This window comes from Scomber japonicus, chromosome 3 (assembly GCF_027409825.1).
Source record: "Scomber japonicus isolate fScoJap1 chromosome 3, fScoJap1.pri, whole genome shotgun sequence".
Lineage (NCBI taxonomy): Eukaryota > Metazoa > Chordata > Actinopteri > Scombriformes > Scombridae > Scomber > Scomber japonicus.
Window position 1 is genome coordinate 23207835 of NC_070580.1, and position 72089 is coordinate 23279923.

Sequence of the window (72089 nt, forward strand, 5' to 3'; positions counted from 1 at the left end):
TTATATTTGACAGTGTACTTTTGTGAGTACAGTTACCTTTTTACTTTGCTAATTCATTTTTACCTGCTTTAGTCTAACTCTTGTTTATATCTTGTGTTTTTTCTGATCAGTAATCTATGTATCTAATCTATAGAAATCATTGTATTTGTTGTCCAATTATGTATTGACAGTTTCAGAATTACTTCTAGTAAAAGTATTGAAGGCATTGAAAGTGGTTTAGTGGCTTTATAGCTTATCCAATACTCTTATAATATGCCTGTATACTGTTTTTTACAGTGTTGATAATGTATCTCGCTGTGAACACTTTGAACACCATGCCTCAGTGAGCTGTGAACACCAGACAGAAAGAAAGACAAAGAACTTTGAGCTGTAAGGGTCTTTGAGTAGATGCTCTCTGATAATAACTAAGACAGCTTCTCTGTATTCATGGAGTGCAGTCAGGTTTTCTCCCTCAACAGATACAGCTACAGAGGAAGAAGTAGGCATAGTGATGCAGACCAGCATAGTATAAAGGCATCATGGATCATCAGTTCTCAACGCTGCCGGGCCTTGTGCTTTTCTCCTAACGCCACTCAGGGCATTCACTAACTTTATGAAAGGGGCCATGGATTAATTCCTCCAGCCCCCCGGTGCCCACTGCACTATGAAATGCACTAAATGCTAGAGACTGAATACTGTCAGAGCTTTCTTTTCAAATACCCATTGCCGCCAACTCTTCTTGCGTTATGCCTCAGCTCACAGAAAGCCCTGAGAGCTTTACAAACTCTGACACACTGACACAGAGATTATAAAAGACGGTTTTCGGTAGTGAAAATGATCATTGTGTAAGAAACTTGACATCGTCCAAATGTCAGGTTTTTCTGGGACCAGACAGTGTATGTTTGGTATAGCTCTAAGCTTTCTTTTATACAGTAACACACAAGAACAATGAAATTGTTGCTGCATTTGAAAACATAAAAAGAGGATGTTATTAGTCAAGAAAGAAAATGTGCGTGAACATTGATAATGTATCTAAAGCTGAATAACAGCAGAAGGGATACAGATACAGAAGATACACGGCTCTTCTATCGAGGACTTTATATGTCATATGGGAACAGAAACATATGTAATGTGAAAGAAAATTCTGGACATATACTTGATATATTGAAGCCAGGGTACGTGTGCACCCACACACACAAGAACACAGTAGACCCCACAAATATCCCACATTACAGAGGTAATTATCTGCAATCACAGTGGCTGCTCCTAGAGAGGGGGGCTGGGTGAGGTCGAGATGGGGCCGAACCTCTTCCATTCGCCCTGCCTCAAAGCCCTGACCAACCTTGAACCTGCAATGACCCCTGGTAATTTACTGGGGTCCAGACTTACACAATCACTGCTGGGCTATAGAAATGAAGGGAGACAAGAGAAAAAAGCACCTCTGATTGCTGGAGAGCGACCAAACACACAAACACAGGCCATGTCTGTGAAGCATTTCAGTCGTATTTGGATAACCTTCACAAATGAAAGACCACAGAGACAGACAGTCCTGTCATGGTTACACTGTGAAATTGGATGTTCCAGAAAATCACGTCATGCCTGAGAGTGTGACATTCAATTTGATTTCACCTGTTTGAAAACAAAGATGCTTTTTGTTGTATGTTATTTGAAATATTATAATGTAGAATACCTGTGAGCTCATGCACCATTTCACTCGATTTTAAGGGATGGTGTTTGCACCACATTGAGGTTTAATCGTCACCATCATTGACCATGTTTTTAATGTTTCAGAGAGATCTGAGACATCTCATCTTGCCTTCTAATCAGGTCATATTCATCATTATCTCTTTTCAGATTTGAAGAGGCTGAAGTCTGAAATGTTAACTAACGTGCCTGCCTGTGTCTACATATTTTTTATTTGTGGTAGCACTTAGTTTAGTGAAAAGAATTTGGGCAATGGGCGCCAGTCCAAATTTTAAGCTGAGAAAGCTATAATTCATCCCTCTTGCGCCTTGATAGGTAGGTGAATTAAGCCCTAACCAGCTGGTTTTAGGGAAATAATAACTCATGACCTCCAACATGACCTCTTTCCAATCTAATGATCACAATCAACACAAACACCTTTATTCATGAGCCATGTGGCTTTGGGGAGGGGAGTCAGATACACCCCAGTAAACACAATGACTACCTTTACAGGCACACAAATATTCCACCATTATTTTGAATGGCCATATTTGATACTGCTCATGTAAACAGGATATTTTGTTTGGATATTCTTAGGCCTTTCAGAATGTAACATTTCCTGATTAAGACATGCGGGAAATGCCAATATTATTCAGGTTTAAGGAGCATTCTTTGGACATATGCGTTTCAAGTGGGAGTTTTTACCATAGTTATGGTCATCTCTGGGCGTTGCAAAAAAAACAACAACTAACCTACAGTTTGCAAAGCTGGGATAGAGATGCTTGATGGGCGGGTTGTGTAACTCACCCCTGCGTAGGCAAAATGACATATTTGGACGACTCAATGCGATGCACCAAAAACACTCAGTGTGGTAAAAATTCAGTGGACAACCTGGGTGCTAGATGTGCCTCTATCTGTCATATCAATATCACTTATATATATATATATCTCAGACAGCTCACTAATGTTTTTCCCCTCGCTGGTTTACGTCACTTGCGGTGGAGATCAATTCCCTGGAAACCCTAAAAACCCTCTGCGTGTAAATTACAATATTAGTGGAATATTAATTTTCATTAGCTATGTAAGTAGGTTAGTAGGAATGTTGTCTTTTTTGGAATAAGGGCAAAAAACTGAATATCTTGTGCATGTAAATTTCTATGGCAACATTTAAAAATTAATTAGAGTTCATATTTTTTTATTTTATTTATTTATTTACTCTTTGGCTTTGTTTAATCATTCATTTTATTAAATTACTATATTAGTCTCTGGGGAAAAAATTGTCCTTAGCATTTGACCCCTCCTCACTAATAAGGAGCAGTGGGAAGCCACAGGGAAGCATCTGGGGACTTCTACTGTTCATAAGCTAGCGGCTTGGTCAAGGGCAATGGTAGGAGAGTCACTGGTAAGAAACTGGTTCACCATAAAGAAACACAGATAAACACAGGGAACATTTTGAGAACATTCATATGTTTACAGTGATAATAAATGAGCAACAACTTCCAGTCAGTGTAATACAAACTTAATGTTAATCCTTAAACCCAAGGTTATCCACAAAATCAATGGGCATGCCCTTTCAGTTTTATATATTACTGGTTATACTGTAGTTCATTTTAATAGGATTTGCATGTTTCCTTGGACTTTGTGACCAATTTCATGTGACACATGGTTATGCTCACTTCAGGCAATAGTTTATATTGGAAGTCAAATGAATTCTTGTTTATTTCTCTATGACTGAACAAACTCTTAAGTTGCATTTAGTGGGTGAAGAGAAAAGAAAATTGAATCATAAAACTACATTAATATTTGGCAAATCATATAAATAAAACATACAAATGCTAAATACTACAAACTTAACATAACCTTTATTCTGCTTTTTGTGTGCATCTAATTTGAAGCATGAAGTCAACTTGTGTTTGTGAGTGGGGGGTTGGGAGGGCATGAAACTGCTTTGGGTTGGTATGTACCCATACAGAACAGTATGGGTACATACCACTATGTAAATGCCCCTTTTGTAAAATGTACAATCGTTTTATTAGTTACTTAGCTTATTTGTTTGGAGACCTTATATCTGAATCTACCCGTTGACAAGATTTTTGTTGCAAAAAAAAAAAAGCAAAAAAAAAACAAATTTTCAGCCTTGATCCAAAACCTAAACCTGATCTCATGTGAAATAAAATGTCTTTCCGTGTTTCCGAATTACATCGGTTCAAGTCAGTTGAGCTGCACAAAATAACCCTTGCCATTCATCTCTGCGTGAGAAATAAGCTATAGGTCATTACGCAGCTGCACCTTCTCACTGTGCGATTCCTTACTTGGCATGTGACGCTCCTAATAGGAACATAGGACGAAATGGTTCAGAATCCTCCTGCTCGGTTGTCATGGAACGTCTCGCAATGTCTCCATAGCCCACGGCTTACTTCCCCCTCTCCCTGTCTGTCTTGATCACTCTGACTTTCTCTCTCCCTCTTGCCTTCCTTTTCACTTTTGCTCTTTTCTCTCTCTCCCGTCTTGGCTGAGATAAATAGGAGGTATTTAACTCTGATGTGAGAACATAATGTCTCCTGCTCAGTAAAAACTACATTTGTCAGTGCCACAGTGCTTTTTGCTCAGGGTAATTGTGTGCCATTGTCTTGCAAGGCTGCCTGGAGATATTCCTGCTGCAGAAAAAGAAAATGGGTCGGTGGGAGAGGGGAATTTCGTGCTATGTGGAAATCAAAAGAATGTGTTGTTCTCATATGTGACATATGTGGTCGCCCGTATGATTAATTGTGCCATTAGCAGATGCAAACGCTTCCACGCTATTTGGATCATGGTTCACTTAGATCCGTAACATCTTAATTGTGTTTTTGAATTTCATGGTTTGAACATTTTTTTAATGATGTCTGAAATTTTAGGGAGGCTTAATTAAATTTTTGAGTAAATATCCACCTTTTTGTTCATTTTATAGTCCAAATTCTACATTTTTCCTCCTCTGATAAGTAGGTGGCAGCATTTGTGTTGGTATGACCCATATGTGAGTCTAACAGAAAGACTTGTATCCGTATCCAAGTACAAAGGAACCACAATGACATTAATTAAAAGCATGCAAGCCATTTGATGCTCAAATAAAATATACCTAAGAAATAAAATAAGAAGTATACTTATTGTTATCTCTGCTGTTAGTTTGACTGTTCCTGCTATAGTTGTTTTATGTTCCTAATGTGCAAAGAAATGCGGGAATATCTGATCAAATCTGAATTCTGTAGTCTTTGGTTACAGTGATAATTTGCTATTTCCTTGTTAGAGGTGTGAAAGATCTTAAAAGCCATTGAAATGTGTACTCAAACAGCATGTAGTCATCCTTTTGGCTAAAACCTCCATTGTTAATCTGGAGATGGGCCACAGTAAGCTCATATAATGCCTTTCAGATTTCCACCATAAAGTTTGAAAAGTTGCCCTACAATTGGATTTGAGCATTTGTATTCTATAAATAGTAACCTCAGTGGGGTTCCTGTAAGGCTGCAGTAAAGTACTCTTTGTAATCAGGACTTGGTTGATGGGCTCACCTCACTGATGGCGAGGCTTGTGAAAGTGCCTAGTGAGAAGTAAAGTGCTCACCTGCTTTGAGTTATTCACTCTTCCATCATACAACCATCCCTCTCTCTACAACCAACAATCAGAGTCACCATTTAAAAAAAAAAAAAAAAAAAGTCACTGGATGGAAGAAAGAATGAAGGTTATACATATAGCACATAGTTAGGTATTCACACATTCACCACTCACACTAAATAGTTTACCCTTTAGGGAGCAGCAAATCAAGATTTTGGACAATGGCAATTCTGCGTCATTATTGTTAACTATTTATAAAATGTGGAGCATTGCATTGTGGGATTGTTAGCAGAAAGTGATGCACTGTTGAGGACACTAGTTCTGTTATTTTTCTATTGTGGAATTTCTGAGGGTACTATATGAATACGTACATTTACAGACACAGTCTATGACTTGACGAGTACCAAGGCAGAAAAGGTCAGTAGTCTTCACCTGTGCACATAGTTTGAAGTTTACAAAGAATAATACATGTTGCAGGCTTTGCTGTCTAGTTGTCTACTTTAAGGTGGAGGTTTAATGGTATTGCATGATTTTGTTATCCTGAGTCATGTCTCAATCTATACCTGATATGATGGGAAAGCGAGGCATTGTCAACTGAGCTTGAATTTTTTGGACACTATACAAAAATCAGAACAGTAACAATTCACCAGAAGTTGTTGCCAGCTGCAGGCTGATCAGTGGTTGAATTATCTGTGTGACATTATAAGACCAAGTCACGCTATGTGAGCCGCCACTGCAATCATCTCATGTGAATGAGTAATAGCAGAAACATGATGGACAGCTGCACTTCCTGAAATAGGTGGACTCTCACTATGTGTTGGACTCATGTAGATATGCAAGTACATCATCAGGTGATGCACAGTAGGTTTGTTGAGGTCATGGTTTTTCACCTGGACCCTGAAATAGTTGTTCTGAACTGTATTATGTGATGTAGTAAAGTGTGCTGATAATAAGGATTTGCAAGCATCTTAAACATCTTAAAAAAAAAAGAAAAGTACATTGCTGGAAATAGATGCAATTGCATGCTTGACCAAAAAAAGTACACACTTAAACAAGACTGATCTAATTTTTGGTTGAAATTACAGTGTAACTAAGTTGATTAAAGCAAGTTAAACATCTAACAACAAAAATAAAATGGCGCCCCCCTCCCCCCCTTTTGATGATGTCGTACAGTATTATGTCTTTCCACTTGTGCACAACATGCTGTGTTCCTGGAAGCAAATATTTAGACATGTAGATGTGAACCAAAGTGCATTCAGGCTGTAAAGCATCTCATTGTGTCCAGAACTCACCACCTTTCCAAGCCTCCCGCTCATTCAAATGGTAAACCAGCAGAACCGACTCTTAATTCATTGAGCAGCATTAACAGTCCACTCCATCTCTCAGCACTCCAGCCTGACTCACTGTTTCCCACTACTTTCTCCAAACGTAGAAAAGGAAAGCATTTACCATGAGAAAAGAGACAGAGAGGATAGTTAGAGAGCTGGATGTGGCACGCTTAATCTGTAATCTGTCTCTGCCATTTTTCTTCGAAGCATATCCTTTTCGGTTTTTGTTTTTTCAGTGTGTGTGTGTGTGTGTGTGTGTGTGTGTTTGTCAGTTCTACTCAGTTGCATAAATTAGATTTAACAGGCATATTTTAAAGTAATACAAGTATTACACTAATGAAAAATATATTATCTGTTCAAGACACAGTATGGTCTCCATCAACTAATGAATTTGTACTGAAGGCATCGCAAATGAAATAATTCCCCTTAAATAAATTCCTTCCTTAAATCACACATTGCTGTCTTCACCTGTATGTGACATGATGTAAGGATGTGAACCTCCATCTCTAGTGTCAAACTCTAATCCTTTGTGCATCTACCATCTACCATGAGTGTTTCACTTCACTCACGCCCTTCCTTGAGGAATTTGGGAAACAAGTTATCAGTACATAGGTGGTGTAGTTCAAGTTTGTCCTAAAAAAAAAGAAACAGCAGGACCGAAACATCTTTTCAAACCACATTATCTCCATCCTAGATATCTACAAGAAATCTATGCTTGTGTCCCACAATTTCATTATGGGGGGTGGGGGCTTGAAGAACATCTGTCTGCAAACATGAAGTGACTGCAGGAGATATGCGCTTGGCATTCAACACGACGTCAAATGATGAAACTCATGTTAATATTCAACTGTCTCTCAAAACATCCACCTAATTACATCCAATTTCTCTCAGCACACCCCTTGGCAATGTTAAAATTGAAGCATGAAGCAAAGACAAGTGCATGTTCTGCTCCGGTAGCTCATGTTATGGAAGAAGAGAGAGATAGAGAGAGCAGCAGGCAAGGAGGGCAATCACTCAGTCATCTACTCTGGATTTGCATAGTAACTGTAGCCTCCATAAACCCATATAATATCCCTCGCTCACTATTTGCTGCAGAAATCTGCATACTGGCCTGTATTTGAATGGTAATGGGTATGATAAGGAAAAAATATCCAGTTTTGAAGGTTTCTAAGGGGTTCTGCCTTCTAAGGGTTTGTTTGTTTAAAGCTGAAAATCTCTTCATGAAGAATTTGTTTAATTTCTGAATAGGTTCATTTATTAGAAAGAAAACATCAGTTGGCATTTCTTCTGAGACTATAGAAAACATTTTGTGAGCAAATCTGCTGGATTACATTGTCGTTGGTCGTGTGTGTGGGTCTGTAATGGAACTCATAGATTTTTCCATCTGTATTATATATAGACTGTTACATGCCTCAATAGTTCGATAATACTGAGTGATGGGCTTGCATCTGAACTGTCATGGAAGTAATTATACTGTAAATAACGTTTGTCTGTGTATGTATGTGTGTTTGTGTGTGTCAGAGGGCTTGACAGCCGAGGGCAGGCAGGCATGACATCAGATTTCTTCCTGTCTGCATAAGCAGCATTAGGAGGGGAGAGAGTTTGAGGGGTGTTGACATATGATGCATCCTCAGTTGAATGTTGTGCTTTTGAGCAATGAAGAGAAAGAAAAGGTACATTATTGACCCACATGGGGAAACTGATCCTTTGCATTGGACCCATCCTATACACACACTGGGAGCAGTGGGCATCCGCAGTGCAGTGCCCATTTTTGCCAGTGTCTTGCTCAGGGGTACGGACAGGAGTAATAACCCAAACATACATGTCTTTGATGGCGGGAACCCATGCAAATATGGGGAGAGCATGACTCCACACCAAAATGACCTGGGATGTCTGGGGTCTGAAACCAGGACTGTCTTACTGTGTGGCAATGCTAACCACTGAGCTACTGCTGCACCACAGAGGACAGTTATTCAAGAGGATTTTTTTGTTCTATTTTATCCCCAAAATGTTTGTATGCTAGGATATACAGACACACACCTATACACACACATACGTACATATACATGAATGAGGGTATTACTGTATGAATTGAAACAGGAGTCAAAATTAGACTAACTTAGGGCTTTCATGTTTTAAGTTTAAGATCTTCCATGACAAAATGTCTTGTCACATTTAGGATATAATGCCTTGAAATTTGGTACATGGATGGTGAACATGGTGAACATCAGCATGTTAAAATGATCACTGTGAGCCTTGAAGCATGCTGATATAAACATTTAGTTTGTGTTTGTCATATTTTAGTTACTGTAAACTTCAACCTAAGTTGTAATTGTGACTTGGGATCTGAGATATACGACTTGCCACCTATGCCTAAAAGTACCCTAAAACTAAGCAAACATGGATGCGTCATGGCAGCCAAAGCCCATGGTCAATGTAATTAAACCAAAAATTATTGGATATAATATAGTTTTGTCAATGTACTGCAAATCCTCACATGGCCAACTCACTTACTACACCACCTTTGTAAGTTGCCAGATGACGTGAATGCTAAGACTATAATAGAAATAGAAATCTTAGCAATCCTTCCCATCCATCCAACACAGTGTGAACATGGTGTAGGTATAACCTCAAAGATGCTCTCTAGTGGCTGTACTGTAGACTCTTCATATTGTTAATCAATATGGTTGCAATGAAAACATCACCTGAATCTGAAGCAAGCGTTGATGTTTTTCCAGGTTTACAATGTTTTAAAGGAATTCTATTTTTAATATTTTTTTTTAATACTTACTTACTTCATCATAATGTCATTTCCATACAATAGGTCATGACTTGAAATGTATTCCTGACAACAGGTCTCCCAAATTGGGATATAAAAATGTGGATTGCCAGTAGTATTTTCAGGCATTTACAGCCAGAAAATCAATTATAAGTTTTATTATTAATCTGAGACAATAGAACATAGGCACAGATTTAAACGTATAATTAAAACCAAATGGAAAATTTACATTCACAACATACTGTAGCTTTTATAGTCCTTGAATGGCAGAATGTAGGAGCTATGCTAAATTTCTTGCTTTTTGCTTTTTGACCTTTTAAAGAAATACAATCCTTTATGTCACATTACAGTTTTACATGTGTGTCTCTTCAAGTGTATAATACAGTATGTTCCAACCCTTGTATCTTGCTGTGAGGCATTGCTGTAACCTGTCACAAATGCACATGTGATGGTAGATTTCACAGTGTTTTCCATGGCGACTGTGGCTGAATCTCAAAAAAGCAGCTCTTTCATTTAAGGTTATGAACTGTTCATTTCTTTCTCTTTGGTTCTCCTTTTCACCCAGAACATACTTTGGGTGCAATTCTAGACTTTTATTAATTGTGTGGGTAGTAATCTTCAGAAATTGGTGTCAAGTTAAATTATGTTTCTTGAGAGTCACAAGCCCATTAACAGTCACACTTAGCAGTGGGCTGATGAGGGAAAATTGAACACTAATTCTTCTTCAATAATAAGTTCATGTTTTCAGTGTCAGTGAAGGCCTCCTATTTCTGCTCATCATGAGGTTTTAGAGTTTTAGCACAGAGCATCCTACAGCTTTGGCTCAAAAAGAGACAAGAATAAGGAACTGAAGAATGAGAGAGGATACGTATTTTTTAGAAAAGGTCCATACATGTGAAATGAAGCCTTTCCTTTTCTCACTCTACCGTATTCATTCACAGGTGGAACACAAGTTTGCTTTATATTGTACTTCGTCTTGTACCATTTTGTTTTCTCCGCTTCAGTGTTGAAGAATATACTGCACAAGGAAAGGCTGCCTCTGAGCTTTGAGATGCACCGCACCACCGGCACTCCAATGGTACATTTGGTGATAAATGTGCCGTGGCAAAAGGCCCCAGAGACAGTGAGACATGGGATGGGTTCATTGGTTGAGGCTCTAGCATGGCAATCACTCACTGTACCTTAGAGAGGAGGAAGACAAGAGATGTGAAGAGAAGAGAAATATGCAGGGAACAAACAGTTGAGATGAAGTAAAGAGAGGAAGAGAGAGGAAGAGAGAGGAAGAGAGAGGAAGAGAGAGGAAGAGAGCAAAGAGAATGAGTGTTGAGCTCTGTTTGGGGCTCTTTATGCTTTTGTGCCAGGAGAAAGGAGCTGTTTCCAGCTGGAAGTCATGCTCCCTATTTTGTCACAAAGGACTCCTCTGTCTCCATTCATCACTAAAACACAGAGAGGGTCTGAAGAACACCATTTGGTTCAAGCCTCACACTACTGCTTACCTGCACATACGCTGTAGCTGATGCAGAATGCTTACTTTTTAAAAGGTTGTTGAATGTTGTATAACATGCAACTCATGATCATTTTTGTCTCATTCCTCTCATGTATTTATTTATTTTACTGCTACTCTTATTTCTCCACTATCTGTTGGTGGGTAAACAGTCGGGTGTAGTGTAGATGGAGTCCATATTGCCAGCAGATTGGAGTTTACCTTGTTGTCCCTCCACCTAAAATATTGTGCTGATTGAACAGTGCGGGATACTTTTGGCCTTTTCATGGGTCAATGTTTGGCCTGTGTTGTTACAGAGACATGCAATGTCTTCTTAGGCTGTGCAGTGAGAGCAGCAGCACTGTTTGTCACCATCTGCTTAATTATTAGCATGGTTGGTGGAGGGTGGAGACTGCTGACCAATCTTGGATCTGCTTGTCAGTTTCACATCCTCATACTGTTTTTTTTGAGAAAAAGTCAAAGTATTTGTGCAATACCTACATGATACTTAATTTATCAGCTAAACAAAGGCCTAAGAACTAGGGTTGTAATGCATAACCATTGATTCCTTTTGTCACTTTATGACAAGCATGTTACACATTACGGGGATTTCTACTATAGCTACATTTTTACCTTGCACATGGTGGCAAATATATTATTCAGTATGATATTTATTCCAATAACTGTAGTAATTGAGTCTCAAACTAGAAACCCAGATAATTTAGTATGTCACTGGCTGTGTCTAATATTTTGTCCACTGGATCTGTTTTAACAAGGATAGACACAGAGTACAAACACTCCTTCATGAACATAGGATTTATTGTGGTTGCTGTTGTACTAGAATGCATTTGTTTCACAGTAGCTATGTGTACCTAAACTGACTACTGAATCTACACAAGTTAATGCTACAGTTAGAAGAGTATGTCCCAACACCTAAAATACAATCTCAGAATGCATACCCCTTAGTTAAAAGATATAAAAATGCCTACAGCATCAATTATATTTAAAGGGGATGTAGCATGCAATTTTCCATATCTGTAATTTTATTCTGTGGTGTTTTTGCATGATTTACAGTTATAAATAAAAAAACATATATCTTAAACTGACCTTTAATGCAGACCCTCAGTTCAACCTCCTGTCTCTTTAAAGCCCTCCTCCCAATGAGCCCACTCTGTTCTGATTGGTTAACTTCGGGAAGCAGCCCCTCAACAGATTTCTGGTGGCTCTGGAGGTTTTTTGAACTAACAGTGGTGGGAATTCTTCATTCAAAATGAAAACATCTCAGATTTAACACCCGGGTCTGATCCAAAGATCCATCCCGTGTAGTAGTAGTGACCGGTTATGAAGCGTTTTTCTTTTGAAGATGGTTTCTTGGTTTGTATCATTTTGTGCTTTGCATCGTTTATTACTATCTATTTGCAGCGCGTTTGATGATGCTGCATTTGTCTTTGTTTTTTGCAGCACGTTTTTTCATTTGCACCACGTTCCTCTTTTTGTACCTCGTTTAGACTTGTGTTTGAGTTTGTTCATTTGAATCGTTTCTGTACTTGAAGCTCTTTTCCTTAACTGAGACGCATGGCCGTTGTAGTGCGTGTGGCCCTTGTCGGCCACCGTAGGTTACAGATAATATAGCCTGGGCAACCTTTAAAAATGCCTTCATGAATAGTGTTATAGGGAGAGATGGACCAAGTTGCCTTTGTGTGTTTATGAGCATGACGAAATTCTGATGCGACTGATACTGTTATTTTAGTTAAATCAAGTGGAAGATGTTGTCCTCTACCTCGCTGTACTCAGAAGTGTTTTCAGGCTGTAATACGACACAAGATAATCAAAAACATCTATTGATTTTAATGAAGTGTGTATAGTGTGATAGATTGAATGGAGAGTACAGTTAACGTCTTTTAAACGTGTGTTCACTCTCACACTGTACAGCAGTGGATGGGAATGACAGCAGTAATACTGTGATGGTACTCCAGTGACGAACACAAATTCTGTATCGCTTGGACGCCATTTCAGATGGGACAAATATGCTTCACAACCCTATGCTGTGTGCGTGTGTCGTTCAGGCAGGGCTTGGCAGAGTATGCTGTGCAGGCAATTAAAACTGTTCATTAATGCTTTGTTAGACAACACTCCAGCTAATCCCATCATATGGCGGGCAGTGATAAGGGCATTTGCTCCTCTCTCTGCCTGTCTGTCTGCTGGGAGCAGATATGCTATCAGGGGCCTGTTGTAAAGGTGAACAGAGGGAAATCCATGAAGGCTCGCTATTATTCTGATTCAGCTCTGGTCAGCTGGAGAAAAAAAAAGGATTCTGGGTAAAGGAAAGGCTTGGGAGTGTACACTAGATTATTTAAATGTATAGGTTCTACCTAAACTCTGCACAAATCTGGTTAGGGAAGAGATATTTTATTAACTTTATTGGAAAACTGTCACCACCAATCCAAATGTCATGTTCTACATGAAGTAAAATAAAAGTAACATCATAATTTTATTTGTAGATCATCTTTCAAAACAGATGTATAAAGTGCTTTAGTACTTCAGCAATATAATTGAAAAAATAAGATACATTACAAGTACAGAAAATTGAATTGACAGATAAAATGAGAGTGAAATAAGCCAGAAAAATGAGACACTTGGCCAACATTAATAAAAGATGCTATCGATTCTCCAAGTTGCAGATTCTCAGGCAGGAAGTTTCAAAGTGGAAAGGTCCTGACCTCAAAAGCCAAGTCACCTTTGGTCTTGAGCTAATATGCAACTAAACTTGTTTTTCTTTTTCCTGAAGCTGTGCTGAAATATAATTATTGATGTTGTTGTTATTATACGCAAATGATGTGTCAGTGTTTTTGACTGGCTGTGCCCCCCCTCTGAACTTCCATTTGTACCCATCCAATGAAATATGCTGTCTCCCCTTGCAAAGTCAATTGCATAACCGCACTGCATCTTTGACTTGAACCAAATGTGGAAAAATACAGCCTTGCAGCTATAGGAACAGTAAGTAGAGTTTTTTTCTGTCCTTTTACTTTCTTTTTTCTTGCCCCACTGTGCTGCGCATGTCAGTGCCAAGTGATTGTGATGTGGTTGGAGAGAGTGCATGCAACTTGGATTCTTGGCCAAGCTTGCGTAGAGAGAAAACAGATTACCATTTCCTCAGTGCGTGTGTTTTTGGGGCCCTGGAGCTTACTGCTGAGCTTCCACTACCTCTGCTAGACTGGAGCTGTCAGACCTGCTCTGCTCATGTCTGTGTCATCACTGCAACTAACACTTCTGTGACCACCACATGCTCAGATGAGCAGACACAGACTTAAACTCACACATGCTCACCAGAATAGAACAACCAAGGATGTGTCTGACCAGGTATAAAATCAGCCTCTCTTTTTCCCTCCGATACTCACGAATACACAGAAACACGAACATACAGACACATCATTCCCATTTCAATAACTTGCACCAGCAGTTTTCGATGAGTTTGATTTATTGACTCTAAAAACTTGTATGTAAGAAGGTACCAAACAGTAGTTTAAAAGATAATTACCGTTTTTTACAACCTGGACCTTATTTCTAGCATATAACACTCACCCAGACAACTTTGGTGTCATTTGGATGAAATTAGTTCCAGTTGATCGCTGCATATACTCGTATAATGCGAGTACACAGGGCACCGAAGCGCAGCCTCTATATAACACATTATCTGCAGCGAAACTAGTTCATTTCACCAATATTTTGTTATGATACGTTAGTGCTATTCCCCTCCGAGCCCGTGGTAGCATGTTATCAACATCCGGGGTCTGTAGGTTGACCTACTAACCTCTGATCTGGATGATGTCATTTCCGAACGTCTCTACCACAGCCCGGTTTATCATTGAGCAGAAATACTCCAGTGTTGTGATACAGACGTTTATTGACACATCCAGACATGTATCTCCTGCCCTCACATGCCACCACGGGCTCGGAGGGGAATAGCACTTATGTATCATAACTAAATATTGGTGAAATGAACTAGTTTCGCCGCAGATAATGCGTTATATAGAGGCTGCGCTTCGGTGCCCTGTGTACTTGCATTATACGGATATATGTGGCGCTCCACTGGAGCTAATTTCTTCCGAACGAGTCCAAATGACACCAAAGTTGTCTGGGTGAGTAAATGATCGTATTTTCTGCTAGAAATAAGGTCCAGGTTGTAAAAAACGGTATTTATCCTTTAAGGAGGTTTTCGGGTTAGGGTCACCCATAACAATGGTTACATTTACTGCACTTTAACTACACCTGATCCCCTGTACCGGTATAGGATAGTGATAGCCATACAGTGGCTAGTGCCTGGTGGACACATAGAACTGGGCACCAGAACCAGTGACCACTAGATATGTGCACTGTATGCATCTGTAACAACTGCATATACACATACTGTAGACTTGTTTTGACCTCTATGTCTAGTGCAGTTTTTCTGGGGGGTTGGGCTGGGTAATTACTATCCTCCTATCCCCCACCCCCCTCCAATCTTGATCGCATATATGCTTAGTTTACTTGCAAGGAATGATGATCTCAGAGCATATATGGCAATTGTTCCACATGATAGAACTTACTAAAACAGAGCAAAGCTTGGGGACATGTTCAGATGACTGGAGCCTGCTGCCACTCTCATATGACATACTGTAACCATTGTAACATACAGCACATCCGATGCTCCCTTTGTATTAGGGTGTGTTTAAATATATATTCAAATTTGCTTTATTGGTATGAATGTCACAGCAACAGTATTACCAAAGCTCCAAGAATCAATGAAACAAAATATCATTAATATAACCTCAAGATTGATATATATTAATTCTATATACATAGTGTATGTGTATCCTATGCATGTATTTGTGTATTGGGCAACAAGATATTGTCTACTGACACACTGCTTGTCTGAAAATTGCTGTAACTGTTGCAGTCACATGTTTCTACTGCAGCACTTACCTCTGACCCAGCATCTGCCTGAGGTATCTGAGTCGAAAGGTGTTAGTGTGCTTCAAATGAAGTAGGTGTCTGACCATGTCTAAAGGCAAACGTTTTTATAGCTGTTAAATAGTCACAAAGGAAGGTGGGGCGAAAGGCCTGCTGTCACGAGAGGGAAGGAGCTCAGGCAGGTCAGCTGGCTGAACTGAACCAAACAGGCAAAACAGTCTATTCCCCTCCAGTTTGAATCTGCTTGTCCCTCAGCATCCTCTCTTTATTTATAGAATTCAAGTTTGACAGAAAAGTTTAAAACTCTGCCTCCTTTTACACCTCATGCACCTGGCCTATAGCTATGAAAAGTGTACAGATTGTTAATTTGTTGATTCAATGGTCAAAATGAAGGTTTCAGACCCTGCTAGATGGACACTTAGTTTTATTAGTCACTCCCCGGTCTCTTATGAGTTGAGCTTGGTGCATCCGTTTGGGGAATAATGAAATCAAAGCCTACACCAAATATCAACTATATTCTTCATTCTTATCTTCTCAATTCTTCTTGTTAGTGTTATGTAAAAAGCTAACAGGAACATGTCGAACTAAACAAAGATCAGCATATTGTGAGATTATAAGACTACACCATACATTCTTCTGCCCTTTATCATGTGTCTTGCCAGGAGTTTTACCTTATCATTCCTTCTTCAAAACATATTTGAAATAAAGACGTCTAAACATTCTGGTCTTCTTTCTGCATTTGGTGATGGTTGGACGGTCATTTGGATTACAATGACTGTAGGCTAACTACTGCATAACAGCAGGGAGATGGACGGTGCATTGTGACTGGGAGGGTTTGGCTGTCAGCCAGGACAGCTATAGTGTCGTTGTTGGCACAGCTCTCAGTGCAGGTGTCACAATGATCTTTACTGTGGCAAGAACCATTTTGTCAGTAACTGTCTGCTAAGTTTACAGAGAACATCTCTTGCGATGATGGAGCTGATTGCATATTCATTTCTACTTATGCAATAAATTGAGCATTAGCATAACACTGAGTAGGTCAGTGCCATGCAAAGCCATCTCACTCAACAATGCAGAAAGCATGTTTGAAGAGCATTTCCATACCTTTTAAGCCAGCGCTTGTAGCTACTCAGAGTCAAATCCATTTAACGAATAGGAATGGTATTTGTAGTTTCCACAATTAACCATTTATGTATTTTCAGGATTGAACAGAATTTTCTCACAATAACCACTCCTTCACCACAAAGACTGCATGACACAGACATTATAATCTATAGGTCTTTATTTATTTTTGCAGATAACATATATTGCAATCATGCTTTTTCATATAACACCATCTAAAGACATTTATTATATTTTTTTACATATAATATTTTACATTAGGCCCATGAAACAGCTAGAAATATACAAAACAATATTCTCTGACTAGACATTTCTATTACATTATTATTATCATCTTCATTATTACTCTATTCTGTTATTGTAATTATAATTTTTACAGTTGAGAGCGATATGTGCTTTAGTTTCTGAGATAATAATATTATTGCAGAAAACAGCAAATAATATCACATTTTTTTGTTCAACATTTAGACAAAAGAAAAGAAAAACTCAGGTTGTACGGACATTCACAGATACATGTATTACACAGTCCAGTTTACAACATCATTCAAGAGAGAAAACTGCAGTATTGGTAACTTTATACTAAATTCACCAAACCCTTTGTCATTGCACATGTTAATTTACATATCTTTGAAAAAAAAAACATAAATAAAAGAAAAAAATGGGACTGGTTCAACCTGATTCCTGCTGCAAGTAGCTGCCACAGAAGCAAATTTTCTTGATCCCTCTTTATAGTAATACAGTTATATCTGTGGTCTCTCACAAAGTCTGCTTCTACAGTAATGTTTGTATATTGCCGAACAAGCTTGATATGTAATAATAGGTTTTCCTTTACCCTATGAAAAGGAGTAGTTTCAGTGGTGTTGGCCGATGTAGCATCTGGCTATGTCCTGTTGTGTTAACAGTACTTTTGTCTTGATTCAGCCAAAGTGTTGTTCACCAAGTCTGATATTGGAAATATGCACTTGCCACGAGATAGAAACGCACTATGGTTTCTACTAAAATGACTGAGTGAAGGCCGTCACAGTTAATTTGTCCACTGAAAGAAATGATAAAAGTGAAATAGCACATGGAAGAGAGGCAACGGGTTGGATCAATTTTTTTAAGTGTGCCTCAGTTTGTATACCAAGTGTTGTATAGTCTTTATGTCTGTTTGTGTGTTCGCATTTTGTTGCTGCTTAAGGTAGCATGTTGGATTTATAGAAGGAAAAAAATGATGGATTTTTGACAATATTTACTCGTTTTTCTTTTTAAATACAGCATTAATTGTTTCAGTGTATCATTGTAGTATCTGAGAGAATATGGTGAGATCCACCTTTTGTTCCTGAGGAGTGGCTTACTAAATAGATTTACGTGTAAACGGTTTCAGTCAGAATAGTGTTTGCTATCATAGATAACCATCACACAGCTTATTCTTTCTAGATAGATAGATATAAATAGATATATACTTTTATTGTCCCCGAAGAGAAATTTGCCTTGGACTCCAAGTGCTGAGACAGTGTGCTCAGTGTTTAAAATATAGATCTGAATAAGTGTTGGCTTATTATTGCAACACAACTCTTTCTCTCCACTTAACTGGTTGTCAGGAGAAATTCTCCAAACACTCCCTCTCTGGCAAAATTATTGTACACACACAGTGGGTTTCCTCTAATGGTACACCTTTATAGTGTGTTAGAGGTGGCAGTGCACAGATCCAAATTGTGCTTGTAGGTGGATGTCATTTTTACTACCCTGTCGTTTTATAGTGAGGCATGTGGGGGATGCCTGATTTTGAATTTGTGATTTATATACTCACAGGGTCAATTGCCTGCACCAATCTTTTAAACTTGAGTATGATTTTGGTCCTTCTCACTCTCACATATAGAAAATGACCTAAAAATGATTCTACAAAAAAGATTCAGACGACATACAAAGTTATTGTTCTTTAGAAAACAAAGAAACAATTATAACAGTCTCTTGCTATTTATCCTATGTAAGTTATTTTTGCTGTTGTCACAGGTTTCAATCGAGCCAAAAGAAGTTGGACGCTTCAAATTCCATACTGTACTTGTGCTTTTCAAAGGTAGCCCCAAACATGGGTGGTAAACATTTCAGGCGAACTGCAGGATCCTGCAAGGAAGTGATAGTCTGGCTAAATTATATTTTATACATACAAGCAGATTTGGCCTTACCTGTTGCACATTCCCATATTGTCTTTGCCTTAAAATTTTTTTCAATGTCAAAATTTTCACTTTACAAACTTTCAAATTGCATTTTTTCACCTACTACACTGCATTCATTTTAATGTGTTTATTTCATGTACAAGCAAAATGCATTTAACTAATAGTTTTCTTTGTACAGTAATTGTAGTTTAGTAGATTAATTCATATCTTCAAAGTTGCACAATACTATTGAATCAACGCGGGCCTCCAAATTTAAATTATATATTCAATGTACAGTAATTTCCTAAGTCACATTTTCTTTTCTAAAAAGACTAACTTTTTTGCATAATGAAATTCATAATTACACAACAACTTTGCTGGGTAGTTTGTTTTTCCTCATAAGTTTTATAACTCTGTATTATACAAATAAACAAACAGAAAAACCCCTAAAAATAACTGTGTAATCAGGTTGGTCTCACGTGTCCCCAGGAGGTAGGTGAATAAAAGCAGACATGGAAGTCTGGTGGTCGTTCCCAACCTTGATTACGTTTCTTCTGTGTACAGTGCCCGTCTGGCCGTCGAGACAGAGAGACAAACAGAAGTTTCTAGATGTAGGCTTCCTCGTTGGCAGGGTTCTGATTCTGGTTTTCTGTCTGCTGGTCCGGGCCATTTTCCTGAGCCTTCACCAGCATCACAGGCTTGATCATCAGCCGCAGACGCTGAAAAATGAGGAGCGTAAAGATAAGCCATAACCCCTCTGGTGTCGCACAGCTGAAAGATGAACTGGTGTTGTTGAAATTACAATAAAACACTGTCAGCAGGACACAAACAGCTGCAAAGTTTGTGATCAAACGCATAAACTGTAACAAAACACACCAGCAACACAGCTGTGAGCTTGATGAATGCACTGCCTCAGGCTCTGAATGTAAACATCTTCCACAAGATACCATCAGAAAATACATTTATACATTCTTTCTGATGTGATTCATCATTATATGAAGAAATACAGTTTAAGATCGGCAAATAAAGTAAAATAAAAGGCACACATACTGAGATCCTAAAACGAAATCATACCATCCTAAACTTGGTGAATCTTCCAAATGATCTGAACTATGGATAGTGTTGGACCCGAGGTCATCGGTACAGCAGGCATTTATATGGTGTATTTGTGAAACTAAGCGTCCGCCTGGGTGCAGAGCGCTAATCAGCTGGCTGATTGCTACAATTAGACAATCAGCTGGTACTGTAGGATCAGACACCTGCACATCGCCTCTGACAGCCTCTATTGCACTGCCTGCAATTATGGCCCATTTATTCTGTCAGTGCTGGCTATAAAGCTATATCTGTCACTAAGGGCCTTATAGAGATGGATTTATTATTCAGTGCATTGTGGATGAATGCAAATCAAAAAGCTCTTAATGTAAATGGCATGCCGGAAAAGGTATTATCTGCCACAGATTAAGATCATCATATCAATAAAAATGTATGAATGTACAATTCTGCTGCATACAAGTGCATGCAATTTACAGAGAAGTCAGTGACTGGTTTAGCAAAAAAAAAAAAAGGCATCTAAAATTGTTTAACTGAACTAATTAGAAACTCTATTTTACTAATCCTTTTATCACTGTTCTAGTCCTCATGGCAATTATCACATCATTACCCAGCATGCCTATGTGTTTGCTCATTAGAATAGCAATGAACAACAGTCCTACAGTGCAGTTATAACACAGAACTAAATCACAGTGGAGTACTTTAACATTGAATGTGAAGACTTTTTGCTGCTGTATTAAATCTCTGTTGCTACTTCCAGCGCCAGACATTATGTAAATGTTAATAATGTAAGTGAAAATGATATAAATCCTGGGTCAGTGTATTGTGGTTAATGTATTAGTGCCAGATTATGTTGGTTAAAAAACTGCAGGGTGTCCAGAAATGTTCATCTGAGCAATCTTCTGTGGTTAAAACTGATCTCTTTTTTTCCCAAATCCTCAGGACTCATGTTTCATATTTCCATTACTTTATCTTCACACTCCATCAGCACACTTAAAATTTAGCCCGGTGTTGGATTATTCTACCATCCCTATAATAATAATTTAAAAAGAAAATCTTGCATACCAAGTAATCCACTTGAAACTCTTAACACAGAGCTTGCCTCACTGCCGACTGCAGATTTAAATTCAACCCAGCTAAAGGATGTGTGAAATGCTTGTAGGTGGATGCAGTGATGCATATGTCCTCGGAAATCTGTGGCCACATAGCTGCAACCACACTGACCAGCATACAAATGTAAAAGTGTACTAACATCTCCTTTATGTGTATTTGTAAAGATTGTGTTTAGATTTATGTTGCATTTGCAGGTAAGTGTAGGTAACCCCACATGCTGTCTTTATAATAACCCTTCAATCAATCAATTGTATGGTGTAAAAGCAAGTTTTCTTTACTTCTGAGAAAATACAGCTAAAAACAGATTAAACATTATTGACTGCATACACTATTAGACTAAATCCACATTGATCTTACCTCTTTGTATGTGCCTTTGAGTGTGAGGAACATGTAGCCCATGTAGCCAGGGATGAGCATCATGGAGGAGAGGGCCATGCACCAGCCGACCCCTTGGCCCCAGGCTGGGAACACATAGTCTCCCATGGTGAGGGGAACCATCTGCACTGCACTGAACAAGAACACTCCCTGGATACAGGAGACATGGGGAAACATCAGCATATCCATAACTTTGAACTGCAGAGCTGTACAATTGATCAACTATGATGGACTTGTGTCTTTAAGATGTTAGCATGAGGTTTCAGTCTCAGTCTCAAAAAAAAATTGCAATGGTCTTGTAATGAGGTATAGTATAACTGTAAAGCTATTTAATTATAGAGGTCAACAGCAGTTGATAACGCGAAACATTAACTAGATGCACACAGTTCAAATAATTAGAAAAGAAAAGTGACCATGACATAGTTTTACCTGTAAGGATTAAAATATTCTTGATACAGACCTCATAAGCCTATATATTGTCTTTGATGGGGTGTTATTTCCCCGTTGGTGTCTGGTACATTGTTGGTTAACACCTGAATGTTTCCTGAAGATAACACTTACAGCCACAATGAGGGGAGTGAAAACGACCCAGCAGGCCTTCCACCACAGACAGGGCCTGTAGCCAATCATTTCCTCAATGTTGTCATAGAATTTGTTCACACCTGGAAGCAAAAATGAATCATCATGAATACTGTTTTTTTTGCTATTGTCTTGTATGGATACAGATACGGTCTGTAATTCATGATCTCAGATGCATTTCTAGCCTGAATCTTAGATGTTAGATAGTGGTATGTTAGCTCCCATTTAGTCTGCAGCTAAAGGGCAGCAATGTTTATTCCCTGTCTATTTTTATATGGAAAAAGTTTTAAAAATATTACTGAGACATAAGTGTGGCTTACCATAGAACCATGAAATTGAAACACACTCAAAGAAGACCAGGAAGAGCAGGCACATCCCACTAGCTGAATAGTAGTCAAATAGCTTGAACACATACAGACCGCCCTGCAAAAAGAAAAGAAGATGATCAGATATATGAAGGAGAAGTGGGCAAACATAAAATAAGGAATTATAGTGTTGGATGTGAAGGACAGTTCTAAACTGGTCAAGTGGAATAACATCAAGGGTGAGGGCACCAGCGGCTGTGGCTGGAGAGTGTTGGTCGTTGGTGAGGACAGAATTGGTGGCTAAGCCTTGCTCACAGAAACTATATGATGTATGTGGATGTGCAGCTCTGGCAGGACCAGTGGAGATCAGACATGTATGAAACACTTCTTGTCCATCCACAATTTCTTGCCTACATTGGACCTTTATGGGGACCAGCTCAAAGGGACCTGCTATAGTTCATCAGCTCCTTCTCTGTGAAGCTTGATGTACTTTATACAGCCTAGAGCAGCGATTAGTGTAACTGCCTCATTGTAGCAGAGCTGTGTATGATGGGAATCCAGTGTGGCAGAAGTGGAAGGACAAAGCACGGTATTCGAGTGTCACTGGCAAACATGACCTTGGCCTGCAGTGGTTTCGTCATTTTTAGCTCACAAGTGGACGGACACAGAATTATCTTTGCCAACTTTTGCTTTCTTCACTTGTTCTTAAATTCTTACTTTTGTTTCAAATTGCAACAAAACTTCTAGTCGACGTTGTGCAACACCAACAGTAGTCATTTTGTTGAGCATGTTTTGCACAAACTAGAAAGGGAAATTCTCTAAATGCCTTTTTTGACAAGTGTTTATGCAGACCTTGTTAATATGGTCAATTAGCATTTTGTCAGAGAGAAATTATGAGACACCTATTTATGAATAGGTGAAAGTTGTGGCCTGTTCATGGTGCCACTAAAAATGGCAGAGAATTTGTCCTCTGTGGGCCACGATTACTCACACATACCGTATCAGAGAAAAGTGCTGGTCAGCGGTAGATTCTGACCTGAAGGTAGTGCTTGACAGTAGGTCGGGTGTTCACCACAATCATTAGGAATCAGATGCTGAGATATCTTGTTCTGGACTCAAGTGGAAGTGAAACTGAATCATGGCTATAAACCTATTTCTATTGTTTCATGTTTGCAAACTGAAACATGATGCTAAATGACCTGAATCACCTTGGAAAGGAACTACAGTCGCAGAGAGAGAGTGTGACCCCTTGATCTCTGATTCTCTGTGGATTTCATGTTACATCTACTTGGCAAGCTAACGACCTCACTGAATAAACCGTCTTGTTGGTTACTATACATCTGTCTGACCACTGGTGTCCTCTGGGAATATTACAAGTCTGAGTAAAATGATTTATTGCGTAATTTTATTATTCTGTGATTGTGTTCTTGAACTAAATACCCAGTAATGTTTTAGAGAGTCTGTGGATTATCCAGACAGAAATAAGTATATACCTGTGTGATGTTGGACAGTCCAATGATGTAAGAAACAAGGCAAACGCCCGCAATGAAGATCTCTCTGCGTTTTCGGAGCACATGAGGGAATTCATCGACCAGCGCAGTGATGAAGCCTTCCACAGTGCAGAACTGGGAAGATTGAAGAGTCATGTCAAAACTCAGTTATGTAATAGATTGTTGTCACAATGAAAACATTAGGGCAATTACTAAGCTTGAATGAACTGACAGTAAAATGTTACAGTAAAATTAAATCCTGGTCTTAAGAAGCATTGCTTTTTTATGTCTTTGGCCGAAACAAAGCACTTATGCTCCCAAACTTCAACTGAGACTATGTTTGTTGGATTTTCTATACCTGGCTGTCGATTCCCAACATCAGCAGCATGGAGAAAAAGAGGATGGCCCAGAGAGGAGAGATGGGCAACTGAGTGACGGCCTCAGGATAAGCCAAAAATGCAAGGCCAGGTCCTGAAAAAACACAAATACGATAGATATTTTGACCTTGTGACTAATAAAAGATCAATTGTATGATTATGACAAAAAATGATAATGACACACATACACACACACACACAAACATATATACACACATGTGTACAATGATAGCACTGTAACAGTGACATGGGGTAAAACAAGGAATACCAAAAAAAGTAAGTCCAATGTGTCCCTAGTGCTGAATGTCAAACATGGGTATTTGGAAAGGACAGACAGTTTTGCAAATCACTGAGCAACTTTTCCTTTTATTAAATCCAGAAATCAGAACTGTCATACAGCTGCAGAATTAAACCTTCCCTTCTTTCCTTCTGACTGAAAGAGTAACATATCTTGCAATTTCAGGCGCTAGTTTTTGCACATTCACAAGTATCTCTTGTGTCTATTGTCATTCATCATTGATTGCAATTACCTGAGGCTGCCACATCAGCGATGGGTCTCTTTGTTACATTGGACATGAATCCCACGATGGAGAAAATGACAAAGCCAGCAAACATGCTGGTGAAGGAGTTGATGCAGCAGACAATGACAGAATCTCTGTGGGGGAGAGACAAAGCACAAGGCAGCCATTGTCACACTTATATCAATTCCTTATCAACCCGTCACACATTGTCGAGAGGGGTGGGGTGAAAGGGATGGTGGAAAGTCATTTTGCATCCTGCAGTAGCACAGCAGCTGAAAACATTTATATTGACCTGTTCTTTTAAAATGGCAGTGAGCTGTTTGAAAATAGTCGGAACTATACTGTAGATGTACACAGCTGCATGGCTGAACAGTGTTTACTCTACAAAAGTGAAAGTGGCAGAGGCAAACCAAACGTCTGTGTCAATGAGTGTAAAACAAAAGCTAGAGCCAAAATAATCAAAGAACCGATTCAGCTAGAGGCTCAAATAGTCCCAAAATAGAAGGTGCAGTAGCCACTATGTTGCCAGGAAACCAAAAATAATCCCAGGAAGAGACATCTGCACAGTCTCCTTTATAAAAGGATGTGTGAGTGGCCGGTGTTGGAGCAGTAAATTTCATCTGAAGAGGTATTTAATTCATAAGGAAAATCAACTGAAATCATTTTATGAATCACCTACCTGTATACGTTGTTATTGAAGGGATTGTAACTGCCAAGAGCAATCAGAGAGCCTAATCCCAGTCCATAGGAAAAGAAGATCTGAGTGGCAGCGTCCAGCCACACCTGACACACACACACACACACACAGAGTAGAAAAGACATTTAAATAAACAGACATCCAGAAATTATGCTGAATAGAGATACCAGAAAAAAACCCAATATGACCTTTTTCATCATTTTGAGCGAGTGGGCCTATGAAGCCATGTACACAGATGTATCTCGTCTCTTGTAAACCTTTAATATAATGGAAGGAACTGGGACAAATAGTTGTTCCAGGTGGATGTAACACCCACGAACTGTCTTCTTCTACTTGGTCCTATCTCATCCACTCTGATCACATTGCATCCAATCTTGTCACACTCAATTCAGTGAGACCCTGCCTTGTTTTGTGATATTTTGCTTCGCATCACCTCACTTCACCTCACCAAGCATCATTACTTTGCCTACCTGAGCTTTACTGATGACAGGGGAGTCTCTTTTTTCACAATGAAACTTACATTATTTACAATATTTTTTTCCTCTGGACACAGATTTATGTGACACCGTAACTACTAGTGGCACATTTCAACCCTCCTAAAACCTGCATCAGCAATGAATATATATGCATCCATCAGACGTCCTATTCTTTACATGTTTGGCACTACTTTCAAGGGAAAACTGGATGCTGGTGCACATCTGATTCTACTATTTTGGTATTCATGCAATTGAAAGTTATTGTTAAAGGCCTTATATGTGAATGTTAGCACAGTATCAAGACTGTGGACTCAATGAGAATGGTTTTGGCTAGTATAACCTCTGCATGCACAATAATTATTCACTTTCAGGTTCAGAATACTCTCAGGCTAGAATTCAGGTTCTGTAAGTCATCATTTGACAGGCCATTGCTGTAGCCTGTAGAAAGCCAAAACCCATCTCATTTAAGCTCAGTTTATCCTGTGCAGCCATCTTTATTTTGTTGGTAAATAAAAAAGCTACTGTGTACCAAGTGTCACGAAATAGAAACTGCTTTTAGACATCTGGGCCTATAGAGAGAGAGGGAGAGAGCAGAGAACCTACCTCAGATTGCTTAAGTTTTTCAAAGTCAGGTGTGATATAGAAGAGGATTCCATCAAAGGCACCGGGTAGAGTGATGCCACGGCAAAACAGGATGAACAGCATGAAGTAAGGGTATGTGGCTGAGAAGTACACCACCTGTAGGACACAGAGTCATTTTTAGAACAAGTATATTGACAATCCAAACCAAAACCTTTAAAATGACACAGCCACTGAACATTACGGCAGAAATATTTTTCCTGCGAGGCAACAAAACTGAACGAGAAGTGAAAACTGCTAAGTTGTTAAGCTTATCTTGAACACCGTAACTGCGGCACCATCTCCACAACACAGTGACCTAGTCAGCCATTCCCTGGAGGCAAGATGACCCCAGAATGGTTGGGTTCAGCACACACACCAGTGCACTATTTCCCTCCTTATCTGAACTAATTTCATACTGTGCTATCAACACATTTCAGATGATTCATGATAAAAAAAATCTACTGAATAAGTGTGTAACTAGCAGAGACTCTGTTGCTGACGCTGTGGTAAAAATCAAGTCTGCTCTCAAAAGATGATGCCCACTACATAAAAACATAACGTAAAGATAAACAGACATTGATATTGAAAAATGTGTGGAAGGAAATCTGAAATGTTTTGGCCTTTGTGTCACTTGGTGGAAAATGTAGATGTTTGTGTTACTGTATGTAGAGTGCTCTGAATATGACTGAAATTGCATGTATAATCCTATATAGCCTCTTAAAGAAAAAGAGGAGTTGGTATTGTACTTTGTGTTGTTTAACTTGAGCAGTTGTAAAATTGAAATTTTATATGGTTTTTAAAATAATCAATCACAGTACAGCTTGTTAAACTTAAAAAATGTCTTATCTCAAACTTCAGCTCATCCTAAACTAGTAAGAAACTAAAACAAATTGAAAGAAGATGAATTAAGGGTTAAGTGAAGTTATGTAATCACAAACCCAGTCATATCTTGTAATTGGTAATTGGTGTTTTGTTGCAGTGAAATGATGCAAATTAAATTTACAGTAGATTTAGTTTTTTCTCCTTCTTTATTATTTTTTGTCATTGTGTTCCTATCAAACTTACTTTTCCAGTCCAGCCGACCCCCTTCCAGATGCAGAAATAGACCAGCACCCATGCAATTGCGAGCGTAATAGCCAGTGGGATCCTGACCTCCCCAGGCTTCTCCAGACCATCAGTCAGCTGGTGCATGTTACGTCTGCAGGGTAGGAGTACAGTGGTCTTTACTACACAGCACAAATGCATTTCTGATCTCATACATGCAGCATGCATGAGTGCATGAACAAATATGCGTACATGGGTCTGAATATTCCCAAAGGCCCTCTCCCTGGCTTTCTTTTGTCACCACTAAAGCTTTTTTTAAGGCACCACAGTCAAAGGAAGACATGCTTATATGCACACATGGACATGTCTACACATCTACACAGTTTTGCTTGAGGCCATTTGTGAAATGTGTGCAATTTCCTCTTCTATGATGGATATTAAAAGATTCAGTGAATTGGCCACATCAGACTCTGATCCTCATTATGCACCGCAGGTGAAATTACCTTCAGTGTAACTAAAAATCTGTTCACAGTAGTTAAGTGTTCTTGTGATCTAAACAAACTCTTATGTCCAGCTTACTCCCAGAACTCCTGCACAGCGCTGGTTAGGTTTCTGGTGTCTACAATGCTGTAGTTGGTGTAACAGCGGTCTGTGTTCCAGGGATTGCCACAACTCTGCCATGGCAGATCCTGAAAATTAAAGAAAGAAAAAAAAAGAAAGAGGAAAAAAAAATCACACAGACAGCTCTTTTTACTTGGATCACTCTCCCACCACCGGATTCCATTCTCTCTGGCTGACGAGCAGCCAAGTCCATGATACTCATTCGGGACATTGAGATTTCATGCTCTTCTCAAAGGAGTGAATGCCTCATCCCCAAATGCATTTATCAATACCTTGTGTAAGGCACTAATTATGTGGGAAAGGAAGTAATAAATGTCATACCCTGTTAAGGGTTGTGCAACCTTATAAAAGAGGTGCTGACAAACAGAACCTGCTACTATGTAAAAATACAACCTGGGTTACTACATATGGGAAGAGACAGTTTTTCAAACAGATTTTCAGGATTTCCCCCCTAAACTTTGAAAAAGTATTAACATCATTTTACACCCAGGGCACATCATTAGATTTTTATATTTATTATTCAGGATCAGCATGGCTATAAAGATCAAATACTCACAGCAGTGAAGGAATTGTACAGATAGTAAAGAGCCCAGGAAATGATTACAATGTAATAGATATTGAGCCAGAAGGACAGAACAGCAGCAGCCAGACCCACACCTGAAACAATGGGAGAAAAATAGTTATGTCTTTTATTCAACTTGGCCTTCATGAAGCAGCCAATTAACACAAAATATAATTTAGAGCCTTGAGGATAATGCAAAAGTAGCTTTTACCTTTGAACACTGGAGCCAGTTTCCACACTCCAAGCCCTCCAATAGAAGTGTACTGACCAAGAGCCGTCTCCAGAAAGAACAGGGGCATGCCAGCAAATATGAGGGTCAAAAAGTAGGGAATCAAGAAGGCCCCTGAATGAGAGTTGAGAGGTAAAGGTGTGTAAGTGAAGGTAAACCATAAATCTATTAACATTCAACATAATCCAGATAAGATGTTTGGGTAAAGGGAGTATTTTGTCACACTTCGCCCCAGATCACCGCGCATACTTTTGATTGTGCGCTATTACGCATGCGGCTATGATGGACTGGAATAGATTTAAATTCATTTCAATTAAAAAACCTCCCGGAGTAAACTGGTAGGTTTGGATCTCAAAACCTTTGCACTCCTTTTGGTGTATGGAAAAACTGGAAAATTGCCAGAATTCCTGATTACCTCCTCCGTTTTTCCCACATAAATAAGGAAATCTCCAGACATTTCCGAGTCCGATTGCGTATCCGACACAAGAGAGAAGAAAGTCAAATTTGCCACCCCACGTTTCTCTCTCGGGTATCTCCTTTTTCGTCGTCTGCACTTTCACCACCAAGGTTTTGGGTTTGTCGTTTGGCGTGGTGGTTGGCGCGTCGTTGACAGTCTCCGTTAAGACGTGTCCGTCTGTGGCTTTGGTCCCGTTGGTGGCCATGGTCACTGTGCGAGTTGGATAGTCCTGACCAGTGGAGAGGGGGTTCAGCACCGGTCCAGGCAGACAGCAGCTTCTCTGTCCCGTACACCCAGCTCCCAGATGGCCGCCGAGCAGAGACGAATAATCGGGGTAAAGACAGTAATCAGGAGCAGAAGCGGAGGCACCTTAGCAGCAGTCGAGCGATCCTGAAAACATAAATTAATATGTATTAAGATAAAAATTCACAAAAAAATCATCATCAGTATTGAGAAGCAATTAAAATTAGATGAATTTAACTTGTTCCTCATGCAAATCAATCAATTTAAAATATAATAATAGTGAGGGATTCATTTCAGTGATTTGGCCTTTTTTCAGATATTAACATTATTTAAGATAAACTTTAAGCATGTGAACCTGAATTTCAGTGAAATGAAAATTGAATTATCTTGTTTTCTATAAAAATAAAAATTTGATTTTAAGATTGAATATAGAGGAACGTTGTGTTGATTGGTGCTGAAACAAAGACATTGTATATTACTGATAAAATATCATGTATCCATTCATCCATTTTAATTGGATGACATTTCTTCAGGGGCCGAAAAAAGAAAAAAAATTGGCCCACGATCCGTGAACCCCACGGGATCAAATAAAGACTTCTCAGGCAATAAGAATCACTTTTAATTGCCTCCAGTGAATGCATGTTAACAGAAATTTAGAGCCTGCTCTTGTGCTTGATTCATTATTCTTTAAATTCAATGGCCCGCTTCCCACTGCTCCGGTACAAGAGAGGAGCAATTAAACACATTTAGGAGTCAGACGCGACGATAATGTCTAATGAATCACCTGGAGTGGCTAATAACTCACAGCAGTTTACACACTGAAAAACATTTTCCTGAAACATTCTTAAATACATCAAAAATTACTTTCTAATTAATTGTGGGCACAGTTAATGGAAAAAATTACACAGTTATATCAAATAATAGACTTTAGGCAATGCGTTTCAAAATGTAAGTTATTTATTTTAATCTATTTTTATTTTATTAAAATGTTAAACGTCCGTTCATTACAACTGTGCAGATGAAACACGGAGCGCGCTCTTAGCGCTCACATCACCTCTCTGTGCGTAATTGTGGAACAACAGGAGGCAATACGGTCAAATTCAGAGTTGTGATGTAAATCTCACATTTTTATCAAACGCATTTTACATCAAATCTGTCATTAAAAATCTAGGCATTTTTAATATTTTAAAGACACAAATGTCCTCATGACAAATTGGGATTTTGTGAACAAATAATTGTGGGTGCGTTTTTCTCCATACATTACATAATAACATTTGACATTTACAATATGTGGCTACAGGACTGAAGGATCAAACACGGTAATGACACTCATCAGATAAGTCTCTTGCATCGCCATCAACGGAAGTGCAGCACAGCCTGCTCATTGCCAAATTCAGCGCATCTGCGTATGCAACATTCCTCAATGGTCCTCGTTATTAAAAAAGTATTTCAATAAACAGAAATATATCCCTAAATCATCAATACTGTGTAACACTATACTTACAATTAGATCCTTTCCCTTGCCAGATTGTTTCCCCGATGGGAAAATCCGAATTTAAAAAAGTTACTTCCTTACACTTTCACAAAATAAAACCAAAGATGAAAACTTTGCATCCGACGACCGCCAGCAAATATATGATCCTAAGGGGGGGAGGATGGTGGACAAATGCGTCTTTGAGAGCGAGGTGCTGTCCTTAAATGAGTGGTGCTGAAAGAGAGGAGGGGAGATAAGACGGGGAAAGGAGCTGCCGCCGTCTGAGTTGAAGCGAGCAGGGACGTATCATGGAGCGCAGGATCCTCACTCTCATCTACATAGCGTCAATGTCACCTCAAAGTCGACCCTCCCTAACTCCAGCATTTCCACCACTGAGACGGCAGCTTGTTTGAGAGAGAAGCATCCTCTTGTCTCAAGGTTTTATATCCTTACTCCTTTTTTTTTTTTTTTTACATCAGCAAGTTCTCTCTCTCTTCCTCATTCTCTCTCTCTCTCTCTCTCTTTCTGACTCACTCAAGGGCCAGTTGATGCATACTGTAGGCTTATATGGGTTACTTAACGTTTTGCACTGGTTTGTCTTTGTTATACATTATTTCTAACTGAGGATGAACGCTGAGATGATTAGATTCCTTCAAGTTGTCATAAAACTGAACAAATAGCTAAGCAACATTTGTTCAGCTTATTCATGTCATAGTGTCCACAAACTGTGTAAAAGAGCCAGGCTATAGGGGTAAAAATAAGTCAGATGCAGCCACTCCAAAGTAGCAGATACAGAGAAAGATGCCAATGGCTGCTCTAGCTCCTGGCAAAACATGATAAGAGGGTTCCAGCCAATAAAGGGAGTCAGGGTGTGTGAGATAAATTGAAAAACTGTGCTTTATAATCTTCTTAGCCCGCTGTCTTCCAAAATGAAATACCCTTGTGGAACATCCCAAATGAGCAGTCTTAATGCAGACTTTAACTCCCACATCGAGATAAATTATTAGGGTCTCACTGGGAGATTAGGCTCTTGCTGGGTTTAACAGTTAAAGTTCGACTGGTGAAACTGAGCAGGGATTAGCCTGTGTTTAAAAAAAAAAATCTACTTCTGGGACTGATGGATGTGTATTTGATGAAAACTGTGATGGTGATAATGAATTTTTCCTGTATTTCAATTCTTTACCTTCGGAAAACTGTTAGGTGACACCTTATCATGACTTCTTACATTTTGGAGTCTCTTTTAATGTCAAGTGTAACAATTATAGATGCATTAAACATTGGAGTGTGTCCCTTCTACCATTTCCATTTTCCTCCTAATCATTTGCTTCATTTCTGCTCCATTTTCCTTTTTTCCACATCTTCCCTATTTCTCTCACAACTCTCTTTCTTTGCACCCTGCCCCCATCCTTATATGCCCAAATCTTTTCCTTCCATCTTTGGTTCTTTTTGTCTGCGTCCGCCATGCTGTAGGCTGTATGGTGCTGATACAGTGCTACAGAAAAGCCACACCACTGAGAGGGAAAGAAAGATTGCCCAGATGGTGAACCAATGAGGGGTGAGCTAACCTTCTAATGATACTAAACAAAATTTAGCATTTCTAATCCCAACTGGCTGATTGGCCCTCAGGCTATGGCACCTCAGATGTGCAAAAAGCCTCCCGTTGGCCTGCAGCTCTTGCACAGAGGGAATTCAAAATGCCACAGACGAGAGCTGGTGGTGCTGCGCTTGTGGCCCTGGCCCCACCTGATGGTGAGCCTGTGTGCAGTAGAGCTTGTAATTGCAGAAGGAGGTGGTAGTAATAGAGAGTAGAATACAGGCAAACACAGCCAGACAGCTGGCCCCTGTCAGTTTCACTGCTCAGAAATAGGGGACAAAAGTGATGCTCTGATACTGTATAGCAGATTGTCATTCATGTGAGTAACACAAAATGGTGATGCAGATGATGATGATGAGAGTGATAATGATGACATATGCATTTTATAAAGCAGGCATATTCACAGAATCTTTTAGAAACATGTAACCTCTCACTGTGATTATTTATGCGAGGCTTTGTATACACAATTAATTATGGATCTTTGCAAGTAATGTGATGTATGCATGTATATACTAACTGCAATTGTATATAATTGTGCCATTTTCTGTGTCGGAACCCAGGAAGACTAGCTGACGTCATGGTGTCAGCTAATAGGGATTCTAATAAACGAATACATTTACTACCACTAACTAATGGTAGTGGTAGTAGTAGGATATATTTCAATCTAAAGTATCTAAAATAAATGTTATTGATAAACTGGCTAAATGTGGATTAACATGCATAGCTTTAAGGAGTGGACCACAGGAGTGGATGCTTTGATTTAAATGCTAACATGTTGATGTGTAGCAGGTAAAATGCTTAGCAGGTTTAGAATAGAATAGAATAGTCTTTATTGTCATTACACGATGTATAACGAAATTTTCACTATGCATCTCTGAAGTACATTCGGTTAAAAAAGGGAAAAAATAAAAGAATAAATAGCATATAAAAGAATGAAGAGTAAATAACTAGCAGCAATTCAATAGACAAAAATCAGTAAAATGAGGTAGTCACAGAGTGTCGGTATAAGTGCATAGCAGCAGAACGTTTTCTTAATAGCACTAAACATTAAAATACAGCTGTGGCTCATTAGTATTGCAGATATTTGGTTTTCAACCTAAGTACTGGATAATTTAAGATTATGATCCAATAATATCGCTAAATGAAAAATGAAGAACTCACTGAAGCTCATACAAATCATCCCCAGGGGAGCATGAACATCTGTACCAAATTTTATGGCAAGCCATCCAATAGACGCTTTTCACAGCAGACATTTGGACTTGTCAAAGCAGGAAAAACAGTAGACAAATGAATGACAACTGCATTACATTTAGGTGAGCAAGTTCAAAGAGTATATTATAAATATAAAAGCATGCTCTTATATTATATATAAGAGCATGCTCATTCACTGACATGGCTTAATGGGACAATTAAGTAAGAATGAAGTTATTGTTAATGTCATTAGTTACACCTCTGCTTTCTTTACTTTCACAAGTCAAAATACATGCTGTGAAGTCTGTTGTTAAGGAATTCCATTAAAAACCACAAATGTAAACTTCATGATGTCACTTAAAACAAAGTCAGTAAGATTCATCCTCCAAGGACCATGAATGTCTGTACAACATTTCATGGCAATCAGCCTTAAGGTCACTGTGGCTAAACGAGACCAAGGGCCAAATTAAGTAATACTGAAAATACCATCTGCTGTAGTAAGCACATATAATTGCAAATGAATTCATAGTATTCTTAGGGCGTTGTTTTTATGTGTTTTCACCCTTTGAGGGCTATTTGGCAGCAAGCATTTTAGTACTTTAAAACTGACCTTTTGCAAACCCATAAGGCACTTCAAACGGGGTCAAAACCTGCTGAAATGCTCCTCTGTTTTCATCAACATAATTGCGTGACATAACAGTCTTGTGGTATTATCACACTGGAAGACCGTGTTAGCGCTGAACCTTTGAGAGATGCATGAATCGTCTGCAATCACTTTCCCAGTCAGTCTATGCAAAGTGGATTTTAGCATCTCAAATACCTAGTTAGAACCAACATTTTTTTAACATGGTTGTATGTTGGCTTTGCACTCAAGAGCTTATAGAAATCAATGTGTGTGTGTGTGTGAAAGAAAGATAAAGACTGAGGAGTAAACAGAAAGACAAACTGACAAACAAACAGATAGACGGAGCAGGAGCCCTATGCTGAAGCTTTTCCATGTCTCTTAATCCTAAAAAGCCTCTGCTCTATTCGGGTGGTGCAGAGAGGGAGGGATTGTTGTCAGGACCAGTTATGTGTAACACTGTGGGCCCATAGAATGTGTCTGCTTCTTCATTGGTAAGTCAGTCAGGTAGGACGCTGCTAGGCCTCTCCAGAAGAGCCTAGGCGCGACGTTTCCGCTCTCAGTGAAAAGACAGAGACATAGTGATGTGTCTGTTGCTGGGTGATCCACAAAAAGAACCCAGGGTGCATTTCTAAAAAAAAAAAAGGGGGAGGGAGGGGGGTTTGTGGAAACACAGCAGCAAAGTAAAACAAATACTGGCCTCCGTCCCTGCTTTGCTCACTCTTCTCACAGCCAGGGAGGAATGTAGGAGTTGATGAGGGAGAGTATAGAAGGGAAAGCGACACCAAAATGTTCCTGCTAAACAAGGTTATGTTGCAGTTATTACCCTTTCCTCTTGATAGCTGTAAATTCATGCTTTAAAAAAAAAAATCTTAATCAATCAATAAATCAGAAAAATGTTATGCTGCTTAATATATGTACAGTTATATGATAAGAGATGTATTATCTCTATGTGCCGTGACATTTTCTTTGACCTCTGTCATGATTTATTACCACAACAGTGACACAGGTTGCTAAAGGTTACAGCAGGTGCAGCAGATGAATATGCAACATGTCACTCTCAGTGTGCGAGGTAAAAGATCAATTAGGAAAGACATGCTTGTGTTTCATGACTGATGACAGAGCGATCATACGTCATATTAAATGTACTTTGTCATTATATGTAAATGTTAAAATGTTGGAATAATTACCAGCTGTGGCAGGGGAAGCTTTCCTAAATGCTGCAGCGCTCTTTTTGGATGAGATTCTTCCAGGTACTCCTCTTTTTTTAATTTGAAGTGCTCCAATTTGAAATCAAATATTTATCAGGCAAATTGCTTCTTTCACACACTGAAGATCTACAATAATGTTGTCTTTGTCCTTGTCTTTTTTCAGTATGAATGAAATAATAGGACAACCTGCTGCTTCGGTCCGAGGCTGCTCAGGTGGGCTTTCAACTGATTTTTACAAACTAAATAAATAACACAGAACGTTTGAAAAACCTTCTTAAAATCTCAATATGTGACCAAGTCTGGGTCTCTAATATGCTTTTATTCACACAATAATGAGAGAAGATATGAATGAATAAATGAAACATTAAAATGGTAATTAAATTTGATTTCCATATTTGTTTATTCATTGCCACCTCCTGCGCTTGGAGACTGAGAAAAACAAAGAATTTGGATTTGGGGGTGTTTTTATTCATTCAGGATGTAGGAGGTAGTCATTTAAGCTAGCATGGATTTATCTAGCCTCAATTATTTTTGCTGTTCTTTGTATTGCCCTTTGTACAGTATTATTTGTGGGCTCTTTTATTTTTTGCAACAGTGGCACAGATGAAAGAAATGCAGGTGTTCCTAGAAATGATCTCCCAACTTCTGAAATAGAGAAATCATCATCATGTGAGGTCACTGAGGGACTTTGTCAAATACATACTAAGACTTGGACCGAAGCCAGACTCCAGTCATGAATCTGATGACTTAATAGTGGACAAAATCAAAGATACTTGCGACATGTCTTTGACAGTAACATTAATGATTTGATTTGAACTTCAGTCTTTGACCTGGAATGAGTGGACACCCTCCTCCCTCCTGGGCCCAAAGGTTGGACATGATATTGCAAATCAATAATTCATTTCCCTGACATTTTATTATACTTCAGTCAATTTGATAACAAGGGATAACCACATTGTGTGAGCTGGAGGGAAAGATCAGCAGACAGGCAACAGATGATACACTATCAGATTTGGATGTGAAGACTGCTGTTATGTCTACAAATTTAGAGAATATATGAACTGTTACTCTGTTCAATCATATAAAATGACATTGTGGCACATAATTACTTGTTTAGGACTTGAAAGACAACATTATGCATGCAAATTTGGCTTTGAAGTTGCCAAACACTTATTTCTGACTTGCAAAACTTTGACTATGTCACATCTCTGGTCAAACTTTAGGCTGTTATGAGCCAAACATATTTGTTTACACCAAGAGGCTGTTAAAGTTTCAGATCTGAACTGATGTTTAACTAAGACACGTGACTTCTCCATTAACTTTAACAAACTGTAAATAGCTCATTAAAAGCAGCTTTTATAGCCGTAAATAAAGGCCCAATGTGGTGAGTTCTGCATCCTGGTGTGCATTGAGGATGGTTATTCTACTTTCATTTTTATATCATATCACCATATTACGTTAATTGTTATATTTTCAAAAATGTTAGAACAGAAGAAGCAAACAATGTATTCAAATACAACTGTAATTTGGCTGTTTACACCTATAGATCCAGCAAATAGTAAGTATTCCACACAGCCATTTGCTAATTAGCATTTGGCTAATTAACAAATGGCTGTAAACCCATCATAAGAATGTAATAAATGACCTGTTGGTGGCACTAGATGAAAAGTGGAAAGAACCCCAAATTCAGCAGCATTCATCATCCAGGAACCAGTCTGATCTGGACCAACATGGTGGACTAACTAACTAATCAACTGACATTCATATCATCCATACATGTCAGCAGCTAACAGGGTTTAACACTTAATTCAGTGGCATGAGAGATGACATTTCACCCTGAAAGCTACACTGCACATTGTAGCATGTAACATTTGGTAACCCTTACATCTTTGCAATCTTCTGGCAGCTGTTGATTCAGCGTTTCTCCTGCTGTATTAACTGAAAGTCTGACAACCAACTGTACCTTGTAGAATAGTGACAGTGAGTATTGTAGGTACAACACTGAAGGCCAGTTCAGATGTGTGTTGTTTACGTCTGCTAACATGTAAAGCTTTTGACAGACAGTCACTGCACACACACACATGCATGTATAGGACATGGGACCTTTGCCCTACATTCTCAATCAACAGCTATTCATTTTTACTATCTGAATAATGATGTGGAAGTCATTAAAGTACCTTTAATACTTTCCCCCCCCCCCATGTTAATGAATAAAGATTCTGAGATTATAATGTAATTATCAATATAGTTTTTTTCTAATTAGGTTGTTATTAAACATTTAATATTAAGCATATACAAACATATATTCAGGGAAAGCTGACAGGTGGATTAAAATAGGTAAAGAGAAAAAAATACAAAAAGAATAAATGAATCCATTGAAGTAATAAAGGATTGACAATGTTGCTCTGTTTTGACATAATAAAAATATTACTCTTCTAAATATTATTTCTCTTTGAAATAAACAAGCAATTTCACTGGTTAATAATTAACATCATAATGACAAATAGCTGAATAATAATGAGCCAGTGTTATGTGGCTCATGGCCAAAACAACACAGCAACATTGTTCCTGCAGGCCATCATTCCAACATTGTTTAATCACATCTGCTTGTTAATAATAAAGACAAGTTAATACAAGGAAATTAAATATCTTAACTACTATTGATCTGTATTAGTTTTGGCTGAAAGCAATTATGAATTATTGAATCAAAACAAAATGCTGCTCAATTTGTCCAGAGGGCTATTGGGCTGTGTTATGGGAACATCAATACGCTTTGGCCTCTGGTTATGGTATAATTTATAGCTGAGGACATTTTTCATGCTTGTACACCTGTATTAATGTTCCACATCAATCTGGTATTTCGTATGTCAGACCAGAGTAGGGTGGGTGGGTTAGGGGGCTTTGAGTGCTGGATGACTGACTTTGATTGGCTTGTAGCTGCCAAAGAAATGTGAATCACAGGACAGACAAAGGACGGACTCAGCAGTTGGAGCTGTAACTGGAATGTTCCACTCAACTGGTTTGTGTTGAATCTCATGTATTTGTGATAAAGAAGCGCTACTTGATGAATGAAAGCATTCCACTTCTCTTCTATCTGGGCTAAGACAACACCACAAATACCTATCTATCACACGCTTAATCAATGGCTGAAAGTTTGTGGCATGCATCTTTATTATGCCTAAATTGTCATGGAATAGGAATATGTGTCCTTCCCATGGGCATCGAATCTGTCCCCAAAACCGCTTTTATGGGTTGTTACCCCTAGTCAAAGTAATTGAGGCAGACAGAATGTGATGCATGAGTCAGGACTGATATTTAGACTTAATAGCTTTCAGAGAAGCAGCATCCGTCGCCACCTGCACCCTCAACACATGGATGTCTGATGCTGCCACCACAGAGGAGAGGAAAGGATAGAGAGAGGAAGAGAAGGGGGACTGTGATTTCTCTTATGTCATTTGCCCTTTTTTGGTCCTTGGAGAAATACTGTAACTTTAATTCGAGATACTCATCAAAAATATTCACTGAATATATTTAACATACATACATCATCGTGCCATTAAACTGGGTCAAAGGTTAAAAAACAGGTTTTAGGCTCATTGCAAATTCTGAAAAGTAAACAGCGGAAGAAACTAAATCACTCCACTTCACATGACTATTTAAATGCAAATCCATGCATTGATAAATTAAATATGTGCTGATGTGTTGCTAGGCAACAGAGATACGGGCTGGTTGGTTTAGCCCTTTGACCATTTCCGTCTGGACTGTTTTGAGGGCAAAGGTCTCAGACATTGGTCACTTAAGATGCAAGGTTTGCCTGACACTTTGGGTCTGGGACTGAGGGAGTATCCCTTTAAAAAAGAAAGATCTGCACACTGTAGCGCCCTTAGTTGCAATTTTAAGGATCTTCATCTTTTTTTTTTTTACTTTGTTTCTTTGGTACAGCATCTGTTTGACGTTTATTGGATGTGCATGTCTACTACATGTTTTGTTGGCACTACCCCTTTAATCCTTAATTAGCAAAAAAGTTTTACATTTAGTCAAGCTGCAGTCAGTTTAGAGTTTAGAGAAGGGTCTTGGACTGAGGAGCACTGGCTGACACTTAGGCAGCATACAGACAGGCTAATGCTCTCTGAGGTAAAGTCTCCATTAAGGCTTCAGTCACTTGTATCTAGACTGAGCAGCCTGTCCTCACAAGAAAAACAACAATATAGGTCTAAAATTCAGGCCGGCAAAAACAACAATAGTAATGGTTACGTCATCTAGCAGCCGTAGTAATTATGACCCGGGGAAGTGACGCAGTTCAGATGATATCAATATAATGTGACAATTTCCCTTATTAGAGAAAGATAAATGGCAAAAAGTGGAATTAGCTGCAGGAGACACCTGGCCGCCCCTCACCTTCATGCAAACCACGAGTCTGAATTTAAAAAAAAACAAAAAAAAAACAGTAACAATGATGTGGTGTTTCTGCTACCATGATGATGAAGGTTGCATAACTTTAAAGTGGCATTTGTGCCTGAACCTAATCAGATCTAAAATAGCATTGCCATACTATAGAACATAATTATTAAGTGGTTGTTTAATTATGAGGATGTGTTGGACTGAAGGAAAAAGCTTGTAAACACCAGAGTAAAATATTGAGGTAGACAATGATGTTTGGATTAAGGAGAGAGAACTGGGTGAAAGTATGAGCACAGGGCAGACAAACAGAGAAACAGTGCATGAAGCTTTGTCTAATATGAAGGAGAGTGCTAAACTAGAGTACCAGAGGATGAGGCTACAGCTGCTTTTAGAGCTGGTATGCTCCCCCATCTCCTGTAAGCTGCTGCTGCTGCTGCCACAGAACAGCAGCTGCTGGAAAAGAACTCATTAAGTTTTATAGAATCGCTATTATGGATCCTTAGATGAGGCTTCTGAAGGTTAATGTGAATTTGGTTTGCTCGACCAAATGCTTTATGTTCTTTTCCAGCTTAAAGCATACAGGCTTTCATGGTCTCATGATTGCTAAAATTAGTAGCATTGTATACAATCCAAACAATCTTAACAGTCAGTTAAGCAAATTTTACTTGTTTGCATCTGTGCAGCAGAGTGTGCTTCATTTTAATAAGACCATTTCATTTTAAAATGATGTTTGAAAACAAATCAGAATTTTAAAAGTAAATGATATGCAGTTCCTCACAGATATTGTGTCTTGTATGTAAGCTTATCAGTTCTTTTATATGTAGCATAAATAAACTGGTAAATGGAAACCAGCAACATAAAACAAGGCAACAGCCACCAGTCAATTATTTTTTGGGGGCAAATAAAGTGATTGATTGAAACCTTGCAATGCAATTTTAGCAATACAACTATGAAATGTGATGATTAGAATTCAATAGTGTTCAACTCACCAGACCTATAAGGAGATATTGATCTTTATTGGCTGATAATATGTACTGACTGAATGCATTGACTGCATAAGTGCCAATATTACTGTTTATGTTATAAACAAAGTCAGTGTTCAGACATGAGCATGTTACATGTGTGTACAGTACCAGAAGTTAGAATTATACAGAGATTACAATTTTAAATGTGCACATTTTATTTCCTTATTTAAGTGTAGCAGAGAAGATGCAGAGGACTGTAAGCAAAACAAGGCCTACTGTATGAATAAGGCTGTGAAGCAATAGCTGCTGTAGGCTGATCTCAACTCAAAAACAGCTTAATTCAGAGTTAAATAAAAATCATCATGCACAATCCTCTTAATATACAACCCATAAGCTCATCTAAGGATATACATGAATAAATTTGAATACACCGGTACACAATAATTTACAAACTCTTATTTACAATTCCTTGATGATACAGTTCCTCTAACATAACACACAGAGGCTGTAAATGCAAATAATGAAAATCTAAAGAAATGTTAACAAACTCCTATTTCATACGGTGTTGTGGATGAGTTACAGTAAGTCCAGTCACTGTACAAATCCCTCTCCATTTTAAGATAAGAATGTCCGCTAAATTCCATGAATGTAAATACAGGAGGCATGTGGAATAAACTGCCTGATGTATAAATAGCTGCATCTTTGTCATTTAATTAGATATGTCAACTCCTCAGCCATACTGTATCTCACAACTAGTGTGAAAGCAGACTTCAATGTCCTGTGCAAGGCCCTTCTCTTACTTTGTCCAGTTCAACAAATGGGGAAAAAGTCTGAGGTTATCTGGTGCACTGGTGGAAAGACATAAACCCAGATTAGAAGACGCATGGCAGTTCTAGATATATTTGAGCAGAGATCAAATTCCTGCTGGAAAAAGATGCATATAACTGTTATTTCTGCACAGAATGTTTAGTATATAGTAATATAGGACAAGTTTTAAAGCTTTTCCATATGAAAGTCTTCCCCCACTACCATTTATAGTTGACATTTCAAGGGAAAACTTTAAAAAACATCCCCTGGAGGAGGAAGGCAATATTTGAAATATACATTAAGATTTTTTTGTTTTTTTTCCAGGCAGAGTTGGAACATGCCTTATGTCTATCTCCTTATAATCTGATACTGTGTAGCTTATATCTTGTACACACTGACAGTACAGTTCAAAGTGATGTATGTTGGCATCACTGGTTTGGTATAAATGTTGGTTCGGTTGACATTTACCTCCCATTGATGCCAGCTAAGAATGCACACATGGTGCTAGAAGGCTCTAAAATGAAAGCATCTGAGCATAATTTTAAATAATATGAAGTTTTATAACAAAGTTCAGGAACAGAGACCACGCCTCATTACCTTCTCAATTTCCGCACAAGCAGTATTTATGTCACACCCTATCTGCTCTATCCCCCTTCGTCTCATTGGGGGGGTCTGCATCACGGACCAGATGCCGAGACAGCTCCCCCATCCAGAGTCTCATCCTGCCCCGGTCCCCTCCACACACCCAACTAGAAGACAGGTACAGCATCCTGCACCTCCTCATCAACCCGGCACCTGTCTTCAACTTTTATCCACACTACATCCTACATCTCTCTTCTTTTCTTCTCCCCCTCTCTTACATCCCATCCCTTCCCCCATCCCCACGACCCTCATTTCTCCCTCCATACCCTACGACCCCTCGACCCTAACCCCTACATCACCATGACCCTAACCCCTACATCCATTTGACCCTCACCCCTCATCCCATCCCTTCGAACCTCATCCCCTCATCCCTACCCTTTGACCCTCACCCATCATCCCTACCCTTCAACTCCCACCCCCCATCCCTTCTTCCCTATCCCTCAACCCTTTTTCCTTCCACATAATAAATACTGAAACTCATATCTTAGTTGGTGTGGTCTTTGTTAGTGAAATTTTGCATGTGAATCGATGAGATATCCCATAAACCAGTATTCACTAAAGAGATCCTGCATGCTGGGACAAAACTAGATGTTTGTAATTATGTACTCTGTGCTGGAGAGGATGCTTCCCTCTCCGGATATTTGACATCTATCACTTTTGGTCTTTTCAAAATAGCTTTCCCCAAAAACCGTTTCATACAAAAATGAAAAATAAGACCAATTAAACTTGTAGTCCTTCTTATGCATGTTCCACACCTCTCATTTCTCTTGCCTTGTTAGCCTAGCTGGACAAGGGGTTTTGCTACTCAGATGTCTTGTGTAGGTTAGTTCAGCATAATTGGCTGTGTAATGATCCAGTCTCACACTTTCTACACACCACTAGCTCTTCATAACTTCCTTTTCCTGCAGGATTGCTCCAGCAGACAATTTAATAGATGACACGAAGGTCACATTGAGTTTAAACATTTTTCTCAGATATATTATTATGCAAATGCCACTGCTTTCTGAATGCAATCAGCTGTATCCTTCTGTTCCCCATGGATCACATCACAACCTCATCTGTACTTTCTTGAGCTTCTACTTTCACTCTGCTACTCCTGTTTGGGAATACACTTATATCCGTGGAGGTTGACTTACCACAGTATCCTGAATTATGGATTATTTAACAGACAGTCACCAGTGAGTCCACCACCTGAGCAGTGTTTCGGACAGGAATAGCATGACAGTGTCCCAGGAGACTGCACCATCATCCTCTGCTGCACTAGTCAACCCCTGTTCACCCTCTGTACCTAAGACTTTAGGTTTAACTCACTGTAGCCAACTGGATAATAGGTGTGTGACGATACACTCAGCTCACGAGACGAGATGGGACACAATATTGGGTTCATGAGATCGAGATGATTTAGATTTTAACTATATTTTTAAGAAAACTTATTAAATTATTTGACTTTTCTTTTTACAAAATGGAAATAATGCAGGTGCAACTAATTATCTTGTAATGAATCACTTCAGTTCTACTTTCTAAATATATAATTATGCAGTATGCAGCACTGTAAAAGGTTTCCCCATATAGATATTTTATAGATGGATAATTTTGGTATTTATGGAAATAACAACCATAAATACAAAAGTTAGATACAATCATAAATACTAAAAAGTAAATTATAAAGAGTAGAAACAATTCTAGTATATAAATATAAATTAAATAAAGAATCCAATTATCACAAATTATAACATATTGCTAATAAAAAACACACAAATAAAAGTAAATTGCACAAATCCTGTATTATAATTTGGTAGTGTGACTCCTTTAACTTTTTGCATCATTAGGCTCCCATAGCTGCGCTAGATTCCCCATTCCTCCTACTTCAGGCTTTCAGTATAGAGACCTGAGGTCAACCTACCACTGCTCCTCTGCTACTATTGACTGAGATCTTCTCAGCAGGTAGTGTCAGGACCCGGTAGTTTTGTAAGATATTTTGGTAGGTTTCATTTTTGTGTTTTCCCTTGTCTTGTCTAGATTCCTCCCTTCCTGTTGATTGCCTCCTTTCCCCTAATGTGTTACACCTGTGCCTCGTTATCATCCAGTGTTCATATATGGTGTGCTCTTTCCCTTCTCTGCCAGATCGTCTTGTCAGTTTCCTGTCAGCGTTCCAGCGTTCAGTATTTTGTACCTCTGCCCTGTGATTTGGATTTCCTGGTTTCTGACTTTTTGAACTGATTAAACGGCTGGAGAACTCTTCATCCCTGTGTCCCAGTCTCTGCATTTGAGTCCACCTGGTCTGTGCCTGATAGGTAGAAGCTGTTAGTTCACCAACTAGAACGAGGACATCCGCTGTAACAAGGTTAATGATCCACTCGAATGGTCCATAAAAAGAAGACATGACGCGCAAATGAGTGATAGAAAACTGACCCTTATTTTTTTTTTTGGTGCACCCCTTAATTATAACTTTGCGAGACAACATTCACTTCGACAACAAATATGTTTAAGTCTCACAAGATCTCGTCACACCCCTACTGGATAGATAACCCAGACAGGAGTACATCAACAATCCATTATTTTCACCAGGTTCTGCCAAGTATGAAGACAATGACCAAGTTTTTTTTCTGGGACAGTCTAACTTTCTTGAGACTTCAATATAGTATTCATTTTCCTGTGTGATTTCCTTTCCCTTTCAAAGATTAGTGCATTGGATGTTTCAGTGTCAACCATTAGGAGGAGCTCTGCGGTGTGGTAGACAAAGAATTACAGCTCAATATCATCAAAGGAAAGGGGTTACTTGTGGGCCACTGATAGAGCAGGAAATCATGTAATGGGCATCTGTCAGTATCAGCCTAGTTCTCTTGGGAATGATATGCATACTGGCCCTATGGGACACATTTTACATCCAATGTCAACTTTCAGTGACAATAGAGGAAGTATATTTTATGTAGGGCAGTAAAAGGTAATGGTGAAGGTTGAGATGGTTGATGTGGGAGTGCAACACATGTTCTCTGTATTGTCGTTGATCATTGTAACATTACAACAATATCATACTGAAAACAACATTTATTAATCCTGAGTTTGTGAGATGCATAACACAGCTCCTTCCTGTGACATTTTACTTTGATTAGATATATTTTTCATAATTATTTTTGAAAAGAGCAGCACAAAACCAAATAGCAACACTGTACCCTGAAAACTTGGCATCTTTCCCCACATTTTTGGGTTACAGAAGATCAAAAAATAAAAGCGAGCAAAATCCTCCATGAGAACAACAGAGTCCAATCAACGTGTCATGTTGCTTACAACAGTCTCATTGACAAGGTTTTGAATATAGCATTTGATTATGTGGTAGCTGTGGATTTGTGTGCAGTTACAGACATGCTGTTTGTGAGGCATTTTACAGTATGTGTCTGTATGTGTGTGGTGATAGGAAATGAAGGAGAGCAGGTGTCAGCAATCTCTCTATGCTTCCCTACTTATCCCCTATTCACCCGGGCCGTTTCTATGGCAACGAATGAATTGATTGCCACATGGATGATTGGTGCCAATCCGCCAGTCATTGGCCTCATAATGGACACCCACTCAAGGATATAATAGTAAATTACGACTGAGCAAAGCCTTGTATGAAATTCATCTCTGTGGGGTTTGAAACTTCTTGGTTTCTCCTCTTTCTTACTCTTCATTTGGCAAACCTGTTCAATGATTGCAACTTGACATTGTTTGTGGTTAATGGTGCAGTGATTAGCATTTTAAATATTCTGGAAACAGTAATCACTGTAGGGACCTGTTGATTACAATAACACACACTCATGGGTAACAAGCTCAATTCACAGAAAAAAATAAATGGTAAAAATGAAATGAAGTTAAGAAAGCTGTACCTTTGGCTGCATCTATATGTGCACATGGTTTCCTGCCTGTGAATAGCAGTCAGCACCACAGTGAAGTGGACAGCTCCTGCTCAGTCTGACCAGGATTTACTACAAACTCAGGTTAACATAAAAAAACTGTCAAATAAATAACAATAACCCAGGATTAAAGTTGGCCATGTCCATGTACAGTGGTGAAAAGACATATTCTTTGACTGTAAATATAAATGTCAATGTGGTGACATATTTCATGTATTTATATTATCCTAGTGTGACTTGGACTTCAAAATCACAATTACCTAAATTGAATGCCTTCTCCAGGGCAAACTCCCATGCACCCTCAAGGATCCTGCGGAGGGTGTAGAGCTGGTCATGGTTATGTTTGAACATGGTGTTCGTTATGGACAATAACAGAACACTACTCGGGTTCAGATTGGGGGGGGGGGGGGGGCTGCAGGTCTCTAATTGAAGAAATGAAAGAAATACATTTAATACATTATTGACTTGTATTCATTGTTGATTTTTAGCAAAAATATTAAATATAGCCCAATATTCTATTCTATTCTATTAGGAAATTGTTAAAACTCATACAGTTCTGTGTACATGTAAACTATACTAGTTATATCAGATGGCATGGTGGTGCACTGGTTACCACGGTCGACTCAGCAAGACCCCAACTCTACTGGGGCCCTTAATTGTGAAGTGCATGTTCTCCTTACCTCAAACATGCAGTTAAGGTTAATTGGTGCTTCTAAATTGCCCGTAGGTGTGGATGTCAGTGTGAAAGATTGTCTATCTCAATACTATGTGTTACCCCTATGATTGACTGTTGATCTGTCCAGAGTGTGTCTCACCCAATCCAGCTTTGAAATTGGCTCCAGCTCCCTGGTGACCATCTAGAGAATAACAAAATGGATGGATGGATGGAAAATGGGGTTGGGACATTCGGGGTGCCATGACAAAATAATTCCTTTCAAAGGGTGCCATAGTCTAAAAAAGTTTAGTGACCACAGTCTTAGAAGAGGGGTATAAAGACACAGTGCACACAGCACATTTCTAATAAGAACAGTGAATTGTAGTGGACTACACAGCTTTGTGGGAGAAAATCACTGTCCTTAGTTTGACAGCCCATCTCTGTCAGCATGTACAACAATTAGAGTGTGTAGACTCTAGACACATGCATGACTGATGACTATGTTAGGATGTCTATTAAGACAAAACCATACAATCACCACCATCCATCAACATATCAATCCACCCCAAACCCTGAACAAGGGGTCAGGAAATAGAGAGAGACACTAACTAAAGACTTGTGTGACAAGATGCCTTTGATATTGCTTTTTGTAAATCTTCAGTCATAAGATAACTGGTATGCAGATTTTACTGAAATTTACAGATTCAGCCTGATTCCTTCCCAGTGATTGGATTAAATATTTGCGCTATGTCCAGTTTGTCCACAATATCATGTTGATTTGGTTAAGCATCTGTAAAAGCAAGGTTGTGTCCATAAAACCAGTCTCACTCTCAACAGCAATCAATTCTGCCAATTAGAGAACTATATGAGGGTGTTAAACACTGCATTTATCTTCCTAACTCATTAAGTGTTTATTGCATGAATGGAGAGGTCAATAGCTGTTCAGAGTTACAGTTATAGGATGTATGGTATAGGGGGGGGGGGGGTTGTCACAAGGAAGTGGATCAATTACTGGTCACAAATCCCTTCCTGTTTTTCATTACAAATGAACAAAATAATCTTAAATATTAATTCTGACCCATGGATTTACTTTCAAGGAAGATAGTTACTGTTGAGCTCCTGTGCTTAATATAATATCTACAATACAATAATGGTCCATGTGCTCTGTCTGGTGCATTTATAAACATCTCACACACTCAGACTCAGTGCTGCAACTCACAATATAGACAATTGTTCAAGTTCTAACATACAGTGAGCAAATATGTTAGGAAGACACTGTCAGCTTTTTGTTAATGGCTGAGTGGTCATTTCCAACCCGATGGTAGAAGCAGTGTCTGTAGTAGCTTTACCATCATCACTGGTTGTAAACACAGGAATATAATAATATATTGGGGTATATAAATAATTAACAATTTTAAATATATACAATGAACTGATAATGTGTATATTTTGACATCAAGTTTTTTGAAAGTTTGTCCATGTCACTGGGACTATTTTCTTGTGTTCCATGGAAAACTGTTAACAGCATGATTTGAGCAAGGAAAAACAAACCAACCATTCACCTCTGTTGTACTGTGGCAGTGTCAAATTCCAGAAATGAATATCAAAAAATATAAAATTAGAATAAACAAAATCAAATAAAGCTGAAACTGTCTGCATAGTTCAAAGCCACTAGGAGTGTAACATGTATTTGCATATTTTTTTCTGTACTATGTATTGTTATGAGGATTTTGGTGTGTGAACAGTCACCGTTTTTAAGCTTCTTTTTTTTAAATGTTGTCTCAAAAGACAGTATGGTATGATATTTAGTCATGATGGTTTCTCTTCTTGTCAGAGAGAGTCTCCTACTGTGATCTTAACTGTGGTGATTTGTAAGTAACTGTGATTTTGATAAGTAATAGGGTTACATTTTGCAACAGTTTATGCTGTATGTATAATGTGGCAATGATCTCTCCCTGAAAGTGGTTAAACTGATAATGGTCTAATTAATAGTATTTCAGTGATAGTTTGTTGGATGAACAATGAAAATGATATCTGCAGTGTTACTTTTGTGTGTGCATTCCTTTTTCATTTTTATTTTATATTTGTAAAGGAAATGTTAAACTAACTTAAATTATTCCGTATAAAGAGAGAGTGTGAGGGAAAAGAATAACTGGTGGAAAGAGAACGACTAAACTGAAGCTAGAACCTGGATTTTAGGTTTTAATCTTATCAGTGATTCAAAAACTCTGAGTCTGTGATCAAAGATGATCATGTATAATAGCCTGATGGCAAAGAGAGATCATATACAGATAAAGTATAATTGCTGTGACACTCTTTGAACATCATCTTTCTGCCCTATTTCTGGATTCAGTCTTGAGGATATGGATATATTAAAATCCATGTATGCTTCCGGAGCCCGGGCCAGTCACAAGACACATTCTTACAAAACATACTCTAAGATTTATTCATTTTACAGAAGAGCATGAAATTGAATATTAAATGAAAAAAAAAATCAACTGTTCATAAGACACATAATGAAATTGAATTTTATCATCTGCCTAGTTAATGACACACTGGTCACTTTTTAATTAATGTGAATTAATAGTGAGAATATTGAGTTTTCATAAAATATTGAACTGCAGTCTCAAATTGCAGCATGGATATTTATTAAGCAGCACCCATCTAGCATCCCTGCATTTTCAACAATGCCAAAGCTAAGAACCAGTTGTGTATGTGAAAAACAGATTAAAAAGCAAAGATTGTCATCAAGCTTTCTTAATTCGCTTAAACAGAGGTGACCCCTGGTTCTGTTACTTCTTTTAATATTACTGAAATTAGTTTGAAATAAGACTTCCGCTTTGGTGATGTCTCAGACATCACCAAAGCGTATGAATATGTACCCTGGGAAAATCTGTATGAAGTGTCAGCCATATTCAAGTATATCTTGTAAGTGTAGATTTACTCTAATGTGCTGTATGAACTATTCTGAATTGTGTGAGATGACATTTTGCACAAGATGAGCAAGATGAGTTGTCAGACATGATGCCCAGTTCTGTTTACCCCTTTGTTTTAATCTTCAGCAAAGCTAGGAGGTCATTTAATAATAAAATATGCCATACAATATGTCATTTTTGTCACCAACAAGAGGCTATCAATCACTGAAGAGAGGAAGGTGGGGTATCTAGAAAAGAAAGTGTTTGATTTGAGGAATTAACTAATCAGAATTTCTCTGACCTGGTCCAGCCAGTACACAGGTGAGCACCGATGGAGGATGTGCCTTTACTGTTGAATGTGCCCCTTGCTTACCATCATACCCAAAAGACAATCGCAAGATCAGTGTCATTGCCAGTGAAATCTGTTCCCCTCTGCTGTATCTTTTGGCTGTCTTGATGAAAAGACATTTTCTTCATATCGGTGCTTCTAAATAGACATTTAGTATGAGGAGCAGATGTGTTGTGACATGGCTCTCAGGATGCTTGTCTGTTTGCCTAACTTCTGATGTAGACTGACAATGACAAGTGAAAAGGTTCCAGCGGGTGTTTGGTGGCTGAGCCACCCGCTGAAGCAGAACGTACACAGGGACCGATCTAACCTTGCCTGGAGAACCTTCAGGCTTACGAAGGGGTGCAGCCAAATACAGAATAATACACTGTGACATATAACATTACTGCTTTAATCGTGACTCCTGAAAATAAACTTTTTGATCCTCTATTGAGATTTATATCTGATAGGGAAGGTGTCTGTTTGAGACCGTTTTAATGAACTACATGGTGATTCTTAATAACCTACACAAGTGGTGCAAACCTCTTGCTGTTGGTCAAGGGAATATAGAGACTACCTATGCCTTTACAAACAGACATGAGCTATGCCCACAGTTGCTACCTGGTGCACTATATTCTGTGTCTGATGTATTAGTGTAAAAAATATCACCATGTAGTATCTGGAACTATATATAGTGTCTTTAGCATGTACACAAACATGTGATGCTTTGTCTTTGGTCTTTATAAAATTAGTTGTATAAGACAAAAAACACTTTTTAGTAGAGATACAAATAATAAAAATCCAGAAGTGTCTTAAAGTGGTCTACCGTATTAAGTTTATAACATGACATCGGTGTCAATTTCTTAGTAGTTTGTCCCAACCAACCAGCAGACATAGCTCAATTACAAATTGGCAATGCTGGTAGGTCTGTCCAATTAAATATTGTTTCATTTTATGATGTTTTCCCATCATAATATGTTATATACTATATTATGAACAATCATTAACAATATTATTCATAAATTCTGAATAGGCAGATACTGGACAGTAAGAGTTTCCTTTCTTTCAAAGACAACAAATAATCAAGTGTATTTTAGGCTCATGGGTTTCTGATCATGCCAGTGAAAATTAATCTGTTACACATTTCTAGTTTGTGTACAGTTACAAGCCATGTCTTCATCTGGTTCATTTTTAAGAGATAAGGGTGACTGAGGAGAACAATGATCATGGGTAATGTTCCTGTTTACTGGTTCATTACCAGCCCAACATGCATGACACAGTTTCTGCTCTGACCCTTCAGAGAAAAGGGGATTTTAATTGCTGCTCACCACCACATTTTTAAAAGGACATCCGATTTAGTATTCTTCAATTTCCATCATTTAGCCTGCTGTGTTTAATGATTAAATGTTAATCCAAGTGTTTTTTAGAAGGGTCACTAGATGCAGAATGAAATGTATTTTCAAAACTGGAGCTTTCTATGTGCACTGACTAGGACTAATAGCAATGGATGGTTTAGGAGAGGGAGAACTGGAAGAGATTTTGAGGAGGACCAGTACAAAAAAAAGAAGATGGTCGGTAATGCAGTAGTTCAGAAAGACGCAGGCATGAAAAAGAAGCTGGAAAGAAATAGATGTGTAGGGAAAAGAAGAAAAACATGTGACATGAGAGTAAGTAACACAAAAATGGTTTATAAGGGACAAAGATAAAGAGAAGGAAACGGAGAATAGGAGGAAAGGTTGGAGGGAGAAGAGCCAGTGGAAAATTAACAACAGCCCGGCGCTGCTGGCTTAACTATTGCATGTCTTTGTCACTGAAAGGTTACTATGAACAATAGTGACAGTTCTGCCTACCAGGCTCTGACTGGCATGCTTTACTCATAGCACAGGGAGGAGAAGGAAAGCGGAGGAGGAAATGAAGAGCAAGAAGAAGCAATGAAAATGACGGGAACAGACAGAAGAGGTGAGAAAAGGCGAAGTTGAGAAAAAGAGAGGAGCAGTGAAATAGAGAAACAATCTGGGGAAAAATGAAGCAGAGAGAAAGAAAAAAAAAGTCAGTGTGGAAGAAAGAAGGGTAACATTGAGACCTTAACTAAACATAGATGATTGTGTGATGCTGAATCATTAGTCCTGGAGTAACAGCTGTTGTCACACTGCCTTGTAGAAAGTATAAGAAAAGAACACTTGACCTAGCTGATAACTGCATTAGACTATTACAGTAAACATTTACAGTAGTTTTGTACTCATACAGGGAATTTGACATTAAAAAGTGTGTTTAATTCAAGGTCAATAACCGAGGATGAATAAAAACTGCTAGGATTAACTAATCAGCTGGCTATTCCTCTGTAATATCCTCCAATTATTTTGTAAGGAGATGCTTTCTCATTTAGTGGATGTTAATTCACTGGTGGAAATGAAAAAAAAAACCCAAATTGCATTTCTTATTGTAGCTGAGTGATTTTTTTGCTGTTAGGATATTTTGAAGTATATGTCAGGTTGTAGTTTTACATCAGCAATGTAATGACTTTGGCCATATTTTGTTCTGTTTTGGATATAAGATCTGTTCACTGTGAATGAGCAGGCTTTACTGTACGTGACAGGTGTATGTGCATTCTCCAATGGGTACATCTAATACCATAGAAGCCATTGGTTAAAAATCCATTCCAGACATTTTAAGGTTCATGGTAAGTTCAATTACCTCATTAAAGCTGCAGTTGGTAACTTTGAGGAGAGAGAGGACTTAGCATCAAATTTGAAAAAGTACAACTTTCAGATCCCTCCCCCTCCCTCTCTGCTGCACTCCTGCCCTGCCTCCAAAGTCCCTCCCCAGAGGAGGCTGACGTGCGCGTGACGGCACGTGACTATGGATGTGCACGTGATCGGTAATACATGAATTACACTCCACACAGCTAGATATAAAACGCTTTACAGTGACTTTCATATGGCTATACCTTACCTAGAAACTTGGAGATATGAGTTTGACCGAGCTGAGGAGGAAGGGGGAGGGGGCTGTGTGTGTGAGCAGTGATTGACAGCTCTCAGACACTCCATCAGACACAATCCTGGCTCTGATTGGTTCTTTTTGTCCAGTCGCGGTGGATTCTGGCAATTTGCAGTTTTTTTTTTTGTTTTTTTTACAGATTACTAGTTTCATGTAATGCTGTCTTTACACATTGAATATGACAAAAACTTACTTTTGTAAGACTTACCAACTGCAGCTTTAATGCATTGAAAAATACATGAAGTATAAATATATTTCATTTAAAACATGTAATTCCTGGACACCACAATTGGTCGCAAAACAAACTAGTTGTGAAATCACTTTCAGCAGATGAAAATTACTGCACATACTTCATTCTGCATACTGAAGCTCAAACATCCTAGTGAATTAACAAGAAGAAAAACCCATTTTGGAATGGAGGGGGACTTGAGGGAGTTAAGGAGTTAGGAGTTGACGGTACCCACAGGCGATTGGCTCCTCCTGATGACAGCAGACTATATAAAGAGCCAAGATGGCACAGATGCTGCATGGGGAAAGCTTGTCATCCTCACTTTCCATATTCATTCTGTGATTTGCAAGATTATCAATATACTATGCTGAGGATGTTATCTTCTGGAGGTTTTTGGAATGGCCTGCCAGTTATCTTAACACAATTTTCTCCTGTTTATCTTAGTTAGACAGTCACGCTATTTTACTTTAGCAACTTTGATATTGATTACACTTGTTTCCTAGTTACCTAGTTGTTTTGTTTGTTGCAGTATGTTGGCCCTGTCCACTCTGGAATCTATTCTACATACATCTTTGGTTATATTGTAATTTAAAGGATCAGTGTGTCGGATTTAGTGATTGCAACCAACTGAATACTCCTCTCATTCCATCCCTTCCATGCATGTAGGAGAACCGATGGAGGCCGTGACAAACATGAAAGGCCTTCTCTAGAGCCAGTGTTTGAGTTGTCTGTTCTTGGCTACTGTAGAAACATGGGGGTGAAACATGGTGGACTCTGTGGAGAGGACCCTCTCCCAATGTAAATGATATACAGCTCTAATTATACACCTAATTATTAAAACATACTTATGAATATTATATTGCATTTCTGTTAGGTCTGTTCCATTACATGCCACTAAGTTCTACACACTGTAGCTTTAACACATAGATCACAGTGTTTCCCAGCCACAGTCCCAAGCCAGGCAGTTGCACACTGGATTGGTGATGTTGATATTTGCAATTTTGTTGTCAGGTTTATCTGAAGGTGAGTTAAGTCAAATGTTTTGACTCAGCTGTCATCAACCTTCATACAGCCCCACTGTGGCTGTATGGAGGTTAAATACAGGTAGATTTTGCTTTTGCAGAAACAAGTAGTGAACACAACACAATGTCAGCAAATGTTTATAATGTCTTAGAGCACATGATGATGTCATATATTGTCCAATCAGCAGACCAAAAACCAAATAAAGTCAGTTTAATATCATGTTTGACACAAAAAGCTTAAGATCCTCATATTTTGATTAACATTTATTTGCTTATCTCCTGTTTCTATGCAGAAATAGTAAACACAAAACAATTTCAAAATATAGTTATAATAGTTGGTTATATTTGCTGTGTCATCACCATTCAAATCTATACAACCAATAGTGTTTATGATTAAACTGTTTACTAGAGCACAAAATTGTTCACAAGAGCACAAAATTGTTTACAAGAGCACAAAATTCTTCATAGATAGTCTCCTAATTTAGCTCTTAAAGTGCACCAGACTGATGCATTTAACTTAAAAATGAGCAAAGATTTCTTCCGGGGAAGCATGATGCCTAACCCCCCTAGAGCGTCAGAGGTCTACCCACCACAGTCTCACAAAATCCTGTGGAAAACAAAACATCATTATTCTCAATGATCTGTGGCCGACATGGGAATGATGGGTTCAATTTCGTTGGGAATTATAATTGGCTGTGTGTATCTTGTGTTTTGCTTCATTTTACCAAGTGTCCAATATAGAAAATGAAATGGTTTCCCATAGTCTTACACAAAAGGCTGACACTCTGTATGGGCAGTGGCAGTGGGTTATTGTCAATTGCCAATCAGGGGACAGAGACTGAAGAACATTAAAAGAGATTACCACTTATTATAAAACTTTCAGTGAATTAGCCCTCACTGAATATTTAATCTCCTCTATAGCTTTAGAAAGGACATGATATCACTGAGCCACTGACTGCTTGAGGGAGCTTAAGTAGACTTCCTGTGAAAATTATTATAGTTGTCCAAAGTATTTTTGAAGTAGTTCTGCCAAAAGCAAAATAATAATGGTGGTGCCAGGACGCTGTGGTGGTTTCTACTTACTGCTCATCACACGTAGAGTTTATGACTGTAAAATGCCGACCATTTTACTTGCCGCGGGAGCTGACAGCAGTCATCATAACAGCTGTTTATGTACCACCAAGCGCAAACGGCAAGGAGGCTGTGGCAGAGCTCTACAGTGGCATCAGTGAGCAGAAGACGGATCATCCCAGTGCCTTCTTCATAGTAGCTGGAGATTTCAACCAGGCAAGTCTCAAATCTGTTCTGCCCAGATTCTATCAGCATGTGAACATTGCGACAAGGGGGAGAACAAATTAGACCTGGTGTACACAAACATCAAAGACTCATATAGAGCCACGCCCCTTCCTCATGTTGGTAGCTCTGATCACCTGGCTGTTATGCTAACACCAGTATACAGACCAAGGGTGAAACAGGACAGGCCAGTAGTCAGAGTGATCAGAACTTGGCCACAGGAGGCAACAGCAGCACTGCAAGGCTGTTTTGAAATCACACAGTGGGACATCTTCAGAGAGGCAGCAACACATGACAGTATAACTGGTATTCTTCAAGCGTTCAGAGTGGATGACTATAATACTGATGGACAGTGACAGATCAAGGCAAAGATTCAAGTTGTTTGTTATTCATTTACTTACACAACATATGGTGAACAACATGGTGTGTTCCACACAGCCCAAGGTGCTAACACAAAATACAACAATACAAAAATACAACATTGTCATGAAGCATTATACCACACAGGAAGAAGTAAATTACAAAACAAAATACAAAAATACTAAATACAAAAGTGGGTCAGTGGCATAGTCTGACTTCTGGTGTTTAAAGTGTGGTGTGCACATCTGTATGTAAAATAGATAATTAAATAGAACAAAAACAGTGACTAGAGGACAGTGAGATTAGTTTTTAGAAGTCATTCCTATGATCAGTGTAACTGTTATTGTAAGTATTATGTTGCAGAACCTCACTGCAAAAACTTCTGCCTGATGGCAGAGGGGCAAACAGACTGTGTGAGGGATTGGAGGGCTCCTTTAATGATAGAGTGGGAGGTAGAGACACTCCTATGATCCTCTTGGCTTCCCTCACTATGTATTGCAGGGTTTTGTTTTCCGATAATTTACTATTCTCAAACCACGCAGTGAGGCAGGACTGGCCAGGATGCTCTCCACAGTGCCTCTGTAGGAGGTTGTAAGGATGAGTGGTAGTAGACTAGCTCTCTTCAGTCTGTGCAGGAAGTGGAGATGTTGCCTTATTGGCTCCAGAATTGGTGTTGAGAGACCAGGTGAGATTATCTGAGATGTTCACTCCAAGAAACTTGGTGCACATCCACAAATAGATATTGGCTGCAAAGATCATATCCCACCAATGTCCAACTGCCTAATGTTATTGTATAACTGAACCAAACCTGGGACAGAGTGGCAGAGAGAAACTGAGCTATACTACAGCCAGTGATGGGCACAAATACATCAAAATGTATTTCCAAATAAAATACCAAATACCCACCTTAAAAATGTATCAACATAAGCTACAAAATACAGCAGCCGCTCTACCTCCTGAGCCACAGCCGCCCCTTCCTTAGATATACTTATTTACTCTTTTGGTGTAATAGATTGCCCACTATGAATCAGTGACAATAACTCAAGACAAACAATCCAAATTGATGATTTATTTAGAAATATAACTAGGTAGCATTTTAACCTTTTCAGTTATTTAACACCATTGCTACCAAACAGTTGAATAATTTTGTATACACGCGAGACATGTGCACAACCTCTATCAATGTCAATACAAAAGTGTTGCTATCAAAGCTTGTGAACTCAAGTCCTTGTGCTGTCCATGTGTAACCTTAGCCACCTTAGCTAGTGGTGTCTCCTCACAGAGATTTCGTGCTTGATAGATAGATAGATAGATAGATAGATAGATAGACAGATAGACAGATAGACAGATAGATAGATAGATAGATAGATAGATAGAACATATCTTGAAATCTTTTAGTCAGATTGTCATGAAATTCAGAGGGCAAATTCATGATTCAGGGGGTGTGAACCTTGTCAGTTGTGGTGAACTCATGGTCTTCCCTCTAGTGTCACCATCAGGCCAAAATGTCAGCTATCAGGAAATACAATTAGTGGATTGCCATGGTGTCTTTGTTCTTATTCCTCCACTCTAAACACAGGACTACCTGTCCCCTCTCACCAACCTTAGGCTAAAATCTACATGCCAAAATATATTAGGTGTATTGTTGTGATATTTGGTAAGCACACTCATTTCCCCAAGGATTAATTCAGTCAGCTTTGATTATCTCATGAACTTTTCTTCAGTGCCAACCTCTGTCAAAAACATACAACCTATACAGTTTTCTAATGCTTGCCTTCCCCAGAAATGCTCCAGGCAAATGTGGTACCTGTAATGAAGGGCCCATTGTAGTAGTAGATGTTTTGGTTTTTCAAGTACTGTGCAAATGTGATGCATAGCATTATGTATGCAGAGATGTGTCTAGACAAGATCTATAAGTAATGTATTAAATCTTCAGGCGTTCTGGGCTGGCATGTTACCAGCAATTTTTCAAGATATTGAAGATAGTATAAATGAGGTGAATATATGAAATGTAATGGAAAGTTTAAAACTCTTAATTTACTCATAAAAGTTAATTAAGTAATTCGATAAGATACTATAGCCTTTGTTATTATCAGAATTTCACACAGGGTAACAAGACACGAGGAATTAAGGAAAAGAGTCAGTGGTACTTGAAGGAGACTGACCAGACTTGATGACTTCATGAAGACCTACAAATATACCCACACTGTCCTTTTAGGGGAATTCAATGATACATATCATATTGCATAAAGAAAGGTAAAACAGTCAACAGTATATTTTATATAAATGTAGCTTTATAAAGATGTTATGCTTGACAATGATGTTAATTCATCATCACATCACTACATCTATGAAAATGCTTGAAAGACAGGTGAAATTCTTTATTCTATCATTAAACTGAGGGAGCATAGGGCTGTGGTAACACAGACACACTCCCCTGGAAAAATTGGGAAACAGTGAGCCTGGATTTGTCAACCAATAATCAAATTCACTGACCAGCACATCGAAAGCTCACAAAATTAGCACATTGTCTCTTGTTTAATTCCTACAAGAACGGCAGGGTTATGTGCTGCACCATTAAATTCCTGAAGTTGCCGCTGGTTGTCTGGAAACTGCTGAAAGGCACATAACCCCCATAAAATGGCAAATTATCATACATTTTTGTACAGATTAAACAAATTAGATCCAGTGTGTGTATTAATGATTTTGACAGGTGTTGGTAGATAGTTTTTGTGACTGAACAGAGCCAGGCTAGCTAGCTTCCCTGCCTATCCCAGTCTTTTATACTAGAGGAGTTGACATGGCTTAAACAAAGATGACTGTACATTGGGTTGAATTGTGCAAGTATGAAGGATATTTACGAAAGAGTCATTAAGGCCAAACAATACTTAATCCATTGTTAATGTGTTGGGTTTTTTTTAAAGTCACATACATTGAATTTTGAATGCAATTCAGTTCCTTGTGTGGATTCCGTATAAGAATAAAATAGAATACAAAGACACATTTGGATTTATTGCATGTAGAGTTAAATGTGTTACAGAAATGATATACAGAATATACCAAAAATTGCTGATAGCATGTTGAGATTCTTCACACCACGTAATTTACATCGTATAACAACTTTGGGATTAGACAGTTCAATAACTGTGCAGTTGTAAAGGATAAAGTAAAATCTATATAAAAAGCCCTCGCAGTGAAAGGCGGTGTTCCTGTGGTTATTTTTGTCACACATACACAAAATTGCATGTTAGTGTAGCATTAAATCTTTGTGGTGTCACATTGATGAAAAACCACTGTCACAAAGCTCTAGCTATTCATGCAATCTCACTTAATTTTGTTGAAGGGTGCACCTTCCCAAACTCACTATACCATACTTGTTCCACAAGGTTGATTACCCATTTGTAAAAGGACATTTCAAGCTGCCTGGACGTACTGTATACTGTAGTAGCAGTGGGTTGTGGTCAATAGCATTTGCATCTTTTCATTCTTGTGCACCATTGCATCTCTGCAGATTCGACAAATATGGAATAGCCTCAAGGTAAAGGATTACTACAATAGCTGTCTCTGACGCATGTGTAAAGTCATTGTAGCGTATTACTGTAAATATGAATGAAATCTTTTTAGAGATATGCTTCCTCCTGCCATCTTCTCTCAGGCCAAGTCATCAGTAAATTGTGTCCTGCAACTATTTTATGTCCAACAACCTATGGATTTATTTTACTGTCTCACACTGAAAACACACGCACGCAAAATCCCAAAATAGACATGAAATTGGCCTTCATAGTCATTTGTGATCTACAATAAATCCAGAGAAGAATAAAAAGATTTGGAGTAGTGGATGTCCATTTGGTTGAGTGAGAAAAGGGAATCACCTTCAATGTAGATTTAAATATATTTATATATATGGATGTGTGTGTGTGTGTGTGTGTGTGTGTGTGTGTGTGTGTGTGTGTGTGTGTGTAATACAAATAACTATATATAAACATTAGATTTCTAGCACTGATGCATAAACAATAAGCAGTACTTTACTGTTGTTGTTGTCCAAGTTGGAGCTAATATGAGCTACACAGCATACTGTTCAGTAGTTTAATCTGTAATACTAAATCAATCAGATGAGTGTAAATTATTAAAGTAACAAACTGACAGATAAATGTAGTCATTTTAGTATAGTGGAGTTGAATTTCTGTATAAAGTATGTTCTCTCTTGTGTTTCTCTTTTCAGCCCCCCCCCCCAAAAAAAAAAAAATGGATAAAAGACCTTATAGAAGTTAATTTCCGCAAGAAAGTCATTGAGCGGACTGTCAAATCACAAGGTTGTGTAGAGGGCATTACATGAGTACATAGGTAGATCTACTTTGTTAGGTTAAATCTATAATATAAAAAAACAAACTCTTCAATTCAATATTCCAAGTTAAATATTTACACAAATGTCAAAGTCAAACTGTAAGGCAGACATCACAACATAAGGCCACACAGTTGTGCATTCAAAAACATGTCCTTACTTTTTGTTTTCATTATTACATGACTTTAAACCTGTCACAAAACCTGAAAAACTCATCTTTAAACATTTGGTTTGACTCTTAAGTGAATATACATTCTACTCCAATTGACCTGGGAAGATGAGTGGAGAAGAAGAATTAAGATTTTGCACAAGGAAATATCCATTACAGTCAACTTAAACTGAATGATTCTGTGCTGCAGTTATTCATTTCAGCCTAATTGGAAATGCATGAATGAACATGCAACATATAACATACTGCTCAAAAGAATAGGCAAATGGACTTGCAGACAAATTAAGCAGAAAGAATATCCATGATCTGATGTGTGCTGAGGAAATTCGAAAGGATGTGATGTTCGCACTGCATCCACAGGGTCTAAAATAGCTTTTCACCATATTGCACTCACAGAAGAGGAGAGGCACTTCATACATACAAGAACAAAATGGATAAGATTGCCTCGGGCATCGAATTAGGACCGAATTAGCCTCCTCTACTCTCCCCTGTGTTATTTCCGTGCAGCCGCTCATGGCATAGTAAACCAAATAATCCACTCGTTATCACAAAGCACATCATTATACGTTAATAGCCTATCCATGTTGACACACCATTAGGCATAGGGAATTTGGGTAATGTGCTATACCACCGTTTGTAGATTCATAGACCTCTTCTTCATCTCCGGGGTTGTATGCGAAAGCCAGTGAGAAATTGAGGAAGTGCACTATACATGTAAAGTCATTTTTTTAATGAAAGCAGGATGTTGAGGCATTTTTAAATATGACTAATAACCTTCATTATTCTGATTTGATGATGATAGGTGAGTCGTCATATGACAGGACTCTACTAATGGAGCAAAACTGCACCATGTGATTCACCAAACTGAAGACACAAACAGAGAGTAGAATTAGTAAGAGAAAGTTGGACACAAAGACAGTTGGAGGCAGAGCCAAAAAGAGAGAAGGGCAAAGGCAGGAATGGGGGATAGGGGATGAGAGAGAGAGAGAGAGAGAGTCGCAGAGCAAGAAAGGGAAATAGATTAAGTGTAAAATGAACCTCTAGAGGAGGAGATGTTCCATTTCCAACACTCTCCAGTTCACTGCACTGAGACCTGAGGCACCTTTGGCCCGATTCTTTTTGAATTACATAACTGAAGTTAAACTGATTTTCGAGTATAGGTGGAAAATAATTTTGAATAAAAACTTGAATCCAGCAAAAGGTTTTGTCCCTTTGATGACAAGGTTGTATTTCACTTTGGCATGACTTTCATTTGACACATTCTCTATCTTTTTCAGGCAGTCAAACACCAAAATTAAAATTTTCTTCTAATGTGGAATTATTAATTCCCCTTGGTAAAAAATCAAATCAGCACAGTTTCACAGATTTGTCCCTCTAGAACACATCAGTCTATACTATACTTAAAACTGTGTGATCTGGATAATGTTTTACATATAAATACAATGATGCAGATGCTCTACTGAAGTTGTACTGTATGCATAATTATTTGATGTCTGCTGAGCACAACTGTGGGAGGCTCTCCATCATCAGCCTATCAATGCTGTCCCCCTCTCATGCAAACACACATCTTTCCTTTCCCTGTTTTTTAGATAATAGTTGAATTGTGCACAGACACTGAGGGTGGACAGAAAGCTATCTTAAACTGGCTGTATTCTTTAAAGTGTTCTCATCCCCCGAAAGATAGGATTAATGCCCTTTAAAAATCTTCTTAAAAGTTAAGAGTTTTTAATTTGTTTGACATAATTAAGATGTAAATTAATTTAACAGACGTGTTGGCATGCAAATCCAAGAATGGCAGGGACTAAAGCTCATCGTTTTAACAAGTGCTAAAAGTAATTTTGATCATGTGGAAAATACATTTTGCAAATAGCACTTCTGTTTCAATTAGTTAAGTCGGTTGAAGAGCGCTCTCAAAATAAAAAATTTTAGACATTTTTTAAAATCCTAAACTCAGAGCAATTTCTTATCAAATCGCCAAATGCTTCAGGGACCTATTCTCCTTGATATTAATGTGATTTCACACTTTATTCAGAGAGAGGGAGAGAGGGATATAAATAGAGGTAAACAGAGAGGAAGAAATTAGATAAAAATAGAGAGGGACAGCAAAATACATAGAGGGTAAGAAAGGGGAGAGAAAATGGAAGATAATGAGAGTAGAAGAAGAGACTGGGTGTTAAGGTGGAAGTGCAGATCAAAATGAAAAAGACACAAGCTATATCTCATCAATCCGAGTCTTCAGTAAAGCAATAGGGCAATGCTGAGTTTCATGAAGAGTAGCAAGACTATTTGTAATATAAAATGTTGCAAGGAAAAATGTTCAGTGTTTTCCTTATTATGCCAAGTTGTCACATGTTTTGCATCTATTATTTTTCTTTGCACACAGTACTGTCTACTATAGTAAATCACTGATACTGATGTTTAGCAGTAAATGTTTACAGTGGTTATTATCTGACTTTAATGTGTTAGCATGCTACAGATTTTAACCTGATGATGTCACTGGGGAAAAAGCAACAAGATCACCATTGTAATACACCCAATTGCAGTCCATGTAAATGCACATATACAATTAGGCTACAATTGGTAAATTCAGTAGCAATGTCCAATCCAAGACGCATTGAGGATGCATTGTGATCTGATTGCTTTGGCCACATTCAGAGGTGGTCTTGGTCACATACGGCCACATTTTTTTAGCGGTGTGTGCGCAAATGTGTCCACATCTGCCTAACAGACATCCTCTATGTAAGAAATAGACAAAATGTATTCTCATGGCTGGAGTAAACATGAAACATGTTGGCTAATTTCCATTTGGGAGCCTTTTGATTTTTTACACTTGCTAAACTACTTCTTTTAATTTTCAGCAGACTATACGCACAGGAAGTTCATTGCTGCCTCTTACTGGTTAAAAACAACAACAAATTTGGTCCTTGCAAACACAGATTTATTTGCACTTTGAGCAGAGAAGTGAGTTCAGTCACAAGAGATCACCAGAGAGGCATGTGGAGACCCATTCTAATGTCAGGTGTGAATTAATGTACTTAGAGCAATCCACCCATGATATAATGGCAAGTGTGCGCAGGACCTAAATGACAGCTTCCTTCGAGACAAATCATTACTTCCAGCAATTCAGATATATTTACTCTATAAAGCATCTTCTGTATTACAACATAATTAATCAACTTATCTGTTGGTTATGACAACCAAATTACAAACACCCACCACAAATACACACACACTAAACACAGCACATACCCAAACCTCAATACAGATGTCACTGCATGGAACAACTTAATTTATTTTTGTCCCTGCTGGCTTTACATTGTGACCTTCTAAGCGGTAGGTGGAAAGCGCTGGGACCGAGTGGCAGGCGCAGCAACTCACAGGGAGTGTTTCTGCCTGGAGCCAAACTCATCGACATGCATGTTTTCAAGTCCCTGGACTCCAAAAGGTGCATGTGCATGTATATAATCATGTATGTCAATGTGCAAACTGTATGTGTACTTTGTGCCACACATTCATGGTCTGCTGTTTCTATGTTGTTTTTTTTGTTGTTGTTGTTGTTTTTTTTGTGATTTAGGTGTTAACAGTCCTTGTGTGTATCTCAGTAGTGCTACACCAGTTTTGGTTCTCTCACCTTTGTAGTGCTTCAGGCTCCTGTCACTGATCTCCGGAGGATCTCAAAGGTGGGTGTGCAGAGTGGTTGATTATGTAGTCTTGGGAGGGAGAAAGAGAGAGAGGGAGAGGAAAGCAAATGTGAATTGGGGTAGACACATTGGGTGATACGGATATTTAAAGTGAGAAACCAATGTAACACTAAACAATGATCATATTTTTATGTGAAGGCAAGAAAGAGAGGGCATAATCACAACAAATTTTCATTAATAACTCCACTTTATTTTTTTCTAAAACATTTTATCTGCCCTCCATGTGATATTCACTCTCTGTGGTATGGATTTAATACAGCTACTTCACATTACAATCCTTCTGGGGCTGTAGATAAGAATATTCAAAAGGTGTTTGAATGTTTCTTATATTTCCACAGTTTAAAAGGAAACATCCCCACAGAAGTCATACAGAAGCTTCAAAGGTCAAATTATATTGTTAACCTCAATTACCCTGTGCTTTACAATAGGGGCTAGAGGTCACAGCCATGATGAGGAGTTTCATTTTAGAATAGCCAGAGGTGTTTTGGACAGATAGCATCGCACTCGCTCATTCTCTCTCTTTCTCTGTTGAATTTGGCCTCTTTCTCTTTGTATTCATCGTCACCACCTGACCCAGTAAGACTGATTGGTTGGCCAAAAGTACAATCAATCCTTCTGTTGTGTGTTGTGTTTACAAAGAGCCCACTGCTGAATTGTTTCTCACAAACAACATATGACAAAGCCCATCTTGTCTCAACATCTCTTCTTGATGTCAATCATACCAGATTATGCTTTTCTGTTTTGACGCTAGGTCATCTGATTAAAGATCAATTAAAAGGAAAGTCTGAGTGGAACACACAGATGAAGAGCAGGTTTGCAGGGATCGCAAATCAGCTGGAGACTGAAAATTTGCCTCCGCTTGATGCTCTGTATACACTGCATCTGTTGTATTTCTTTTTCTAATGTAACAGTGTTTAACCATATTTCCCCCTGTTATAATACAATACAAACAGTAAATACAAGTGCATTTGAATGTAGTATGGTCATCTCAGCCCATGATTATCAGCACGAGCAGAATACAAAGCAAATTATAGAGGTGGCACAATGACATACAAAGTCTCACTCCACACACGTTTGGTGCATTGATTGATAGCTGCAGTTAATGTCTTTACAGCTGGTACACTGGCTGTTTGCTGCTGAAAACATTTTAAAGGTCAAATTCTTGTGAATGACGTAGGGTGTAGATTTGTCATGTGTTCAGATCACACTGCAACCTAAAAAAACACAAGCAAATAAAGAAAAAATGTTCTCCCTTTGAGAAGAAATACAGTACACTGAACACAAAAACACATTGCTAATACAGGAATGCTGCAAGTCTTAAGCATAATATGCAATCTGGAGCAAGTCCCAGTATGTGTATTTTGCACAAAGCACCAAATGCTTTCTTCACTGAAAACATTGCAGATACCTATTTTAATAGTTCTTTTACACTTAGGAAGTGTTATAGCTTGAATTGCAACATGAAAAAGTTAAGATTTGCCAGCTAAGGGATACTGGTGTGACAGGATAATACAAACTAAATGATATCGGAGCTTCACAATTGCACAAAGATATGACCAGTGTGAGGTTAATGCACCATTAACACTTGGGACTAAAGACTTGAAATCCAATAGGCAGTTACAGCTTCTTTATGGTCTTTTAGGGGTTGGATGATGGAACCAAAGCAACACCATAAAAAGAACATTAGAGCAGCTAAAAGATGGTTAAAGAGGAATTTCCCACATGTAAGATAGACGTTTGGGTAGATAGATGTGGTTAAAGCCTGAAACAGTTTGTGGAGACATCTACTGGGAACTGTAACCATCACAGCTGTCTTCAAAAACATCCAGCCATCCATCCATCCATCCATCCATCCATCCATCCATCCATCTTCTTGCCGCTTTATCTGGGGTTGGGTCACGGGGGCAGCAGCCTAAGCAGGGAAGCCCAGACTTCCCTCTCCCCAGCCACTTCGTCCAGCTCTTCCCAGGGGATCCCGAGGCGTTCCCAGGCCAGCTGAAAGACATAGTCTATCTACCCTGAACACCTCACCAGGGAGGCGTCCGGGAGGAATCTTAACTAGATGCCCGAGCCACCTCAACACTGCTTGGGTTCAGATCAGGGGGGCCGTTCCTCCCAATCACACCCCTCCAGGTCTCACTGTTGTTGCCAACATGAGCGTTGAAGTCCCCCAGCAGAACGAGGGAATCCCAGAGGGAGCATTCTCCAGCACCCCTTCTTAGGAGTCCAAAAAGGGTGGATACTCTGAGCTTCTGTTGGGACCATAGGCACAAACAACAGTCAGGATCCGTCCCCCCACCCGAAGGCGGAGGGAGGCTACCCTCTCGTCCACTGGGGTAAATTCCAACACACAGGCACCAAGCCAGGGGGCAATAAGTATTGCCACCCCTGCCCGGCGCCTCTCACCAGTGGCAACTCCAGAGTGGAAGAGAGTCCAACCCCTCTCGAGAAGACTGCTTCCAGAGCCCTTGCTATGCATCAATGTGAGACCGACTATATCTAGCCGGAACTTCTCAACATCGCGCGCCAGCTCAGGCTCCTTCCCCACCAGAGAGGTGACATTCCACGTCCCTAGAGCTAGCTTCTGTAGCCGAGGGTCAGACCGCCAAGGTCCCCGCCTTCAGCTGCCGCCCAGCTCTCAGTGCACCCGACCCCTTTGGACCCTCCTACGGGTGGTGAGTCCACGGGAAGAGGGTCCCACGTTGCCTCTTAAGGCTGTGCCTGGCCGGGCCCCGTGGGTGCAGGCCCGGTCACCAGGCACTCGCCACTGAGACCCACCCCCAGGCCTGGCTCCAGGGGAGGGGGGCCTGGTGGCAAGGGAAACGTGGTTCCATGTTTGTTTTCCATCATAAGGGTTATTATGAGCTACACTATGTCTGGTCCCTCCCCCCGGACCTGTTTGCCATGGGTGACCCTACCAGGGGCATAAAGCCATAAAAACCCCTCCACCACAATAAGGTAGTAGCTCAGAGTAGTCTTCAAAACCAGCAAAAAAACAAAAACAATTGGTTCTCAATGTGTTACTCTTCCTGTTCATGATACACTGCACATACTATATTTAACCCCTTGGCACGTAGCTTGACATACTGACCTGCACAGTGTGTTGTGAAAAGGGCATTGTAGCTGTCCTGGTCATCATCAAAAGTCTGACTATAAATATGGTGCTGGACACAGTTTGGTGGATAAGAAATGGCATTGCTTCATATCTTATTATACAAGACATTATATATTTGAAGGTACAGACAGAATTGAATCCTAAACTGATGTTACTTCTATCAATAAATCTGTTTTTATTAACCTATCAGATATTTCTTAGCTATCTCAGCTTTCACACAGAAGATAAATATGTAGTTCAAAATTAGACATTCTGCTGGATCATAATGTCCATCAGAAAAACATTATAATAAATAGGAAATCTGTCTTTCTAAATTCAGTTGTTTTGTTCTGTGCACTGGCATTTTTGTCAGTTTGCCAATGCAAATGAGATCGAGTTTTTCAAAAAAATGTCTCACTTTTCAGTAAGTTGCATTCTCTGTAGATCCCTTCTTCAGTCTGTGGCTCCTCCTCACTCTAGTTATGCAAATAACCAAAGAAACTGACTAATATAAATGTCTTTTTAAATCCCAAAGTTACAGTTTCTCCAGAACTAAACCCCCCCAGCTCTTGTTTCTATATTCTCTTATATACAATAACACTTGTGCACAAATAGACTGCCTTACTGCTGCCATTGATCAAGCCTCCCTGATATATTCACACACACACATAGAAGCCTTTTAAGCAGTGAGAGGTGAGATAATGGTGGAAACCAAAGTAAAATGTTATTAAGTGTTCTGGTGATCAATGACAGAGAAGTGTGATGATTGGAGAAAAGGATAGTACAATTCAGCAGAAAGAGACTGAGAAAAGAAGGCATTGGGAGTAATGCAATGAGCTCTTATGGTCATCAAATACAGTAACATTTCTACACCATTCATAATGATTGGTTAATGTTTGTGACAGTGGCTGCAAACTTTTGTTTCTATGCTAGCACAATATCTTAGCAAAATTAATTTAAAAGGTATTCACTAAAATATATGATGTCCATTGTACTTTTCATTACTTGGAAGTAAACCTAAAACATCCATTGTACTATATGCAAACAAATACGTATTTACATGTGACAATGACTGTACATGGTGATGTCAAATGTAGGAGCCTTTATAATATTATCCAGTCTATATATACTATGGCTTTTTGAATCAAACACTACTCTTCTCTTCTGTGAGAAGAACACATTTAATTACAGTCTATTAAACCAGCCCCACAGTAATAAACAGTATTTTCTCAGACCTTGATTAAAACACTACAGAGCGTGTGCCCCACCTAACCAGTGACCCATTCAAACAATCAACATTACTTGACAGTAAGATTAGAAATGTTGTCATTGGCTGGTCCCTGAATGGTTACTTGACCTACTAACACCACATGTGTGCATGTGTGTATGCTTGTGTGTGTGGAGGGTGATGGGGGCTTATGTGTGAATGCCAGGTGATGGGTATGCATGTGAAGGTTGGTGGGTGTATGTATGAATATGTGTGGTGTTAGTAAAACTGAGTCACTGTCTACATAAAATTATAATTTCTGTGTGCTCCTTTGGCTTTTGTGTTTGTTTGTGTGTGTGTCTGTGTGTGTGAGTTACAAATGACACCTGCACTGCAGAAGAAGAAGAGTTTTCCAAGGTCAGGGATAAATCAACAGAAATTACACAGCTGCCAAAACCTATTACTGCTGAACAGTGTAACACTTGGCCTACCCAATGGGCATAGATTACGCACTTAGTCAATGCAAACACACATGAACCCATGAACCAGGCCCTGCACACACACATATATGTGTGTACATTCGGTAATACAAGAACAGACAAAAGAACACACATGGTATAAAGCACACAAATTCAGTATCACACACATCTCTCTTCAATACATTTCATGCTCATAATCTGAAAATGTATTTATTTCATGCCACACAGTATTTATTGTGTTAATCCCTTTTTTCAGTCAGATAATGCCATTTTCACTCCTTGGTTCAAACTACAGATTTCCCTCATTCATCTTAATACAAAAGACCAACCAAAACAAATTTGACCTGGTGTTGATGGACTATGAAAACCTTTTCAATCAAAAATAATATTTAAGTGACTGGAAAGAAATCTCAACCAGGCATGAAAAAAAACAAAGCTCTCGCAAAGATGCTCAGGCCCTTGGTCATGCTTCATCCGACCCACCACACCTCCCTAATTCCTACATTCACACACAGCTGAGTTTGACCTTCCACAGCAGTCACCTGGATATTTCATGGTTACTCATCCATACATGCCACACAGGTAGAAAAGTAAGGTCTGTTTTTTAGCAGTACTTCATAACAAATTATGAAATTGTGAGGACAGCAACACTGAGGTAAAGAGATAAAGATAACAAGAACATGAATATTCACAAAATAATTGAAGCTCGAAATGTATTTATTTTTTAAAACAAAATTAGTTATTAAATAGTGTTGCAATGGGTAAGTATTAATTAATAAAATATAATCATTAAATGATATACCCATGATGCTAATGATGATACTAGATGGTGTTAATGCTGAGTATTTCAGACTACACTTCATTTGCTGTCTACTGAGGAGGAGAGGGAGGGTGATAGAGAGAAAGTAAGATGTCTGGGGTGTCCTCAGGCATCTTCTCCTTTGACCCATGAACTGAGAATTCAAAGAAGGTGCAGTCAGCCCCTATTTGACATCTTTACCCTTATAACCCACTCCCTCTCTCTGTCTCTCCCACACAGACACACACACACACACACACACACACACACACACACACAATGGTAATGTTCAGTGCAGTCATTATACTGAGAAAATGTTGACATTTGGGTCAAGGTTCACCATGCTGCGTAATAGCTTTTCATTGACTATAATATCAGTGGAAATGAATGTATCATTTAGAGAACTAATATACGCACCACAGAACAGGTGAATGGACTTGAGATTATTTGAATACATTATTTTAGAGTATTTTAAATGGATCCACAGTCACACTATGTCATCACAGTGCTGCACTGTGCCATGTCATTAATGAACTGGTGTACATGTAGACTGATTTATTGATTGATTAACTGGTTGAATGACTGACTGTTACGTTTTTTTTGTTTGTGAAATAGACTGAATAATTGCTTTTTATGTCTTCTTTTTCGGTAGGAAGACTGACTGTTCCAATACCTTCGCTCAATGAAATCTCTCATTCAGCATTTCTTTCTTCTACGTGTCTTAAAAAACTGAAGCCTCTTCCTGGATTTTACTTTCCATTTTCTAAGACTACTTACTCATCTCCACTACAGCTCTTGCTATCAGAAGCTGAAACTATCATGATTTTAACAAAGTTAAGCAATGATTATTTTATGAGCACAGGAAAATTAGAGCCCACATGAAAAAAACACAAGCTTGGCAGGGCAGGTACATATATTGTAACTTGCCCACTCCTAACGTTATTTTTCTCGTCTCTGCTGTCTAAAAACGTCTACAGCGTTATCATCTTTATCTTAATATATAAAAGGAGCCATACGCATATTGTTGATTCCAAGGCTGGAATTTTACCATAGTTACCGATGTCAATAGGATTTTGAATGACCCTAACCCTAACCCTAACCCAAAACATGGAGATTTCAGTTTCACTTTGGCTCTCTTCTGTAAATCTCTAACAACACTGAGCTTTACTGTATGTTAAAATTCACAGACACAAAGAAAACTTTAAGTCATTAAATGTATTGGGATTGAGCCCATTTCTAGTATTTAATCTTACTAGTTGAATCTACTGTAATACAAAAAGCTTTTGGTGACATATTTATTGTTTTGCTTTACACATAACATGTCACACACAAATAAGAGTATGATAATGACATTGACAATGATAATACTTTTTAAAGGCTTGCAGATTAAATTTTTTACAGATTGGAAGCCTTGTCTTTTTCCAAATAGTGAATTTTTTTCACAAAATGAATATCATATGAATACATATGATGTGTTCTGTGTAAAAACACGAACAATGGAATACTGCTATTTCTCATCAACTGGTATTTGGAGCAGTTTCTGGTGATTTCATACAAAGGACAATGGACATTGTTACCCTTTTTGACCTCAGAGTTTCCTGTTCAGCCTTTCTATGCTCTTTCTCACCAGGTACAGAAACCATTTTCTTTGTGTTGCCTCCTTTCATTACACACTAGATTACTCTCACTCTTGCCCCTCCCCTCTCCATTTCCTTCTGATCCTTCTTTCTTCTCCCATTTTTTGCTTTCAGTTCACCCATCTTTTTCCCACTGTTGGGCATCCACTTTCCATCTATCCAACTCGATCTCTCTATCTTTTTTGACAAGATTTTGTGTCTATTTAACACTGGGAGGTCATGATAAACATAGGTCCAGCTAAGTAAAGGAGACAC

General features: G+C 38.7%; 1 protein-coding gene across 1 annotated transcript; it reads right to left on the reverse strand.

The window, feature by feature from the left end:
* Positions 1-19655: 19655 nt before the first annotated feature.
* slc6a1b (solute carrier family 6 member 1b) lies at positions 19656-29772 on the reverse strand. The gene is made up of 14 exons (XM_053316814.1): positions 29526-29772; positions 29093-29224; positions 28876-28976; positions 28278-28387; positions 27720-27852; positions 26637-26771; positions 25540-25643; positions 24870-24994; positions 24321-24433; positions 23966-24097; positions 22488-22590; positions 22150-22250; positions 21571-21738; positions 19656-19769 (listed from the first exon to the last, which is right to left on the reverse strand). Exons 1-14 carry the CDS (start codon positions 29770-29772, stop codon positions 19656-19658), a joined length of 1818 nt encoding a protein of 605 aa, XP_053172789.1.
* Positions 29773-72089: the final 42317 nt, after the last annotated feature.

What these genes read in the sequence shown, in the direction of transcription:
- slc6a1b (XM_053316814.1), bottom strand. Translation starts at nt 29,772, where the DNA reads ATGGCCACCAACGGGACCAAAGCCACAGACGGACACGTCTTAACGGAG. An exon ending in ATGTGGGAAAAACGGAGGAG is followed by an intron (nt 29,225 to 29,525) that starts GTAATCAGGAAT and finishes ACTCTCATTCAG; the next exon opens with GGGCCTTCTTGATTCCCTAC. An exon ending in GCTGTGCAGGAGTTCTGGGA is followed by an intron (nt 27,853 to 28,277) that starts GTAAGCTGGACA and finishes CCTACCCTGCAG; the next exon opens with ACGTAACATGCACCAGCTGA.